The following is a 72,089-nucleotide window of genomic DNA, read 5'->3' as shown; positions in this document are numbered from 1 at the left end:
CCCTAGAGTGAGGAATGAAAACTTTAAAAACACATCATTTAGGTCATGGAAAATAACTGATTTCTCTCCACACAAACCAGCCAATGAGATCAAAAATTTCTATTTTGAGTTTATGCAGCTCTTCTCAAGCGTATTCCAGACTTGTCTGGCTCCTGGAAGTGTTTAAACAAATGTCAGTGTGGGTCAGTATGAATAAATTCCACATGTAACCATATTTTTTACCCAGCCCGGAGTCCCTGCTTTCCTTCCAGATGTTGGTGCCCACTAGGGTAACTAAAAGAGGATTCTCATCACCAGAAAAAACTACAAAAGAGAAAACAATGCTGCATTAAATTTGCATATTGTGATGCACATGGATAGATGCACATTTATAAATAAGGACTATAATTTAAGTAGAAATATGCATCTCACCACCATGGGGACAACTAACCAGATGCCTTGTCTGCTCGGTGTGATGACCATGTGCTGCTTCAAGGCTCCTGCTACAGGTAGAAGCTGTCCTTTATTTCAGACAAAGTTTTCTCCCAGACCTTTTACTGGGACCTTCTGCATGCAAAGCAGGTCCTTAACCAGGGATTTTAGCTTCTTTAAATGTTAAATTATTGTTCATCTCAGAAGAAAAAGCTATCAAATCTCTGGCACTTTTCTTGGAAAAAGAAGTGAAGATACATAAAGGGAAGGGGTGTTTCCCGCAAAAAATCAAGATGGAAAACCATGGCAAATATATCTGGAAATGGGAATGGAAGACACAGAACTGGATGCAAATTAATGAACGCATAACAAGAAGAGAACTACAGAATATTATCTCAATATGTGATTGCAGTGGAGAGACCCTTCTGTGGACAAAGACGGAAAGACTTATTGTTTAATATCGAGGTTGTTGAAGTTATTGGAGGCAAAGTTGATCATCACAGAGTCCCATTGTGCCAGAAGTGGTTTAGTCATGCTGGTCACACGACCCGGAAAGCTATCTGTGGACAAACGCCGGCTCCCTAAGCTTGAAGCGAGATGAGCACCACACCCCATAGTCACCTTTGACTGGACTTAACAATCTAGGGATTCTTTAGCTTTACCTGATACCTTGCAATGCATTGCAGCCAGACAACAAAACACGCAACCTAACTGCGGTGTTTATTGTATATTGATTGATAGATCATCCTGGGGTGATAAATAAGTACATTAATTCTTCACTTTCATTCAGTAAGCAATAATTGCTTTAATGGTTTTCTTGTTCAAATCAATGTGGAAGACATCTTCAAAACATTTCTGCTCACATAGACCTACTGAAGGCATAAGGTTTAGACCACAAGCATCAAATTGGCATGCTGAATGGATCTTACAGGAAAAGTTAGGAACATTTCAGTAACACGACTACACAACCTAGATTTCTCAAAATGCTAATAGGCACTAGCCTATTATTACATATTATAGGTGTGTTTGTTTGTGTGTGTGTGTGTGTGTATGAAATTTTGATAGAAAGTTCATTTGCCTTTTAGTTAACTAAAAAAACAACACAAAAAGTTCACTCCACAGGCTAGTTAACATGGATTCACTATGAGGTACTGTGGGGGAGGAGAGAATGATTGAGTTCCTTTGGGCTTCTCCAGCTTAGCTGCCAAGTATCCCGTTTTTTGCGGGGAACCCCCAAATTTTAATCTGTTTCCTGCTGTTCTCCCAAATGGAGAAAAATCCCAGAAAGCCCCCAGATTTCCTACCTGCCAGGGAGCCTCCATTTTGGGTGCTGCTCTGCCCATGTGTGGGCACCGGAAATAGAGCAGAGCAGCACCGGAAGTCACTTCTACGCATGCCTGGTGGCCATACAGTGGTACCTCGGTTTATGAACACAATTGGTTCCGGAAGTCTGTTAATAAACTGAAGCGTTCATAAACTGAAGTGAACTTTCCCATTGAAAGTAATGGAAAGTGGATTAATCTGTTCCAGACGGTCCGTGGAGTACATAAACTGAAGCGTTCATAAACTGAAGTGAACTTTCCCATTGAAAGTAATGGAAAGTGGATTAATCTGTTCCAGATGGGTCCGCGGCGTTCGTAAACCGAAAATTCATAAACCGAGGTGTTCATAAACCGAGGTTCCACTGTAGATATAATAATGTGATTTGATGAATACAATTGCAACATTGTATGGGTTTGCATTTATAATAACAATATTTGTGGAACATCATTTTGTTGAGGTGTAAAATAAAGATTATGAACTTTTTTCTGCTTTACACATATTTCACATGCCAATTATTAGCTCTCTCCCTGGGAAGGTAATTTTTGAGGGGCAAATATTGTCAGGAACCTTCTCATTTTGTACTAAGTTGATTATGCGTTGAAGAAAGTCGCAAATGGTAAGAGGAGAGAAACTTAGTGGACACATACACATGCACACATTCTCTGTTATTTTGCAATATGGTAGGGAACCAGAGGTGACCTACTTTTCTGGGGGGGGGGTCTTGAGGCACAGAAAATCTTTAATGATTTATGGATTGTAGCTGGTGAACTTGTTTTCTGGATGTATCATCAACCGAACAAAATCAACTTACCTTTCAGACAGTAAAACCATAAGCTGTGCATTTTATGTGGGCATGTAACTCATCTTTTAGCATTAATGATGTATCAAGGGCAGCACACAGAAGCATTCATGGCAGAATAGCTCCCTGTGGATGACCCCTCTAGAGGATTGATGCAGGATTCTTCTGTTTCTAACAGCATTCCAAAGTGTGTGTGTGTTTTTTAAAGAAAAGCAGAGCTTTTCAATAAGAGGCGAGCGCTGCCTATCTACCCTTATCCTATCTACCATTATTTTAACATTTTGCTGCCAGCCTATTAAACTACCCTCCATCTTAAAGAGAAACTATGACATGCAAGGGCAATTCAAAAGGTATTATGATGAGCCAGGATAATATGTCTTGTACATATTTTTCCTCAGGGGGTTTCCAGATGGGGGTTTCTTGTAGGATCTGTGCACCAGGGTTATCTCAGCTGGGGGGGGGGACTTCCCTTCCCCCCAGCTGAGTGGCGCAAACAAGCTGCATTGTCCCAGCCTGTGAGCCTGAATGAAACCGCCTCGGCTCTCGAGGTGAGAGCTGGGGCAGTTTCACCTGGTGTCTCACATCTTGTTTTTCAACATTGCGGTATATCGCCAAACCGCGATGTTTGGTTCACGATACACCGCAATGTTGGAAAGCTGATATTGCCCAGCCCTAAATACCCACCCACCCACTGGTCTGGAAATGCCTTCAGCCTCTCATCTTTATATGTTGCTTGATTTACTGGTCCAGAATCCACCTCACTTCTTTTTTTTAAATTGCTAGTGGAATTTAGAATCTGCTTAAAGAAGTAATTTTATCTGTAGGCTCTTGTTTCATGCACAAACATTTGTATTATCTTCAGAAAGTTGCTTTCTGCCTCATTGCTTTCCTTGTGTTATATCAGGAAATCCTTATTAATATTTAGCCTGGTAGCAGTATCTTGGATATCTTCTAAAAGGATTGGCAGATCGGTGAAAAAGCAAGTATTCAGAGCAGCAGCTGCTGTTCCTGACAACAGAGGAATTTGTGATTAAACAGCTTGCTTTGCTAAAACGGGAGACATTTATTGTAACAAGCAGAATTAACAGACACAATCTGATCGTTGTTGTTGTTGTTGTTGTTTGTTGTTTGTTGTTGTTGTTGTTGTTGTTGAGACCTTTAACAAAATATAATGCAAAAATGCTGCTATTTAGGATTCCAGCCAGCTATCAATGCCCTTTGCAGAATCCCTTGAGGGGTTTTCCGATGGTGAGGGGGCTCCTCCCTTCCATTTTTTTATTTCAACTGGGATGAGGCTGGGTGGTAGGGCGAGAACAATGCATGAATGTATCCAGCAGAAGGCGAGAGCCTGTGCAGTGAAGTGTCTGGCCAGATGTGAGAGCCTGAAGTTGGCAGAAGGCTGAACTTCCCTGGGTGTGGGGCAGGTTGGAGTGCATGTCTGGATGGGCCCTGTGTGCTTTCCACTGATCATAGCAGTAAACTATGGGGTTTACTGCTGCTGTACTGTCCACCCTGCTGCCCAGTGGAACTGGTAGTGGTTTCGAGTGTTGTGCTGAAGGAACGTAGAATGATATTCCATGCTGTCTTATGCACACCGTTGGTCTGACACATAGGGCAGCATATATCCTTCAGTTGGTACTTGCTCCAGATTGAGGAAGGGGTGGCCTGGATATTGTGTGTGTGTGTGTGTGTGTGTGTGTGTGTGTGTGTATACCATCCCTCTGTCATAATCAGACCACTTTCTGGAGAAGTTTGAGAGCTTAAAGCCCGCCTGCCCGCAGGGGTGGTAGACCAATTTGGACGGTCTACCCCAGGCATAGGCAAACTCCAGATGTTTTGGGACTACAACTCCCATCACCCCTAGCTAACAGGAGCAGTGGTCAGGGATGATGGGAAATGTAGTCCTAAAACATCTGGAGGGCCGAGTTTGCCTATGCCTGGTCTATCCCAACATTTTCTCCAAGGCCTGCAGACATTACTCCAGGCAAAGGAGTAGTAGACTCTTCAGAACCCACTAGAGAACAGACAATGTGCTTGTGGTGATGTAGCCAACCACATGTTTATTCCCCCGTTGTTTCTCTTGGATTATTAAAGCTTGCTGAGAGAGTATGACTGAGTGAATCCAGGGTGCAGTTAGTGCATCCTTGTGGGAAGCAGTGGTCTCCTAACCACTCTCAGAATAGAGGTCTCCTAACAACTCTCAGCACTCTTAAACTGAAGCTCCCGAGCTTATTTGTGGGAAGCTATGACTGTTAAAAATTTATAGTGCAGATGGGGCCTATGCTTAAAGGAATACGAAGCTGAATAAGATGTCTGTCTTGTCTCCCCCCCCGACCACAACCAGGCAATACTTTGTTGGACTCATGGCCTTATTTCATGCCACTACTACAGAGACAATGGTCATTTACCATATATGTTGTACTACTCTTGCCTTCTGATAATGACCTATGTTTGGTTTGCAAGTCTTAATTTGCAAATCTTAATTTTGGCAGGATTTTATTTTCATTGGTTGGTTGTAGCCTGGCACTCGAGTTTCTCCAGTTTTGCTTTTTAAAAAGATTCTGGAGCTATTACTATTACTTATTAAGAATGCACAGAGAGGAGGCAAGCAATTCTATCTGAAATTACATTGGTTCTACGAATTAATGTTTCATGTGTCCTTAATATCTGTTTAAGGGCCTCACGAATGCTAACATTTTCCTTTTGTGAACAATAGATGGCGGTATTACATAAGATGATACATGATGTATTACTCCAAGCATAATTAAAAGCTCAGGGACAAGTTGTCCCTCTTTCATCATCTGAATAGGTCAATGACCAATTCATTGTATTAAATTGCATTTTTTAATAAAACAGGCCTGGACACCTAGTAGAGAACATGGGTGGCGGTAAGGCACATAATATATTTAGTGCGCGAGGGATATACATCAGGAAATTTAATCAAAACAAATAGTTCTGGTTTCACTAAATCCTCTGCTTCTCTCAGTGAGATACTAAATGCAGTCTACATCTAAATGGGCTTGCACCAAGAAATATAAGCATCCAGGGGAGGTTTCAGACTGTCAGTTCAGGTGGCACTATTATAGCTGAATGTGGGGGGCTTGCACAACAAGTCTGCTGTCTCAAAATATTGTTTGCCTTTGCTTTGGGTCAGTAAGGCAGAGAAAGGCCTCCCTATCATGCTTTAGTTATACATCTTAGATAAATAGGTGGCTCTACTGCCAAATCAACCAAACACCATTGGGCTCCACCATATGACCCAGACACCTTTTTAAACCATGTGCCAGTAGGAAAGAGAACTTGTATTTACAACAGTCGATACTAGCCCACTTTCAAAACGGGGCTGAACTTTGTTATGCTGACAATCCTGAGAGCAGGGGCATATAAAGGAGGGGGTGGAGGAGCGGTCCGCCCCTGGTGCCACCTGGTGTGTGTGTGTGACAAGATGGCCCAGTGCCTTCTCCCCAGCTGTAGAGTGGCTGAGGGCGCACGCGCCATCAGTATGGGTGCCACTCGCGTGGTGTCCATACAGGCTGCCTTGCATGTGCAGTCCGTACGGGCGCCGTGCATGCACCGCCGGCCAGTTCGCCCCACCCCTTGACGCCTTGCCCTGGGTGCCAGAGAGGCTTCCTCTGCCACTGGCCGAGAGCTTCATTTAAATCCTATACCAAATGTGTTAACACCAGCCCACAAGCAATCCCAACCTGGGAGGATTAGAAATAGGATTGAAATAATTATTTATATCCTATTATGAGGATGAATGTGGGAAGAGCTACCACATTTAGCCTAGCATCAGTTGTAGTAAATAAACAATCCTCATTGGAGGAGTGGACTTTTACTGGGCTTGGAGATTCCATCATGGTTATACAAAATCAGGCTTTGTTGAGATGCACAGAGTTGAGTTTGCAAGAAATATGCATGCATTTCCAGAATTACTTCATCACATCAAAATCTCTTGTTTGAATGACATAAAAATTGCATGCTCTCTCTCTGGACAAGCCCAATAAGCATTTCACTGTGCCAGGGACAAACTCACCAGATGGATCCCATTCCAAATCACATTAGCACAATAGGAAGGAAGGAAGGAAGGAAGGAAGGAATTAAACTGATGTATGAACAGGAAACACACAGAATGTACTAAAGAGAAACCCTCTCGAGGCCTATTAGGGACAATCCAAAATAAAATGTGGCAAACAGCAGCAGAGAGAATCTGGTGGCAACAGCAAAATAAGATTCTAGCAGAAGACTTGTCCTCCCTTTATACCAGACCTCCCTCATCTTATCAGATGGGCCCAAAAGAAAGCAAAATGTGGGTGTTACCACAGACTATTTCCAGACGATGTTTCCCAAAGCTATTTCTACTGCAATCTGGGAGACTGATTAAATTTCAAAGGCTATTTATTTCCTCTGTTCTGTTCCTCATACCCTCAAGTTTTTTGGCCCTTTTGGAGAAGTTTAATCATTTTTTACATGTGGAACAGGGTGTGATAATTAGTAGACTTACTATTAATGGTACACATCAAATTGTTGATAGGCTTATTAAAATCATTGCAGCCTGAGGCTAGTTTTCTAGTTAGTGAGAAAACAGCAGTGACCTCTGGCCAAGCGCTGTGACTTCTAAGTGACAATGTGTGGGTCTGTGTCACCAGCTGTGATCTACAATAGAAGTAGGAAAGGATATTTCAAGACTCTAGAAGACTAACTTTTCTTTTATCTCTGGAGATGAAGGAAGACTTTACTGAAAACCCTCAGTGTAAACTTTATGTTTGGCTTTTTAATTTGATTTATGACCATTCTAGCATGCAGGAAAGATTCTGAGGCTGGACCTAACTGCTAGGCACGGAAACGTCTGAAGAAGAACAAATAGGACAAATCACATTTGCTCATGGTGGTGATAGACATACAGCTAATAATATGAAATCCCTCATTCACCTAATCCTGTACATTTTATAGCCCTATTCAGAGCTTCTTGAACTGTAGCCATGGAAAGTATGCTGGGTCCTGTACTCTGCCTGTTTCTTCCTACTCAGTGAGAAGGACTGCAAGAACATTTTAATCACATCCAGTTCAATACAATTGCAATCCTCCAGGGCTGGATCTAGACACAGGTTAAAAACTCTATAAATAAGTCAGAAATTAAATCGTTATGACAAAAGGGGGGCTATGTTCCATAGAAAAAAAAATTTTTTTTTTGCTCTCTGACACCATCTTGTGTTGGATGTTTATAACGCATTCAAAATGTATTATTGTAATGAATGTAGCTGAGTCCCTGGTGATTGGGAACTCACAGGGCTCTTGATCGTGGGGATGAATGTAAACATGTTCAATGCACTCCCGCTCAATGCAGGGTATGCTTATGGGAATTGTAGTCCAATGGCATCTGGAAGCGACCATGTTCACTACCCCTGAGCTAGATAGACCAAAGGTCTGAAGGCAGTTTTCTAAAACACAAGGGTTATACCAGAAATGAATGAGGAAAAAGAATGCATAGGTACAAATGCGAGTCCCATTTGGAACCTGTTTGTGCCCGTTCATTTTATTTTGGGTGGGGGGGGGCTTATCCTTTTTTTTTTGGTAGTGACAGCAGCCACTGCAATACCATTTTGTGTTGTCCCCCCCCAAAAAATAACCCATATATTATGTCATTGGGGGGCATGCCAACAAACCCATGGTAGGTGCCATGAGTGGATAATAATAGTAATCATAGAAATAGTAATAAGTGTTTTTTTCTTTAAAAAACGTTTAGGGGTGCAGTACTCTCATTTTCCTACTAATATTGAAATACTGCCCCTCAATGAGGCCAAACTTAGATTCACAAAATGTTTAGGAGTATGTGTCCCCCCTGTATCCCCCCAGAAAAAAAGCACTGGTAATAGTAATAGTAGGAGCAGCAGCAGCAGCAACAACAACAACAACAACAATGGCAGCCCTTGGTTGTGGATTCCTCCATCCCAAGAAGTTGGATGAGACCAAAAGTCACAACATTTGTGTCGAGGAGGCAGCTTCTTCTTCTTCTTCTTCTTCTTCTTCTTCTTCTTCTTCTTCTTCTTCTTATTATTATTATTATTATTATTAAAAAAAACTACAACACACTTCACAATCTAGTTTTCATCTGAGCAAGAACTAGTGAGTTTTAGTATACTGTGGTGGCTGAACCACCTCAATGCACTAAACATTTTTGCCCTATTTCTCTCAAGGAGAGGCTGCAGCTTGACGACTTTCAATGAATCAACTGAAACAATATTGTGTTTGTGCATTTCCCTTCCATTAAAATGACAGTTATACGACCTAAGGACTGATTTACTGTGGCAATTTGGTTATTGATAGAATGCAGGCTGTCCAAGTGTCCCTCACTGTAAGGAATATTCCACATTCATTTTCGTAATGTAAAATCTGACCTTCCTTACCTCATTGGCCCTAAAGGACAGCGCCTAGTCACACCTCTTAAAGCTGCAGTCCAGGACCCAACTTGAGACTATGCTGTCAGAAGTAGAATACCAAAACTGCGTCTCCTGCCTTAGCATTTGGGAAGTCCACACTTCTCTCCGAAGACTTTCTTACAACCAGAACACGGCCCTTTTGTATCTATCAGCGGTTCTCTATTATGTTTCCTGGAGCCAAACTCCAATTTTATAACCAGAACATTCAGTCTGAGTAAATGAACATATTATGCTAGTGTAGCACTGGAAAGCTCCAGCATAAGATCTGCTGTATCCTTAGGCTGCTCATCTTGGCTGATCATGCTTTATGGTTGTTCGCTAAGCCACTTCCCTTATCATAGGGATGTCTGTCATCCTTTAATTAAATAACTCAGAAAATGTAGTGTTGCGAATTTACCATCAGAAGGGATACTGCAAAATTTTTCCCTATTTCAGGTGCCCTTACAAATCTTCAATGGAAATTCTCATTATTTTAAATGAGAAGGCAAGTTTTTCTACCACTCTTTGTGGATGAATGGAAAGGGGAATTGGGATTGTAGCTGCTACCTGACCTTTACATTTTACTGTACCCATTTATACATAGGAAACTCAGCTATGCATAACCAAGTGCATGTAGGAACTCTATGCACAATCCCTACTCTGCAAAACTGGAAGGTGTATAAATTGTGGGAAGGGCAGCCACGCACATTAGATTCTAATATACCTTGCATTTTGTACTGTGCTGTATGTTGTTATGGCTTATAACTAAAACCATAAAACTGAACTGAATCAAAGACTCAGTTTGATTTAAATATCAGGAAAAATCTGCCATTAAAAAACAAATACTGTATATTCCTGCGTATAAGACTACTTTTTAATCCAGGAAAATCTTCTCAAAAGTCAGGAGTCGTCTTATACACCCAGTCATAGTCGGGGGTCGTCTTATATACCGGGTCGTATTTCTTATACGGCGAGTATATCCCAAACTCTATATTTTAACTGGAAAAGTTGGGGGTCGTCTTATACACTCAGTCGTCTTATACGCCGGAATATACGGTAGTAATTGTGCTGATGGTGGCATTTCCAGCCAAAAGAACAAAAGATTGTGTCATTAAAATTCCTTATTGTTACACATTTCTTTTTCCTTTTTATTACAATATTTTTATGCCACCCCATAAGCAGAGTTCTGTGGGCAGTGTAAATAAAAATGGTTAAAATACAATAGAACAATAAAAAAATGCAGTGTGAAATGCGATAAAAGCAATGAAAAGCAATTACAATGTAAAGCACAGCACAGCAGAAACGAAGCAGTAAAATTAAATATAAACAGAGTCCTTAAAACTTTTAAAAACCCACTGGCTCGAGATCTGTTCAGGAACCTGGGATAATAATAATAATAATAATAATAATAATAATAATAATAATAATAATATCTTTAAGTTCTAAAGAATAAAAAGCAGGTTACAAGCAAGCCTTTGGGATGGGGTGGTGGAGGAAAAGATTCCTGCTGCATGTTACTTGCATGTTATTTGGAGAAGGGAGTCCAATGAGACCACCACCATCTTTATTCTACTTTCCTAATGAAACCATCATTAATGTGTCAGTGCACTGGCCTGTATTGTTGCCTTGAGCTGGTCATCAGGAGCATATTACTGTCAAAACAACTGCACTGGCCTGTGACAAATGACCCGCAGGAGGTGGACCAGATGGCACCTGGTCCAAAGTCTCCAGAGAAGACCAGAGAGAAGCCAGTTTGTACCCACTGATCAGCGAAGCAACTTTTGGGAACTGCACAAGCTTTTCGATTTCTAAGGAGATGTTTTTGAGGGTCTGTTCTTACCTTGGAGCCTGTGCTGAAAAGCTACCAAAGCTTCTCTGGTCTTGTTAGCATGTTTGAGTTCTACACTGGTAAGACATATATGTAAATGGCGCCATGCGTCAAGATCAAATGCGGGATATTTTTTTGGGGGGGGCTGATGCAGCTACTTGCCAAGGATGCAAGGGACTCTAGGTACGCCTCTGAAGAGAAGGGAAATGAATGAATGAATTATATTTCTATGCCCTGCGGACTTTTATCCATCCTTACTTCCTTTTGTCCTTTCTGATCCGCCCTGCTTTATTAATTTACAAGGCAATGTATTTTTTATAATAAAAAGGCTGAGACTGCCAGGTCTCAGGTTTGGACCTGAAATCTCAGAGTCCACAACTTGCAACACTACTGGCAGATTACAGGCTAGTAGTTTCAATGCCCCGATCAAAATGCTGGTCCTGACCTTTGAAACCCTATTTTGTTTTAAACTAGGATACCTGAAGGTATCTCCTCACATAGGAGTGTTGAGCCCTCCAGGCCAGATATCATTGTTTCATTAAGATCATCTGTAGAGGCCATGTTGTTGGTTCTAAACTGGAGTTTGGTTGAAACAAGAGAAATGGCTTTTTCTGTTGCTGCATTCAGATGTTGGAGCTCTCTGCCTAGGGAGATTTGTTCTGTCCCCTCATTGGCCTTTTGCCACAGCATTAAGACTTTCCCTGTTTAAGAAATCTTGTGACCTTTAGAGGCTGGTCTCTACTGTGTGCCCTTGCCACAACTGATGTATATTCCTTTTGTGTTTCTTACACAGATTTTATACCAATGCTCTCTTTAGTTGCTTTTCTTTCCCCTTTTCCTTTCTGGCTTGTAATTCTGGTTGATTTTTCTTTGCTGTTCATTGTATTTTATAATTTTTCTTGCTAGTTACTCTTAAACTATAAAAGGACAGAGAAGAATGTCAATATTTTTAAAGCAAACAAGTAAACAGCAAGTTCATTTAAAATATAATTAATGGTGTGAATGGCAAGAAGGCATTTTGATTTTTGACCACTTGGCAGGAAGTAAGTCTTGCAAATGACAGAACACTACAAGGGTGAAGGTGGGTCCAAAACATTTTGTGCAAAACCCAAATAGCAATTCTACCCAATGCATGCACCTTGGCCTTCTTCAAAACAGAGAACTTTGTCACAGAGCAACAACAGGTAGTACCCACAAGCCACATACTTAAGTCATTTGTATACATTATACTGTACTGTACTATTGAGGGCCACGTAGTCCTCTAATACTTTCTTCTGAACATTTGCAATAGCTGATTCCAATGTACGTTTTTGTGTGACCCCCTTGTACAACTGTGATTATTATACTGTGACAACAAATCACATGTGCTACTGTTGTGCAATACCAGTTCCTAAATTTCCTGCACAAACGCTATGTTGGATCTCACAGATTTCATTTTTAAATACTTTGTCGCATACTCAAGCTCACATTTTACATATACAGTGGTCCCTCGACTTACGAAGTACTCGACTTACGAAATTTCGAGTTACGGATAAAAAAAATGGCCGCACGCTTACACTTTTTTTTTTTAACATCCAAAAGGAAAACCGTTGCGGTTTAGATGGGGTTTTCTTGACTTACGAATTTTAGATGCGGTTTACTCGACTTATGAATTTTTCCGTTTCCAATGCATTCCTACGGGAAACCACTTTTTCGCCTTACAAACTTTTCGACCTACGAATGTGCATTCGGAACGGATTAAATTCGTAAGTCGAGGGACCACTGTAATTGTAATAAGTAAATATGTTTAAGCTGAGACACTGCTGCTTGCTATCCCTGTTCAAATTCTGCCACCTGCCACCTGCCGCCTTCCCAAAGAATCAGTCCTGGGAAGGAACCCCTCCCCCCAATCAAATCTCATTGATCTGTTCTGCAGATATATTTAGATCATAATGCTTTCATTATGGCACCTTTCCCAAGCAATTACCCTTTAAAAAGCGAAATGAAGCAAAGCTGGCATATGTGACGTGACATTGAAGGAAGCTCATTTTTAAAAGTTGGAGTTACTATTGATAAAAAAAAAGTCACTTGCTGAGTCAGTGCACTGTCGACCTGCAGTAGATCAGTGCCGAGTCTGTGTGATCTAACATATTCCCCTTATCAGATAATTCTCTATTAAATCAAGGCACTTTTCTGTCAAACCTTTGGTTAATGATAATGGATCAAAGTTGCCAGCAGCAGGATAGATCACTATTAAATCAAATAGTTTGATAGGTGGTGCATTTTTTAAAAAAATAAATGCCATATTTATAATGTGTAATACTGTCATATTTGTCACCCTCACTGACTCTAGCTGTCATGTGCCATAGGGGACTGTAACTACCCAAGTGTGTGTGTCAGTATTGCTTTGCAGTAGGCTGGCAGCTCTCTCTCTCTCTCTTTCTCTCTCTCTTTCTCATTATGGACCATTAATTTCAAGTTTCTATTTCACACCCTGCTTAGAAGAGCTTACTAGAGCAGAACTTAAGCACCAAAAGCTCTACTTGATGGCATAATTCTTCTAGGTTGGAGCTCAGAGGCAAAGATTTTTCCCTTCTCACTTTTTTTTTTTTTGCAAGGCTTCAATTCTACCTATATAGTTGGTAAGTTGCTTTACCCATACGTTGTGCCAGAATTTCATTCACCAGAGGTTCACAAGGTATTACTTAAAGGTTGCAGAAGCTGGACTTGTATAGAAGCATAGAATTGCAGATTTGGAAGGGGTTACAAGGGTCATAATCCCTGGAAGGACAGATCGTGAAGCTGAGGCTCCAATACTTTGGGCACCTCATGAGAAGAGAAGAATCCTTGGAAAAGACCCTGATGTTGGGAAAGATGGAGGGCACAAGGAGAAGGGGACGACAGAGGACGAGATGGTTGGACAGTGTTCTCGAAGCTACGAACATGAGTTTGACCAAACTGCGGGAGGCAGTGCAAGACAGGAGTGCCTGGCGTGCTATGGTCCATGGGGTCACGAAGAGTCGGACATGACTAAATGACTAAACAACAACAAGGGTCATCTAGTCCACCCCCTGCTATGCAGGTATATTTCACCCAATGGGGCTCGAACTTATGACCATGAGATTAAGAGTCTCATTCTCTACTGACTGAGCTACTTGTGTAGGTCAGATCTTTCTTCTCCCAAATCAAGTCTGCTTATACAGTACCACTATCACTGCTACAAGGTTTTACAATAGCAGCCTTTTGTATCACTCTGGCTCCTCCTGCTTTGAACTTGAAAGGCTAAATCAGGGGCTGGGCATTTCTTTTTATTTGCTTTTTTAGCCCAGGGGCCTCATTCTCATCTGGGCAACCTGCTGCGGGCCACATGCCAGGGATAGGCAGGGCCAGAGACAAAAGTGAGCAGAGCAGAGTAAATTTTACCCTTGTACAGTAGAATACGGTAGTTTCTACACACATGCATCCCTCTCTATCCTCCATCCAGACAAGTGATTTTTATTGTGATGATCTTTTATTGGCTACTTTGAGAGTACCTCAGGACTATAAAGCAGGATATAAGGAGTCTAAGTAAATAAACCCTATCACCTATTTATTTATGATATCTCTATCCTACTATTCTTTCACGGAACTCAATGTGGCACATGTAGAATTCTCAGGCTGTGTTTTTTTTTTTACTCATTTAGTCATGTCCTACTCTTTGTGGCCCCATGGACTAGAGCCCGCCAGGCACTCCTGTCTTCCACTGCCTCCTGCAGTTTGGTCAAACTCATGTTAGTACTGTAGCTACGAGAACACTGTCCAACCATCTCGTCCTCTGTCGTCGCCTTCTCCTTGTGCCCTCAATCTCCCCCAACATCAGGGTCTTTTCCAGGGAGTCTTCTCTTCTCCCCATCAAAGCACTGACCTGAAGACATTGACCTGCTCACTTAATGTTGCTGCATTGGCTGCCTTGAAGTCTATAGTCCAGTGTAAAGGCTTGTTCATATTTCCGCTTGCCTCACTACTTTGTCTCGGAAAAACCTGTTTACTACTGAATTGGAGGAAACAGCAATTGGGTTTTCTGCAGATTGACATTTGCTCTGATTCAGTGGTAAAGAGCGGGCAAATGGAAGAGTATTCAAACCTGTGCCGCCTTCTTCTTCCTCCTCCTCCTCCTCTTCTTCTTCTTCTTCTTCTTCTTCTTCTTCTTCTTCTTCTTCTTCTTCTTCTTCTTCTTCTTCTTCTTCTTCTTCTTCTTTTTGCCCCACAAGCCTTTCTAGAAAAATACAAATGAGGCTATAGGACATTCTGAGGTTCCAGGCATGAAAGCAATCCCATTATGCTTGTTTGCGTAGCATTTCAATAGCCGCAAAACATTGGAACAAATGTATCAGAGGTGGCCTAGTCAATCTTGGTGGGGAGAGATGAAATACATTCTTATGTATTTCTCCAGACATACATTTATGAAAATAGGCTCATTTCTCTCAAGCAAAAGGTTTACAGACTGTGAAAAAGCTAAATGAGTCTCACTGGCAAGCCCATTATAGGATTTTGAATATGCCATTAAATTGTATTATAGCTATGCATTTTTTTTGCTACTATAGTTAAGCTTTTCACAATTTCATTAGAAATCCCATCCTTTAAAAGGTTTACAACTCAGCCATAAAAATTCTCCTTTGAACTAAAGTGAAGGCATGCAAAATCTCGGTTAGGATGTTTTTCCTTCTTGCTCATATTGTAAAACTGTTTGGCCATTGCTCAAGTTGCCTTGTACCAGCCAATTTATGCTTTCCTCTAGGCAGCTAATGCTCTAATTTTTTTTGCCATGATTTTTTTTCTTCTTCAAAGCTGGCAGCCTATTCTTATGCTGCCATTATCAGCTCTGGAGAAAACAGGTATGTTGGCAGTGCAGTATCAGCATCCTGTCCCTGACAGGTGGGTCAGAATCATTACAGCTCTGTGACACTTGACTTTAAAAACACATTAACAGCTACAGTTAATAACAAAGCATTTCAACAGATCAATATTGTACTGGCACCAGTTGGGGAGGGCAATCTGGAGGAAGCAGATGGAGCTCAGAGTAGCACTGGAAACAGTGCAAAGAGATTTAGAGCAGCTTCAGGGATGATAGGAGACATGAAGGAGTAGGGCAGTTGGGATTCTTGTAACCTACACATTAACACCACTTCTAAATCTCCACGTTTTCCTTTGTGCCATTGCCAACACTGCAAAACAGAACACAGGATAAAGCTGTTGGCTTTCAACTAGTTTTAAGATGCATGCAGGCTAGAATAAGATTCTTCTTCCACGAATCTCTCTTATCTGCACCCTACCTGGTGAGGAGTTAATAGAAAGCTTACGAGTCCACTGTGGACCTGGAAGATAGTTCTATCAGTTGGTGGCACACACTCCTTTTGAGCCAAATTGCTCGAGCAGGCTGGACTGTGTTACTCCCAACTCTCCGCATTGTACCAATTAGCCGGATGCACTTCAATGTGGTGTAAGGACCGACTTCAGCACCAAAAAGGGACTTGGTTGCCCTTGAATGGATAGCTTCTGCTGGGATGAAGTTTCCCTTAGACCTCACACTGGCTTTTGATAGCATTGACCACGGTGTCTTTCTAGACTAGATATCTGGGATGGGAGCATTGCAAGGATTGTCTCAATGATTCTGTTCCTATCTTGACATACAGTAATGCTGGGAAACATTGTTGTTCTGTGTCATACTTCTGAGTTCTGTTGTGTGACATCTGCTTGAAACTGCTAAGTGAGGTCATCTAGGCTTTTGGAGTACGATGACATCAGTATGCTGGTGACAGCCACCTCTTTCCCCTTTTCATCTAACTTAGGTGAGTCTGTGAACATGCTCAGTCAGTGTCTGGAATCTATAATGGACTGGAACAGGGCCAAGAAGCTGAAGCTCAGTCCAGACAAGACAGAGGCATTGTATTGGATAGAGGGTTTCATTGGAACAGGAGGGTTTTACATGAGTGAATGGATGACTCATTGAACAAATAGGCTGTTCCTAACATGTCATGCCAGTAAAACTGCTGATTTTTTGCATGTCTGTTGCAAAGCACCATTCTTAAATTACTTCATTCCAGCAGAGCTTCTAATTTATAAGGCCATAATATGTCTATAACATTTTTAATGCTTGTCTATAAATGTTTTAGTAAGCACATAGACAGCTAGCGTATGTTCAATTACAGCCCTCATGAGCGTCTGAATAGTTTTATAGCATACTATATCATGCAGGATGATATGCCACCCCCAACCTCGAAAATACTCTACATACACTTCAAGTAAGTGTGTGGGGGGGAGTTATCATATAGCACCAAGTTTTTTTAGAAGTATTTTTTCTTTCAAACTTGCATGAGGTATAGGGGGGGGAAGTTGAGAACACTTCGTATGGTGTTCATTGGTACAGTGGAACCTCGGTTTACGCCTACCCCGGTTTACGAAAACCTCCGTTTACGAACGCCGCGGACCCAGAAGTGTTTACATCTGGGTTCCATGGCGTCGGATGCGCAGAAGTGATCTGCACAGTGCACGTGTACACCGAAGCGCTCTATCAGAAGCGTGCCTTCGGCGAGCGAACGCCTCTGCGGAACGGATTGTGTTTGCAAACCGTGGTACCACTGTACTGATGAAGAGAGCAGTGGAGAGCTGTAAAGGGACTTCTAACACTTTTAGACTAGTATAACTGTCAAGGCTGCCACCAAAGAATTCTGGGAATGGTAGTGCTTAGGATGCTGAGAATTCTGTTAGAGAGCCATTAGGAAAAGTGAGAAAACTGCCTCAGGTGGCAGATGCTGGGGGGCAGCATTCCCCTAGACCAGGAAAAGGCAACCTTGGCTCTCCAGATGTTTTGGAACTACAACTCCCATGGTCCCTGACCACTGGTCTTGTTAGCTAGGGATCATGGGAGTTGTAGTTCCAAAACATCTGGAGAGCCAAGGTTGCCTTTTCCTGGTCTAGACTAACCTTCTGCCCTCAGATGTCATGGAAGACACTATCCCATTGCCAGTGGGATAGCATTAAATTGTCCGTATAGTCACCTACGGCATGTGGCATTGTGGATGGGATGCAAACAAGTGTAAAATGATGCATGTTGACGCAAAGTCTTGATTTTAGATTATGCTCTCATAACTGGCAGTGACTGACTAGAAGTGAGACCTTGGTGTTGTAATGGATAAATTGATGAAGAGGTGAGCTCATCTGCAGTTGGCAGGAGTGGAAAAGACAAGTTCCATGCTAGTGATCCTAAGGAAAGGAACGGAAAATAAAACCTCCAATATCATGCATGATGCCATTATTTAAGTCTGTGGTGAGGCCACATCTGGAATATTGTGCAGGGTTGGGAAAGGTTCAGAAAAGGTAAATCAAAATGATCAGCATTTGGGACTTTTTTTTTTTAGCACAAAGGTGAACAGGAGCTGACATGATAGAAATTTATAAAATAATGCATGGTATGGGGAAAGCAGGGAGAGAAATGTTTTCCTCCCTTTCTCATAACACTAGAGCTTGTGAACATGAAGCTGAATGTTGAAAGATTTGGTACAGACAAAGGAAAGGACTTCTTTGGAAACTCACTCCCAAAGGTGGCATTGATGGCCAGGGCCGGCTTTAGGGGTAGGCTGGGTGGCACGGGGTACCAGGGTGCTGGGTCAGCAGGGACTGCTGCACGGCAAAGCCACGCGAAAACCATGCTGCGCCCGCCCACCAGCCGCGGGAAGAAGCGGGGCGGGGGCATCAGAGCGATCCGTGCACCACGGCACCAGGGCGCCCGACCCGCTTAAGACGGCCCTGTTGATGGCCATCAACTTTGATAGCTTTAAAAAAGAACTAGACAAATTCATGGAGTCTATCAATGTCTACTAGCCATGATGGAGGTTATTTTCTTCCGAATACTAGTTTCTAAAAACCACAGAAGGGGAGAGTGCTATTCTTCTCAGTTTCTGCTTGCAGATTTTTCACTGGAATCTGGTTGGCTACTGTGAGAATAGGAAACTGGGCTAAATGTGGCATTGGCCTGAGCCCGTGGACTCTTAGGTACTTATTTCTTAGCAGACATGCATAGACTTGCATAGTTAATCTGAGTCCACAGAGCCACTGAAATTCCTAGACACCATGGCAATAGACACCATTTGTATGAGTTTCAAAGGATAGTAGGAAATTGGTTTTCATTGTTAAAAAAGGAGAACATTTTAAAATCCACATAAGAGAGTACTATTTTGACGGAAGTCAGCACAGTGGGAATAAGAAGAAACTACAGGGGATCTATGCAGACATTTTAGATTAGACAGTAGAACTGATGCAAAGAATATCTGGGGGGGACATTGGTTAACTGTTGTTGTTCAAGACAAGCAGGTAGTAGATTTAAGAAACTAATCCCATTACAATGGCTATTTTTTTTATGCCAGATAATTCTGCTTTTGAAAGCTCCAAGCCAATATTAGCTTTACACATCTCCAAGAATGCTCTTTTAAGTACCTTTTTCCTCATCCCATTTAATATTTGAATGAACTCTTAAAATTAATTTCAAGGGACTTTAAGCACTACTCTTTGTTAAATAAATAACTTAGTTTCATATTTAGTGCCATATTGATTGTCTAATCTTCATACCCATTATGAGAATTGCAGTATGTGCTTCCAATTCATGAAGAGGCACACATCTCTGAGCTGATTTTGCCTAACCTTCATGCCTTATATTCATAGACTTTTATTAAACTTCTCACCTGAATATTTGCTATTTTGTTAGCCATTGGAAATTTCTTTTATTTAGTACCCTATTAAACCAGAACTGAAACCCTGGGACATGCACATACCCACACTGTCATAATGTATTAATGTAATTTTGCTCCATCAAGTGAGATGTGCATTCCTCTGTTTTAGTTAGCACTGAGAATATCATTTGTCATGGAAAACCACCTTATGCTCCTCTCATTCTGTCACAGTTTCGGCAATTCCCCAATGTTTTCTGGCTGCAAGTGTTTCCAAAGCAATTGCAGGCAGTGGAAGGGAGGAGAAAATCCCTTTCATGTTCATATGACTGGGATAATAAATCATTACCTGCAATGTACTAGTGAGTGACCATGTCAGGTTATGTGTGGTATTTTTTTTAATGGAGTTGCCCAGTCTTGACTCAGCCTTTCACTGAAGTAGGATACTCTGCAGACATGTAGAAGAGTAAACACTGGGGCAAAAGCAGCTCCACATTCTAAAACTGTGTGAATCTGCTTGCCTGGTGGAATAATCTCAGCTCCCCTCGCCACCTAATGTGTCCTAATTGCATCCAGAGCCAGCATGTCACATCAATAATAGTTATTAAAAATAATTTTATTATTAATACCCCACCCATCTGGCTGGCTTGCCCCAGCCACTCTGGGTGGCTTCTGGCGGAATATAAAAGCATAATAAAACCTCACACCTTAAAAACTTCCTGATGCAAGGCTGCCTTCAGGTGTTTTCTAAAAGTTGTGTAGTTCGTTAGCTCCTTGACATCTGATGGGAGGGAGTGCCACAGGGAGGGCACCACCACCTAGAAGGCCCTCTGTCTTCTTATTTAGAGGCTTGAAATATCCGTAGACCATTAAATGTCTATGGATGGTATTCAACACTAGCCCTAATCACAGTAGACCTATTGAAGTTAATAGACATTACTAACTTAGTTCACTGGGTCTATTCTGAATAGGCCTTAACTGAATATCACCCCCCTGTCTCCTTGTTCTGAATTGGAATGCTTGGAATGGATCCTGGAAGTAATTATAGAACCTACCCAAATTTTGACAGAGCAGGTGATAAATTATGCTTTCTACTAGAACTTTGTGGAAAGTTGAGGCAATGTGAAAAGAAATCTAGATGGGTTCTGCTTATTCCTAGAAATTTAGAGTTTGGCACTCCAGTTTGAATAAATGTATTTCCCACTTGAGGGACATCTTAAATGCATAAGTCCTAAAGTGGCAACTTGCCAGTGTTGGGCTGTAGGCAGCTGTGATATGAAAGCCAGGAGGTTGAGCAAGTCAACAGCCAGAAACCAGGAATCAGAAGACAGGCACCACTGGAATGACTGAAACCCTCATTGCTGTTTCCACTCAAACAGGGTCCTAGCTTAACCTTGAAGCCTTCTAGGTCAGGGGCAACCAATGGCCTTGGTGGCTCACCACGTGGTCATCAGCGTACACCTGTGGGTTGCTGGGGTTGCCCCAGCAGTTTCTGACACTGTTGCAGCATGACTGTTCTTTATATAGCAGTTTCTACCCCCACCTTCACATGAAGCCAAAAGTGTGGGAAACGCTGCATGATGCAATCCCATGCTGGTGCCATGGGTGTTTCCTAATCTCATTCAATCAATACATTTGCTCTTTGCGGAGTGCCACTTATGCTTTTAGTATGGGTGCCATCTCATGTTGTGGTGATGAATGAATTCAGCAATCCTGTGGGCAGGGCCATTTGCTTGGGATTATTCTACACAACTGGCAAAAAGACAGGAGGAAGGGAGGAGGACCATGATAAGTGGAGAGAACCATGCAATCAGTCTTTTCAATATTGTTGCAATATTAACACACAAACAAACACACATGCCAGCAACTAAGGTTACATTGCACCAAATGTATGCATGCAAAGAGAGCAGGTTTTAGATGTTTTTAGATATTTTTAAATTGTTTTCTCATTTGTATGTTAGCTGCACTCAACTCCTTTTGGGAGGGAGGGCAGGACATAAATTTTTATTTTAACAACAACAATAGGTTTTACTTTTTTGCCCCCGTCTTGCACATCAGGAGCATTTCAAACATAGAAAAATGAAGCGTTGGGGTTGGGCTTTCTATTCTTCCAATATCTCCATCACCTCCCAAGGAATGTGCTTCCTTTTCATCATGCAGAATTAGGACAAATCTATTCAAGTGCTCCACTGAGTTCTTTATTTCCCAGTTGTTACTAGCCTCGATATATCAGTCATTTTTGTCAATATGCAGGTATCATGGTTTGTGCTTAGATTTCTCAATTTTACAGATCATGGTGAGGTTTGCTAGCAAAACAGAGCATTGGGCTGAAGAAGTGCCAGTATTCTGACTAACTGAGCTTATCACTAAGATGCCATGGAGATGCTCAGAAGTCATTAAGCATATATTATATTCCAAGTTTTGAAGACTAATTGGGTTTCACACTCCAGCAAGGTTAGTGCCTCATATAAAATAAATCAGAGAAGCCTATCCCATCAGTCTGCCAAGAGGATGCTGTATATTTGATAACCTCTAAATAAGCATTACCTGATCTGTTTTTTTCACATTGCCTCAATTGTATGTTATTGTCTAAAGGATTCAGGGCAAAGAACAGCCGTAGGTCTATAAAGCTTTATTAAAACATAATTTATTGTTGTGTCATTGGTAAATTGCACTCATCTTTTACCTAAACCGGCCAATACTGTACTGGAAACGAGCTTTTGCAGTTGTAACAATGGAAATCTTATCTGTGGGTAGAAAGCAATCATTTTTCTCAAATACAGTGTAGAAGATGGGATACACAGGGCATAGTCCTGATGGGGTTTGTTAGCAGTAGTAGAGATTAAATTTATTGCATTATTATTACACCAAATGTGCAAAAAACCAGTTATACCCCTAATAACCCTACCAATACTGTGCTTGGACCATAGTGGCAGGCTAATTAGGAAAAAAATGAAGCAGACCAAAGGGAAGTAGCTGCACCAGGTTCTCAAGATCTGTTCATGGAGTGTCTGCATGCATGTACAGTGCAGCAGTTTGTGATGCTGGTCCAGAATCATAAGAGCTCTTGGATAACTGCTCAGGTGAAGAAAGAGCGTGACACATCAATGTCATTCAAATGAACTAACAGTCTGAAATGACAGTCCAAACCTAGACATTGTTTTCTCAGTAATATATTTTGCCTGGGGTACTGTCTGCCAGCAGAAGAGGCGATCTGCCTGGCTCACCAAAGCAAAGTACGCCAGGCATTGTCTCTATTGCTGTATCCACCTGGTTGGATAGGACTGGGTTGTATTAACATATTACAGGGGAAATATCAAAATATTATAACAGTGTTATGTAGCTTGGTATGTGGCTATGTAGAACTATGATCATATGGGCAATGAATGGATCCAGTGCATACAACGAAGATTCCAAATGAGTCAATGGACTCTTGGGTTGACCAAGATTCTGTTACTTATTCTGCTGTTAGGTGTCCGTCTGGTTCTCGTTTCTCATCTTTACAATATTGAATGAAAATTCTATTATCAATTAGAAACATTATCACCGTGAAGTTCATTTGCCCAAGCCATTGTATATCCAATGTATTTTAAACCATGCTGTGGCATAGAAAAAAATAAGTGCATGGTGTAAACAATAGCAAAATCCTGCAGCTCTGACTTTTTGTCTCTTTCTAAAAAGAGTTCAGCAAAGAGAAGAAACTTATACAGTACAGAGCTGAATTGCACAAAATTCCTCAATGTAGTGTCCAACAGGACAAATGCTCTCAAATATGGCCAGATGAATGGGTTACTCCAAGGACTTTATGAAATTAATAAAAGAAAATGCTGAAACGTACCCTGTCATCCATGCAATTTATTGTGCCTAGTATATCACCTTCCCTGGCATTTTTGCTGACAATTCACCATGGAACAGATACTTGTGACTGATAGACTATGTGATTAGGATTATGGGAAGCCCTGCAGAATCTGTCAGGGGTATCAATGGAGTTGAGGGCTCCTGTCACAAGTGTTTATGCTGATTAAACAAATACAGTTCAATTTCATTAACTGTGCACAAATCCATCCACCTTTATGGAATGAATGGTAAACAGAAGAGATTGGATTGAATCTGGAGATGATCCCAAGTATCTATCAACACCAATTACTGGTAATGTTCACCGTGTAATCATTCCAAGGTAATGAACTTTTTGGTGTTCATGGTGTTGTTGGCATACTCAATGTGCAGAAGAGTCAGAGAAAACTTCTACATTTTCCTACCCTTTCTTTCCACCTTGCCCAACTCCACAGAGTTAGAATGCCATATGAGAACAACCATGTTCACATTAGAATAAGGAACCAAGATGGAAACTAGGTTGTTTGTCCATCAACACACTCAGCCCATGAGCCTATTAAATGAACTAACACAATCAAGATGGTGCATTCAAATGTGGGGATTATTGCATTAGTTTTCCTACTGCCTCTGTTCCAGTTTCAAATGTTCCCTTTACTTTCAATACCTGTTGCATTATGGAGTTGTGAACCATCCCGTTGCTAAATTTAATTCACACCAATGGACATGGTGTAACACAACAGTAACACAACAGTGAGTATTATTAGACATGTTTCCACTCTTTATGTGCATGCATGCTTCTGTTTCCCCATTATTCACCCAGATTTCATAACATCATTTTATTCTAAATGAAGTTAATAATATGCCTTAAGTGAAGCATTGTACACCAATTAACCAACTGATTTGTTTCGGTTACAATCTTGAGTCTGTGGTCTTTATTAATAGTTGTGGTTTCCTCTCTATCTCACAGGGTTGCTAATGAGAAAATCTGAACCTTGATTGAAGGACCCAATTAACATTGGTGCATTTGTCAGGAATTGCCAGGTAAACACTAACATTTATTGGATGCCCAAATTACAGAAACTAGTCAGCATACTGTCTGTGGCTGTAGCTGTGGGAATAGAACCCTACCTAAGCTATATATGGGAATAAATAATTCCTAAAGCAATGGATGTAAAAATCAATCAATCACTGTTTGTAACTACTTAAAATTTGCAAGCATAATAATTTTATTTACCAGTTCAATAGTATTACTTTAATGTGTTGAAAGAGGAAAAGATAGTTTGTGCAGAACAGAAACCACAGTAATTAATGGATGCTGTTCCTTTCACCAGTCTTCTGCCTTTTGAATACAATACAACATGTGCTATGTATTTTTTCATGCAAATAGGATGACTGCTTCGAATGTATCAATTTCATTGAACAGGTATTCCATAATTCAAGCAACTAGAGAGCACTGAGATTTGTAGGAAAGCCTTCAAGAAGAGATAGTGAATATTGATGGCCCAAGAATAGTGCTTATTGAGCCTTTAAAGTTTTTGAGAAATGTGTTTTGCCTTTATGACTGCAGTGCTGCAAATGAATTTGGAAGGTAGTCTTAATGTTCTCAAACCATAGGAAAGTCTTCCTTAAATTATAGATGCAGTGATTCTAAGGGGAATCCCGTGCCTTGTAGGAGATAGAGCACTCTTTCTGTCATGTTCTGGTTCAAGTCTTGCATGAAACAAGCCTGTTGGTCTAAATTCATTCTAATAACAATAGTTCAATGTGACAAGAAAGCAGATTCTCTCATTATGTAGTCCGGCATTGCTGTCTTTTAGTTTTAACTGATGCCACATAAATGTCCACTATGGGTAATGTTTCCATTCCTGCCGTTTCACCTCTCCTAGAGGTCACATCTTCCTCACCATACCATTCATGGACTCTTCTTGTATTTGTCCTTAGTCCTTAATATAGGCAATGGTCCACTGTTCTCTTCATACTCACAAATAGCTGTGCAACATGTCACACAGGGTTCCCCCTGCATCTTCATGTATTGACCATATGCAGTACAGGAATCCACATGCTGCAAAGACATGTGGATGTTGGGGCTACAACATGAAGTGCAACATAAATACCTCCTCTGACATATAAAATAAACAAGCCACCCAATACACCTTTCAGGATCAACCATGGCTTAGTTTGTATAAAGAGGGGTGCTGAATCTAATGTGACATAACATTTCTGACTACTTATGGTACATACATGTGTAGCTTCCTTGTAAAACCAATTGAAAATTGGTTCCAGGGCTTAACTCCGATAGGTGCAACTTCTGGAGGTGATGGTGTATACGTATAAGCTTTTCCAGTATGCAAATATTTGGGCACACCAGTCATAAAGATATGTGCCATTGCAATAGCTTTCCCACTATGTGCCAAATCCAATATAAATATGGGAAGCTGCAACAGTATATTCATGTTTGCAATATTTTTCATTGATGTAGATTGCTTTGTAGTTGCTCAAAAATGCATGTAAGACATCTATCAGAGAAAACCAGTTTCCCCTGTTGCAGCCTTTTATGTGTCATTTGCTGTTGATGGCTGTTTAAGTGTTGCTCTGCTGCAATGACACCCCAGATCAGTACAGGTCAAAATGTTCTACTGGTGTGACATCTGTGGTGCAACACACCTCACCCCACTCTTCTGTATGATTGTGCTTTTGGAAGAGAGTGCTAATTGCTTCACTTAGATAGTGGCTTCATTCACAAAGCACAATTTTAGCACATATTTAGCCTAGCAATTAAGGAAGGCACTGGTGACAAAAGGAAGTGAAGTGTAACATAATTTAGAGTTTAAGAAATGTTCTTACACAGTACTCAGAAATGCCATGCTATGTATTGGAAGAAGCACAGAAGAAAAATGAAAGCCGTGCTGCCTAGAAGAAGAAAAATGGGATGTCCAAGAAATTTGAAATGACTGTTTTTGTTCTTTTACCTATACCACTTTAAATTTGTCAGCGATATCTATTACATCTCCAACTCTCATTAGAAATTTCATTGAAAAAATGTAAGTATCTGCCATGCATTATGATAACTTGTCGTTGGCAGAATCCTTTGCGTGATCAGGCGGAGGGCACCCCCCGACCCCCAGGGGCCACCAGAATGAATAATGACCCATGACAACATGTTATTGAAATAAAATTTTGGCCACAACTATATTAAACTTTCAAATGTAGGAAGACCTTGGCTTAGGCATTGGGCGTGTATCCCTCCCAGCCCCCCTGGGGGGAACTGGGGCTCCTCAGGGTGAATGGGATATGGGAGGTGCACTGCAAGACGCATGTGTATGCAGGCATCCCATCCCATATCCCTGCACGCAGGGTAGTTCACTGACAACCTTTCAGTGTATGGCCAGAGGCACCCATTTACAACCCCTTTAAGAGGGGACCCTGGAATCGCCGTCGCAGGTGGAGGGTGAATTACCACTTCACCCCCCCCCCCCATTTTAGGGAAGTGTAAAGAAAAGACTAAAGGATTCCACCCAAGGCCTTAAACCGCCAAAGTTGTGATGAATTGCCAAGGGGAAGACAAAACCTGCCAGTGCAGGATAATTTCTTCCCGGCTCTTCAACAGCAACCAGTCAAAAGACCGTAGCAGCAACTGCTAAACAGGAAGAAAAAGGTTAACCTGCAAAAAGAACATTAAACTAAGGGAGGGTTGAGTGGGCGAAGCTCCTGAGCCGACTACCTGGCTGCTGCCGGCTACGCCTCCTATTTATGTAAGTGGCCCCACCTCCAGCAGTGCTAAATGACTAATTGAGGTTTGGTGGAAACCTCCAAAGAATAGCACCAAGAGGCAGGCCAGCCCAAGCAGCCAGTAGGTCCCCACTGCAAAGGGCTCCCACAGTGTAAGATGTGAGTGGTCATTATGGCCTGTCCCACCCCGGCAACAGTGGGGAGTGGGGTATTGCCAATGTTTTGCATTCCACCTCATTGTCTCCTCAATTCAGAGGGGGATGGTGGAGTTGGTGACAAGTTTCCTGCTTCTTCCATGGAGAAATCATGAAACAAAGGCTGGAGATGGAACCAGAGACCGAGAAAAGAAAACTTCTGAGGTGGGGCAAAGGGTGGCTGTCTGAGAGATGGAAGAGCAGAGCAACAAAGACAAGACAAGAATATTAAGGGATATATATATACCATATATAAAAATGAAGGTAGACTTGTTAGATCACTACAATCTTTGGAGAATGTCCTGTTGGCCACATTGTGTCATGCCTAGCTCCACTTTGTGGTAACATGGAGGTAGGCATTCTCTACAGTGGTTCCTAACTGTCCCCTGTAATACAGCAGGCAGCACTGCTGATTTACTTCCATCATCTATCAAAAATGTATGTTTTCACTCAGGAGTTCTCCTGTGTTGAGTCAATAGCCTTCTGTACTGTTTTGATGAAGATTTGTTTCATCATGATTGTTTTGTTTTAGTCCACTGTTGTAAACTGCTTTGGGATTTTTTTAAAAATGAAAAGCAGTGTCAATGTTTAAATAAGTAAATGCGGTGCTGGGAGGGCCACAAAGAAAACGAGGAGCAAACTTGGGGCTGAAGAGTAAAGGATGCCTGTGAAATTTTGTCTGTTTTTGTTGTTGTTGTTGTTTAGTCGTTTAGTCGTGTCCGACTCTTCGTGACCCCATGGACCAGAGGACGCCAGGCACTCCTGTTTTCCACTGCCTCCCGCAGTTTGGTCAAACTCATGTTCGTAGCTTCAAGAACACTGTCCAACCATCTTGTCCTCTGTCGTCCCCTTCTCCTAGTGCCCTCAATCTTTCCCAACATCAGGGTCTTTTCCAAGGAGTCTTCTCTTCTCATGAGGTGGCCAAAGTTTTGGAGCCTCAGCTTCACGATCTGTCCTTCCAGGGAGCACTCAGGGCTGATTTCCTTAAGAATGGATAGGTTTGATCTTCTTGCAGTCCATGGGACTCTCAAGATTTTGGTTAGATTTTGATAAAAGTGCTGATTTTGTTATGCTCACTGAATGGTTTCTGCTAGAGTGCTAAATGAAAATGTTGAAGTCATAGAGGGAGGGGGAAAGAGTGGGAAGGAGGGGGAGCAAAGCTGAATTTGGGAGGAATTCAGGAGAGGGGAGAGTGTTGTTATGTTGATGTCCTTGCTTGCAGGCTTCCTATAGGCATCTGGGTGACTGGCCAATGTGGGAACAAGATGCTGGACTGGATGTACCATGGGCCTGATCCGGCAGGGCTCTTATGTTTATACTAATAATGTGCTCTCCCCCTAAACATTAATATTTTTTTTAAAATATATATATTTTAAAATGAGGTTTTGGGGTTTTTTTGCCAGTCACAAAACTCTCTGTGTGAGAGAGGTTGGGAGGTTAATCATGCCTCCTTATTTGGTATCATATAATAATAATAATAATAATAATAATAATAATAATAATAATAATAATTTATTTATTTATACCCTGCCCATCTGGCTGGGTTTCCCCAGCCACTCTGGGCAGCTTCCAACAGAAAAATGAAATGAAATAATCTATTAAACATTAAAAGCCTCCCTAAACGGAAGAAGTCATGTTTAAAATGTGAAAACAGGAGAGGAGAGGAATTGTGGGCATATGTATGTGGGCATACATGAGAAACGAGGGCAGGCGGGAGGGGAAAAGAGGCAAATAGATGTGCTTAGGTTTATATAACGTTAAAAGGAATAGCAACAATTGCAATGGGCAGACAAAGAGCAGAAATGTTTGCCGTGCGGTGACAAACTTTACGCTGCTCAGCCTTCATGCTTTTCTTTTGACAAACTACCCTCATTTTATCGTACTCCTGTTGCAATTCACCAGACTCCCGCACATGTTGTTACCATTGCTTTAGTTAATTGCACTTTTAGCCGTTTCACAGTTCAGCCCTGTGTGCCTCCTGAATCTTGCATTTGGCAGGTCATTAAGCTGGAGTAAATGCTGGAGACTTGTTGTTGAGAGTTAATCATGCCGACCTCCTCTTTTCCAGTGGGTAAGACCACAGTGCGGAAAACTGAAAAAAATAAAAATCCTTCTTGACATGTTTTTCAGGTTGTCAGCTGTACTTTGTTCCTCTGAAACGGGTAAGTGGAAGTGCGTACCATAATTTTCAGTCTCTGTCACCTTTGTGGTACTGATATTCCATTACTGCAACTAAGACAGTGACATCAGAATCTGTCAAGGGGGAAAGGAAAGTGGTTGGGTGCATGAAGAACTTACAGTAGCTATTGCATCAGCAAAAGGTCACTATTAAGATTTCATGATGAGGTATTAATAAATTTTCAGCCAATTAAATATTTCATATCAGCGATGGAGTTTGATTAGCGAGTTCATGAATAATGATAATGTGAAACATTTGATAGGTTGCAGATTATCTAGTGATAGGCACCCTGCTGTTCTACAGATACCGGAGAGGCAAATCTATTTCTTTGCATGTGCTAATGAATGGGTGTGAAAACGCACCTATTCTTTTAATCAGAATGGTTTTTAAATAAGTATTGACTTTAAATTTCATGATGGGAACTCAGTCTTCTGACAAGCTCCCATCATGAAATTTAAAGTCAATAATTATGTTCCTGTGTGTAATGTTTATTAAGTACTGGGAATGAGGGGAGGGGGGAGCCAACCTTTCTCCCAAGGAATGACCCTGGAAAAAAGAATGCATCCCAGTGGGACATTCTATTAAAAAAATGAATGTTCCCAGGCTACTCTGCCCCCACTCAAAGCAGCTATGGTGTTTTTATTGTGAAAGAAAAGAAAAGGCATGGGGGGGGGGGACTTCATAGAATCATAGAGTTGGAAGAGACCATAAGGGCCATCCAGTCCAACCCCCTGCCAAGCAGGAAACACCACCAAAAGATTCCTGACATATGCCTGTCAAGCCTCTGCTTAAAGACCTCCAAAGAAGGAGACTCCACCACACTCCTTGGCAGCAAATTCCACTGTCGAACAGCTCTTACTTTCAGGAAGTTCTTCCTAATGTTTAGGTAGAATCTTCTTTCTTGTAGTTTGAATCCATTGCTCCGTGTTCGCTTCTCTGGAGCAGCAGAAAACAACCTTTCTCCCTCCTCTATATGACATCCTTTTATATATTTGAACATGGCTATCATATCACCCCTTAACCTTCTCTTCTCCAGGCTAAACATACCCAGCTCCCTAAGGCGTTCCTCATAAGGCATCGTTTCCAGGCCTTTGACCATTTTGGTTGTCCTCTTCTGGACACGTTCCAGCTTGTCAGTATCCTTCTTGAACTGTGGTGCCCAGAACTGGACACAGTACTCCAGGCACCTTATAGAATGGTAACCCACCCACCCCCAGTCCCACGCCCAATACAGTGGTACCTCTACTTACAAATAACTCTACTTATGAATTTTTCTACTTACAAATGGAGCTCCGTCTGCCATCTTGGATGCGGTTTAGATAGGGTTTTTTCTACTTACAAATTTTTAGGTAGGGTTGCTTCGACTTACGAATTTTTTCTCCCAATGCATTCCTATGGGATTCGACTTACAAATTTTTTCGACTTACAAATGTGTGTTCGGAACACATTAAATTTGCAAGTGGAGGTACCACTGTAGATGATATCAGAAATCTCTCCCACACTTTCACCAAAATTCTCCTAAAGTGAGATTTTCAGAGAGCAAGCCATTTTACCTTTCAGTTATGGGTCTGGGTGCTGGAGCCCTGGGTGCATAGTGATAACAAGCCATGTGTTGGATTAAATTAGGCCACAGTTTTATTGATTAGAGAACAATAGGCTTGGCATAGGTATTGGGCATGGATCCATTAATCAACCAGCCTACTTGCTGGCTGATACGCTGCCAGTCTGCCAAGACTGAGGCGAAGCGAGCAGGCAAAGCCCACTTTTCAAGCCTCAGGAGCAGACAGAGCAATTTGCAGTCACGTGTGAGGCCCAGAATGCCAGCAACTCTCCCGCTGCTAAGGACAGGACAGGACAGGAAAAATGTATGAAAACTGGAGAAGCTCTTTTTTCAAAATGCCTGGGATATAGAAACTGAAAGAAGATTTTGAGCATATGGTCCAGGCAAACATTTGCATATGAAATAATCATATGTGCTAGCAGCACAGCAAGAAAGTTCATCTGCTCTCAAAAGCTTCTCCTGAGAAAGAAGCGGAGAGGGTATTTATTCCCACACCCACTGCAGAAAAAACACAGAACATAAAAAACCAAGGAAGTTATTTTGCTGTGTAATCAAATAATTGAGGAGAAAGAGAAAGTTAAATGAAGAAGATAACGAATAGCTAATGAAGAAAACAATTTAATAACAGTAATTTGATTTATTTATCACAGCTAAGGCAAAGATATATTTTGGAAGGGAAGTTGTTGAGCTTGTCAGTGAGTTCTGACTATGTAGCATCTTTTAACTTGGATCTTTAAGCAAGACTGAACTTCAGCCAAGATTTGGCTCCAGAACCTAAACTGCATTTAGAATTAGAACAGGCATCCCCAAACTGCGGCCCTCCAGATGTTTTGGCCTACAACTCCCATGATCCCTAGCTAACAGGACCAGTGGTCGGGGAAGATGGGAATTGTAGTCCAAAACATCTGGAGGGCCGAAGTTTGGGGATGCCTGAATTAGAATATTACAACTGGAAGAGACCAAGCTACCTTCAAGTCTGACACCAGCACAAACACATCATACCCCATACATCTTAGCCTATAGCGTGTCCTCCCTAAAAGAGGGCACGTGTTGTGGTGAGACCTGGAGACTGACCCTCATGTTGTGGGTGGGTATATTGGACAGCCACAACACCTGACTGGTAGGTCCCTCGTTGCTGGGTTTAATCTGGCCAATGGGGTGCTGTCTCAATGGATCGAGGGACCTATAAATACCTATGCACGTGACCCAGAGCTTCCACTTTTGGCTCGTGCATTGGAACACCCACCCACCTCTCCCTATATTTAGGGCATTTTGTGCTTGACCTTGCTATGCCGTCATGTGTCGTGTGTCGTTGGGATAGGGGCACGACAGGAATTTTCCCCACTTGGCTGATTGGCTGTTGTCATTTGGGTTTCTCCTGCCGTGTAGCAAATCGTCACAACTTGTAAGGTTGCGGATAGGCTCTAGTTCAGGTGATAAGGATGGGGGAACGCTCTCGCCATACCTATGTGAAGGGTATTCCGTTAAAGGAATCCAGGGACTCAACTTGGTTTAGTCAACTCCGAGAGGTGGTTGTACCCATGCCTGAGTCCAGGGGAGCATCTGGGGGAGTGGACATAGCCTGTACCTGGGCTTTCTACCTACCTCAGGTGTTCACTTTTGGCTGACCTACGATAGAGCTCTGGGTCAGTGCTATCTGCAAGGGTGCAGGGAGCTAGTCGATCACACAATAATTGAGGGGAAAGGAAATTAACTTGCTGGTACATTAGTCTCCCTGTGAACTTTCATGAACATTCTCTCCCCCCCCCCCGATGCTTGACTTCTTTTGGTAAGCAAAACTTCTATTTTATGGTGTCCTGTATGGGCTGTACATCCTGCTTACCCAAAGGGCAAGTTCCAGAAAACCAGGTGAATATCCACACTTCCCACATGGGTGGGCAAGTTTCTATGGATCTGTTCTTAGTTGTATATTAGGTCTAATTGTGCAGAAAGTAACCACCAGGCTGAAACTAAGAAGGTTGGAGTCTGGGTGCTATCTGGATGGGAGACCTGAGTTTCTTGTGGATAATCCCCGATGAAAGAAAGGTGGCCTACAGATGTAACAAACAAACAAACAAACAAACATATTTTTTCCCTCTTGGTTCATAGATGAGCTTGAAGACTGATAATGGACCTGAATAAAATCTGAAGACTTTATTCTTCAGGCCAGAGCTTACATACTGCCTGCATCAACTGTGATTTCACATTCATTCTTCCAGTTTTGAAAACTGTTGTTTTACAAACAATTGAAAAACTGGCTCTGTCACTTTGATATCAGAAGCAGAAAACAACCCAACTTCTTATTTCAGCTTGGGAAAGAATATCATTAAATTTCATCTTTCCCCCTGAAAAGCATTTCTGGTCCTGATAATAATAATAATAGACTTTCGATAAGCATGGCTGTAAAAAAAAAAAGTTGCAGAACCTTGATGTACTGTCAGGGCACTGACTGCTTATGATCACCTGGGGGACAAGCATGCGGCATCTAATTTATATACCAGTTGTAACTGGAATGTGACACAGCTGTTCCAGAAACATTAGTACCATTTGAAGATGGGGGCCAGTGCTAGTTAAACATTTTCTCCATTCAAGAAGCAGCTGGCAAAAAAATTACCGCAGATGAGTCACGCTTTGGAGTCTACTTTGAATAACATGAGGAAGTGCACTAAAGATACACAGGAGGTAACTGCTTTTGTGATTAAAAGAAAGGTACATAAAAGAACTTAAAGGGAATCAATATTTGCTCACTGTGCCTTTAAAGTGCTCTTCTGCTTTTAAATGTATCTGTGAAGATGGTATGTTGGAGCTGGGCTCAGGGTTTATTGTCCTGAAGTGATTTCTAGACCAAAATGCTCAGATTAAAAGTGAAAGATATTCCAACTAAACACTTACCTTGTTGTCATCAAGTTCCCAGGACTGTTTTACAGCGACAAAAACTCCATAAATAGGGTTTTTGTGTGTGTGTGTGTTTTTAAATTATGCCCAACTATAGAGTTGAAGAAAGTTCATTTGCATTCTGGAAAACTGCTGTGTCTAATTTCCTACGATTTACAATTCTAATATTCATATATATCACCAACAATATATGTCTTCTTTTCTTGTGCTCTCCAGGGATGCTTTTCAGTACAACTACCATGCAGAAGCAGCTGGAAAGTTCTCCCATGTGGGAAGGCATCATGTGAAGGTGTGTGGTGGGTAGGATGCTCTTTAAAGGTTCCAGCTCAACCCAGGGGAAAGCTTGTTACAGGCAATGTTGTATAGTCCAATATGTCATAATGGCATATAACAGTAGAACAGGCTTCCATGAGAGGTGGTGGGCTCTCCTTCCCTGGAGGTTTTTAAGGACAGGTTGGAGGGCCACCTGTAATGTATGATTTAGCTGAGATTCCTGCATTGCAGGGGGTTGGTCGAGAAGACCCACAGAGTCCTCTCTAACTCTACAATTGATTCTCTGCAGGGCCGTCTTAAGTGTAGCTGGCGTCCTGGCGCCATGGTGCAAACTATTCCTCCGCGCCCCTCCATTTCCGAGCGCACGGCTGTCTGGCGGGCACAGTGCGGCTTTCGCGGGCGCTGCAGCGCGGCGCCCCCCTGGCGGCCCTGCACCACCCACCCTTGCCTTAGGGCCGGCCCTGATTCTCTGATTCTATGTAGGGAATTTTTGACTCTGAATTCATGATCCTACCTTCTAAACTCTCTGTAGATTAGAACGTGTGTTACTTCAAAAATGTGGTCTCCTGCTGTTGAGGAACCTTCTGTCCATTCTGTTGAGTGGGGTCCTGGACTTCTGCCACAAAGTCCTGCCATAACTGCACCACTGGTTATAGATTTGTATGCCAACTTGTTGTGATGTTAGGAACATAGGAAACTGCCATATACCATCTCAGACTTTTTGTTTATATAGCACAGGATCTCAGGCAGGGGTATTTCTTGTCACTTGCTCCCAGATATTTCTAACTGGAGATGCCAGGATTTGACCCTATGACTTCTGCATGCAAACCATTTACCCTACCATTGAGGCTTTTGAATAAGATGAAATAATTTTCTAAATATTCTATTTTCACTTCTCTGGATATATTCTGATTAGGAATCCATTCTAAAGTTATGTGGTTTTGGTTTTTTTCTTCACAGTGGGCTTAGTTGCCAAGGCAGATCTGCCACTAGAAACAGTAAAGCCCTGAATATCACCTGAAGAGTGTAAAGAGGTAATCTGAGGCCCTGTTTTAATTTTTGATGGGTTCATTTCTCTCCTAATGGAGAGAGATTCCTGGACTAGAGGAACGTTTCTTGTGTTCCATCAAGTCAACTTTGATGGTCACACCATCTCCTACACTTCTGCATCCCTGATGAACAAGCAGCATTAAAATTACAATTCTTTACTGAGTTTGAGTGGAAAGCACAGAACACTTTCTATCAAGCAACCAATATTCACAATGGGAGGCACCTGCCTCACCTAACAATAATGGGACATTTTTTAATGCCATACATATGACAGATCCATAAAAGGCAGAAATGCAGTGTTAAGACCTGGATGCATTCGAGAGAGAGAAACTAGTGATAGCGCTTGTTACATAGTGTGTTTCTGTATCTGGTGCAATATTTTTGGGAAAAATAAATTCTCCTTTACCCAATAAAACATTTTTTGTCCATTTTTATGACAACGTGTTAATATTGCTCTTGCTAAGAGCTTCACAAGTTTATTGGTCTCTTGTGGATTAACTCAGAAATTATGTATTAATGAGAATGAGAATCTAAATTTGATTCCACTGTTGCTCTGCAGAAAATCCAAGTGAAATTGCTGTACTGTATTTAATTTGTGGGTGTGGGGTGTATCTGACAAACAGATACTCCACCTCTCAGAGCACTTCAAGTCAATGGGGCAAAATTGGCTCAGATAAAAGAACTTCTAAACAGACTCTGGAGTCTTAGTACAAAATAACACCCGTGTGCTGCTCTAGTGCTTTTTGGTTCAGTGCATCTATATGAATACGCCCTCCACCAGTTGTGTGACTGATATTCATTAGAGAACTTCCCAGGATTCAACAGTGGCTTTTGATTAAGTATGTAGGCTGTGCATATCTTCTACATGCCATGCAAAGAAAAACGAGCCATTCTGCATTAGGAAGCATCGTGCTCCTTTAGAGTTTAGCCACTGACTCACTTTATGTAAAACCAAGCCGAAAACTTTCATATTCACTTTCAGTCACTTACTTAGATTGAACTCTGTGCCTTTAAGATATATTGACATTTATCTCTCTATTACTTCTAAACCTGAATAATGCATTCTTGTTCTCTTCTGCCAGAGACCTGAGCTACATTTATTGCCCCCCCCCCCCGCTCACATTGTGTTCTTACTGTTCTCAAGTCATACATTGACTTCTGGTTCACGCTTATATTGATCTGAAGATTTTTCACTTGACTTACAATAAAGGGCCCTGCAGGATCTTCAAACGTTTTCTATTTGCATGATTTTCCTTGCCAGCCTATTTCCTCAGTCTCATTTTTCGTACACTTCTTCACATTCATTTTTGGCACCTGGCATCCAGTTTTAGGTTCCTATGTTGAGTTCTGTAATGAAACCTCTTTTTTACTATATTTTTACAAGCTTACCATTCACAACCTCAAGGCATCAAACTAAGTTCAGGTTAAAATAATATTAGTTACACTAGGATAAGGACAACTTTATTTCTAGGTGTGCCCAAAAGCTTTTTTTAAAAAATAATATAGCTGTATAGCAGAAAGTGATTGTAATTGCTTGATGAAGTTCAACATTATCCTGAAAATTCACATTATGCTCACAAAAAATGTTCAGACTTTCCGAAGACTTTAAGAAAACTTAGCTGATGTTACTTTACATCACATGCTATAACCTCCTTCCTTTGGGCTTAGGTAACATGGTAAGAGTAACATGGGAAGGGATGCATCAAATAGGCTTTTAATATGAGGAATATGAGGAAAGCCTACTGGGTCATGCCAGTGGCAAATCTACTCCAGCATCCTGTTCTCATAGTAGCCAAACAGATGCCTCTGTGAAACCCAGAAGCACGCCCTGAGTGCGACATCACACTCTCCTCCTATGCTTTCCAGCAACTGCATTCAGAAGCATACTGCCTCCGGCAATGCATGTAGAACCAAGCCTTCCGGGTTAGTAGCCATTGATAGTTTTAGGACTGGTACAGCCACCTGCCCTGCTGTTGACGGAGAAGCAGTGCTGCCATTGGTGCCAATTTCAGGGAAGATCAAGCCAATTATGGGCGAGATCTCATCAGAATCATGAGAGATCTTGCAGAGTACATGAGATTTCACAAAACCTCACCCGAAATCAGTGTTGGTGATGCAGGCAGTGGCAGCAGTGGCAGGGCAGCACTTCTCAATTCACCTCAAGTGGCAAAATGGGAAGCACTGCCCCTGTATCGTCTAATTTTCCAAGTTAAGGACTACCAGGAAGAGATTTAGGAGAGGACATGGCAGCTCTGTAAGCCTTGCCCTGAGATGATAGGAAGTCCCAGAAGTGGTATATTTGTAGAGTTGGGATGAAGGCAAGGAGCTAGCATCTTCAAGCCAAGACCTTACTGGGAAAGTTCTTAGTGGAAAGACCTTAGTGGAAAGTTGAGGGCACAGGGTGTCTGCTTGTTTGTCCTAGGATAGGATAGGAGAGGGAGGATAGTGACTGCAGGGCTAATGCTTGAGGTGAAAGATGGTGCTGTGGTTGAGTGAGACAATCCACGGTTGAATAATTGCCATCATATTGCATCCAGTTCTTTGGGCAAGTAGTCAGCATAAAAAAATTGTGATTTTGCTATTCAGATTTCTTTATTCTATTCATTGTACTTTAAGATCTTTTTGTTGTATTAATATGCTGTTCACCACTTTGGGCAACTGTGAGGAAAAAGAAGCAATACGTAAATATTACCTTCACAGAAACATAGACTTTGAGAAGGTGCTTTGAAGAGACTGAGGCTTCTGTATCAACTAGCAATCACTTCTTGGTCAGCTCCAGTTCTATTAGATACAGGGCAACATTGGGATTCACATGGGAAATCTTGGGCTAGATCCAATCTGAAGTCTCAGGAGACCAGTAGAGCTCATACAGAGGGCTGGTAAAGTGGTAGTCACCAGTAGATTTTAGTAAGATATAAATTTAATTATACTGTTTTAGTCTTAAGTGTACCCCAAGGCCTCAGCTGTTTTGCAACAACATAGGAAAATACTCCTATATAAATTTTCTAAATGAAGAGTATGCCTGGTTTTCTGATCTTTCCCCCCATTTACTCCCTTTCCTTCTGCTTTGGCACTATGTTTTTCTTTTCATCTTTTTCTTCCTTGATGAAATAAGTGACTGATCCTAGAAAAAAGAAAAAGAAACCAGTCAAGAATGATTCCTAGAGTATAGACAACCCTCAGTTGGGAATCACACAGTCAATGGATTGACATCATGACACCATATAACCAATCAGATTTGACTACATGCTGATCACCGTGATAGGACTCCTTCCCATTTCAGTGTTATTTCAATTGCTGGGAGAAGTGACAATTCATGGGAAGTATTTACCGGTATTTTGTTGTTTATTCAATTTCTATCCTGACTTTCATTCCAAAGGAGCCCAGGGTAGCAAACAGCAAAGTAGTAACACAACACAATTAACATTACAATAAAAACACATTTGAGCCATTATTAAAACAATTGAGAACACAAAAAAATTAAAACATGAAAAAACATCTACAAAGAATTTAATTTTTTTAAAATATATTTTTATTAAGAATTTTTTTATAAAGAAAAAGAACAATAACATATCTTACCATAATCGACCATTCAAATAATCCACACAAGAAAAAAGAAAACAAAAAAATATTTACCAATCAAAATAATAATTACTGTAATTCTAACTTAATATCATTCCTGGACTTCCTCGTGCCCCCTATATAGCGATTCATTGCATATCCTTTCACGCAGGTTCTATTCATATTTTATATCTATAATTACCATTACCCCAATTTCTTTATACTTTAACATCCATTATATAATTCTACTCTCTCCCTTAATTCTCAACCTGCAACATACTCAATTGCTTATATTTTTCTTCATATATCAATTTTACAATATTTTTTATAATACACTCTAAATTTCTTCCATTCTTCTTCCGTCTTCTCTTCTCCCCGGTCGCGTAGTCTTCTGGTCAGGTCAGCAAGTTCCATATAGTCCAACATTTTCATTTGCCATTCCTCTAGTGTAGGTATCTTCGGTGTCTTCCAGTATTTTGCTAACAATATTCTAGCTGCAGTTGTGGCATATAGAAACAGATTGATGTCTTTAATAGGCAATTTTTTCCCCACCATGCCCAATAGAAAGGATTCTGGTTTCTTAATAAATGTGTTTTTCAACACCCTTTTCAATTCATTATAAATCATTTCCCAGAAATCCTTAACCAATGGGCAGGTCCACCACATGTGATAAAAAGTTCCTTCTGCTTTTTTACATTTCCAGCACTTATTATCATGGTTATGGTAAATCTTAGCAAGTTTTACTGGTGTCAAATACCATCTATAAAACATTTTCATCATATTTTCTCTTAAAACCGTACATGATACAGATAATTTTGGAGGGAGATCACATGTCTCTACCTGGGAGTGAGTATCTCCTGAATCCATATAGATTCAGCATATTCCACAATTTAAATATCATATTTAAATTCCTTTATTTACTTACTACACACAAGTTGAACCTTATGAGAACCAAGGAAAGTGTTTTTGTCTTCTATGTCTGGAAAAGGATAGGTTCAATATGCTGACCATCCAGATGTTGTTGGACTACAGTTCCCATCATCATTGACCTCTGGGCATGGTTGCTGGGGCTGATGGGAGCTAGAGTCCAAAAGCAACAGATATACTGCAGGTTCCCAATCCCTCATTTCCATAAACCATATACATTGTGTGATTGCCATTCTTCCAATTCTGCACACAGATGTACAACAGAGTAAGACCGCAGCAAAGTTGCAGTCTGGTTATTTCCACAATGTAAATGCAATAGTACTAATGGTACCACTTCTACTATTAATGTTAAAAGTAACAACTATGTTCTTTCTGCTGACACTTCTGTTTTTCATTTCCAAATGCCTCATCTTCCAGAGTGAATGGAAAAACAAAACAAACAGGAGGCTCGTGATTCCTAGAGAAGAAGCAATTGCAACATAGGGAATAGGAAAATGATCGAGAAGATGTGATGCAATAACATATGGATAGCAGGCCTCGAATAGCAGTGACTTCCACCCTGAGGGGAATACTCGTCACTGGCAGATAACGGAAGCATCTGCTCTTTTAGCTATTCCCTGACAAGACTTGCACCCAGATGTCCTCCTAATGAATCATAGACAAAATTAATTTATCTTGATCATTTCCCCCCATATCTCTCTCTTCCTTGTTATGAAAATCTCACTTATCATGTGTCAGATTAAATATCTTCCAATGTAAAAAAAATAATAGGGTGGCCATCTCTCCAAGGTCTCATTTCCCCAAGGTCAATTTTTTTTACACAAGGTGTCCAAATTGCATAATACTGGTTTTACAGACTAGGGGCTCATTGAGGTAAATCAAGTCATTGAGTCTCAACAACAAGAGGAACAATCAATCTCAGTTGAGACTGCAATCCTGTAAGTCCCATTGAACTCGAGTAGATATGTATGTATAAGATTGTGCAGTAAAGCTGCAATTCTATTCACAATGAAATGCAATCTAGGGGTGCATTCAGACATGGGGAATATTGCATACGTTTTCCTGATTATAGTGCTAGCACTTCCCTCCCATTTTCTAATGTTCCTTTCACACTGCACTACTTGCTGTATCATGGAACTGGGGTTTGTGGACCAATGCACTGGCTTGTCGCAATAAATTTCATTCACACTACATAATGTGACACAACAACAAATGTCATTGGACAATGTCAATGACTCACCCATCAAAGCAGTAGGACAGAATTGTATACCACCCCAAATTTCATCACTTAAAACTCCCACATTTTCCTGGCTTAGTTAGGTTATAAACTGATTATTTTTTTCTGGAAGCAACACAGAAATGAGTGTCAGACTTCCACAATATTCTGCTAGATTCTTGGAAGTGGCTTTTATGTAGTGTGAAAGCTCGCATATAATGTGGAAATTAACAGTTAGGGAAACATTAGGGGAATGGAACAAACTGCCATGTGAATGCAACCACTGGGTGATAGTATCTGCATGCTTATCCAGGTGCTATTCAAAACCTTATCCAGTTGTTATTCCTGTGCATGCTCCCTACACCTCACTGTCCCCCCTGCGCACATACTCAAGTCCAGCCTTCCTGTCCTAGTGAAAAGGTCTTAGTAGCCTCTCCATGATTGGGAACCTGGCATAGTCAATATTTTCAACAGTAGGGAGATTTCTAAGTATGTTAAGGTTAATGTTCTTAGACGCCACCTTCAGACCTTCCTGCTAAATTTGAGAACGTTGGGATGGAATAGGTGGGGACAACACACATGGGGAAAATAGGGGTCAGTGTCCATGGCCTCTGTACCCTTTTCATGTGTTATTACCATATATATTGGTATGTACTGGCTATATAAACAATATTTTGTGCATCATAACCTAAGCCTTTTAAAATTATTATTTGTGTAGGGATAAATATACTGTAAAAGGAATGCTATCTATAAAATTCTACTAGACACCCGGGTGTATTATGTAGCATTATGCTTCCAGTATATGACAAACTGACTGGATCATGTGCATTTACAGAAGGATGACCCTGGTCCATCGCTTCAGAGGAGCCCAGGAACAAGTTTGCAGGTGTTTGTCATATGCATTTAGTTTTTGCTTATCTGCTTTCAGAAAAGATGTTCACGTAGACATACAAAGTCTTGTCATGTGCAGTCAGCTGTGAAGCTGAATACAAAATGCTGCTAAGACACACTATTTTTCTGAGACTAACTGATCAACTTTCATAGCCAGGATGACAGTAGCTCAAAGGTCATCTGGCTAGAAGCAGAATCACCTGTTTCCTGGAATCATTTTTTTTACTGCTATCAGAGACTTTGAAACCATTTCCTTTATTTCCTCTTTTTTCCTTGCAAATGTGTCAATGTTCCTCCCATATCGTGGATGGTAAACGATAACCATATTGACACTGTGTGAATTGCTTTTTGAAGTGTATTTTGTTGATGTAAAAAGAAGAGGTGGTGTGTCTCAAGGCAAATAATGTCTTCCAGCCTTAACCTCAGCTCAAAGAGAGCTACCTCAGTGGTAATGAAAAGGCACTCTGCTTGGCACAAGTTCAAAGGCACCGGAGCCTTTATTGCTTGTCATTTTCCAGGAATCCAAAGTCCCGGCATGAACTCCTGCAAGGATATTAGCAAGGAAGAAGGGAAGGGAAGCTTTTCAGAAAAATAGCCCCCAGCATTCTTCTTCTGAGTTTTGATCAAACTTTCTGTACAATTCTGGCTTGCTTCTTTCTCATATTTGAACAGCTTGCTGCCTTTAGCAATTTCCCCGATGAGTTTCTCACAATTCTCCTTGCCATTTATCATCAGTGCTTTCTCCACTCCCTTTTCTGTTTCATTAATGAATGTCCTTTTCTTTGACTTGTGCTCTTTTATTTTTGCTCTCCATTGAACCCTTTAATTTTTATTAGTCCTGCTTGTCAAACACTTGCTTTATGGAAACCCTTGATTCTTTCATTTCAAACTGCACAACTCCCATCTTAGGGACCTTTGTGTCATGCAGGGCCATTTCACACATTATGAGAGGGGTTTTGTGTGTGTGTTTTTAGATGTACACCTAAGATGCTTTTCAGTGTACACCTAAAAACGTATTATTCTAACTTGAGGAACAGGCATTTGAATATATAGTGTATGAAGCCAGGTATTCTCATCAGAAGCACCTTCCCACTGACTGCATTTGGGAGAAAACCTGAATTGCTCTGTAATATGTGAAGCAGCCCATGTCTAATTCTCTTACTTTCAGCTTTTATAGTGATTCTCCCCATTACGTCTTTATTTTGCTTTATATTACACTCTTCTGATACCATCGTCCCTTTCATCTTGTGAAACATCTCTTTGTAAACTTCAGTGTCTTGTAAATCTGTCTGTCTTATCCATTGATCTGTTTTGTTTTTTGGTTTTGTATTAGTTTACAAGACCCTAAACAGCTCATGTGCAGGTTATCTGGAAAAATGTGACTCCATATATAGATTGGTTGGGTTGCTGTGATCTGTGGAGGAGGCCCTATTAACTGCAGCGTTGTCTGCAGATGTACATCTCACAGGAATCTGGAGGAGGGCTTTTTCTGTGCTAGTGCCTACCTTGTGGAATGATCTTGATAGGTTCCAATTGCGAGATGATTCCACTGGCAGTTTAAAGGCTCCCTGTTTGCCCAGGCGTCTCCCTGACCATTAATACAGGTTCCTGCTGCTCCTGGTCACTGTGATTCATGAGCATTGCTTTATTAAGCTGGTTTTATGATGACCTTTTGTTCTCGTATGTGCTATTGTTTTATTCATTTGCGGTGTTTCCTTTTAAAAGGAAAGATGGTATATAAATTATTTTAATAAACTAAGGGTTGTGCCCCTGCTTGCTCTGCCCATCAGCCCCCCCTGAAATTCTCCCCAGTATTAACCCCCATAGAGCTTCCACTTCTCACTCCATGCAACTATTAAGCTCGCTTTTCATCTTCCCATTCCCATTTCTGAAGCCACTTCTGTCTTCTGTTCTGCAGCCCAGCATGGTATTCATTTTCACAACCATGTCCATGCCTCCTCCTCTTTTGTCCCCCCTCTCTTGTACAACCACCCCATGGTAACTTTCTACATCTTCCTCCTCCCACACATGCAATTACAAACACCCTTTTCACCTTTTCCCCAGTTAGTAAGCCTCCATCCCTTCCTTTTCTACAGATGATTTCATGCCGCTTCTTTCCTTCTCAACTCTTTCCTCCTACTCCCTTCTTTTTTTACAATCCCCTTTGCATCCCCATTTTTTCCTATTGTGCACCCCCTTGCACACAAATATCACCTTCACCCCCTTTCTCCTACCTCCTCCTTTTTTTTCATTTCTCTTGTATCCAGATCATGCCTAGTTTCATGCTGGCTCCTCCTCTCTCCTATTCTGCAGCCCCCTTTACACACATCCCCTTGGCTGATATATATTACTGGATCTTTAAGATGACTAGAATCTTCTGAGCAAACCTGTCAATTAGCTTGTTCAGTTGATGGATATTGTACATATATGGGTGTTTGCTGGTTAATAAAACATATCTTTGAAATTTCAACACTGAATCTGGAACTTCATGTTGAAGACAACACCTGGTACCAGGAGGAAAAGACACGGCTGTGGGAAGGTACTATGGAACATTTTAAGCTAGCACGGCCACTCCCTCCCTTGTGGTGTTTACTCTGCCCACATCTCTGCCATCATTTAAAATTCTCTCTCTCTCTCTCTCTCTCTCTCTCTCTCTCTCTCTCTCTCTCTCTCTCTCTCTCTCAGTTTCCCTTATTCAAACCTCTGCTGTTGTTCAAAACTGCCATTTTCAAATCGGCCTTCTCTTTTGCTCCCCTTCCCCACCCTTTGCTCTGATTTCATGCAAATCGAGGCTTGTGATACAACACTACAAGCGTCCCAGTGGGGACTGTGCGATGACAGCATTACATTTTTATGCATCTACGAATATATTACGTAAATAAATAGGGTTGCACCCTATGAAGCCGTATTCAAAGTAGGCCTACTAAAATTAATGGAGCTGAGTTAGTGAAGTCCATTGGTGTAAGTGGGTTTACTCTGAGTATGACTCAGTTGAATACAACTATCTAGGTTGCATCCAACTAAATTATATTCAGAAGAGGCCCATTGGAATGAATGAATCTAAGTTACTCATGTCCGTTATATTCAATGGGTCTACTCTGAGTAGGACTACCACCCATAATATCTAGTAGCCAAGTTTAAAGCGTTATGTTGGCAGATGTTGACATGGCCACAACTGCTTTGTTGCTTTTGTTTGTAGTTTGGCACCGTCAAGAACAGATTGGCTTGTCAGACAGGGCAGGTCCTTTTCTTTGTTCAGGCCATTGTACATCTACCAGAAGCATGAGGAACAATTAAACCGAAGTCAATTGACTGGATAGATTTGAGCAGGTGCTTAATTATCCCATTGAAATAAACGAGGATGAAATGTGCTTAATATTGACCGCACTGCCTGTATTATAGCTTAGTGGGAAATGTTTTTCAGGATTTATTGAGCAGACACTGCTTTTGTAGCTCAGCTGGCTAACATTTTATGAGTTATCCTTTATTGTTACTAAGCAACTTCTTTTACATTTATTTCTGTAGGAACTCCCCCATCTTGCATATATTCACACAAAGCTCAGAATGAGTGGGATGTTTGTTTCAAACTTGATTGCAGAGGGTGGGATCCTGTGGGTGCCAGAACAGGGGTCTGAAGGTGCATGTAGACCTGTGGGTGCAACATTGGCAAGGCTTGCCATAGGCATTTGGTTCATCACTCTGAGATCAGGATGCTGGGCTAGATCGCCCAGGGCTGGATTAAGACTTTTAGAGGCCCTAAGCACTTAAAAGGTCTTGGTTCCATCGTATCTAATTCAAAATATAAGCAATAATGAACCGTAAAATAAAATCTTATTTTTCCAAATGAAACAAAAGCTACAGCAAGATGGAAAACAATGTTTATTTTTGTATACTTCCACTTTATTTATTTTTACTGCATATTTTGCAGAAAACCTCAAGATACTCTGGAAGGATTTTGAAGCCAGCTGAATGTCCTGAAAAGCAGGAGAAATTTATAAAATAGTCTAAAGGGGTTATTAGTAAAGATTCTGTTTCTAAGCATGGCTAACTATCATTTATCTGCAAACATAATTCCAGAGAAGTGCAATATATTCAAAACTCTGACACACACAGTGTTTTAGCCCAAAGTTGTCCTTTTTCATAGATGATAAAACCATGACAATCCCCTGGCTTATCTGTGCACCTCTTTAGTCATAAATACTTGAAGGAATAGGATAAACATAGCAGTAGAAAAAGAGAGAGACTTAAATGGTGATATAAAAAGGCAATTTCTGGGATATCCGTGATGCTGTTCAGACTTAACCTAGCTGAGAATTTGGCCCATGGCAATAGTTTAGACTTCAGTCAAGCTGAAGTCTGTATTGAAGAACACACTAGGAGTTGGCACCACTATACGATATGCTGAAAATAATTAATGAGGACCAACTTTCAGCAATTAAAATACATTTCCTCCAGCCATGTGTACAATGTGCCATGATTTTGCTTACAAGACTCACAAATAATGAGTAGATTTGCCCTTCAGCCCTCAGCTTCAACAAAAAAGGAGGCGGTTGAGAGAGAGAGAGAGAGAGAGAGAGAGAGAAGAAACATGATACATATTATGAATAAGTTTAATGCAATTGCTTTGGAAAGATATCTTCTTGGAATGCTGGTCTAGCTTTTCTCCTGACCTTTGGGATGTTCTTATTTGAGTGAGTGATCGTAGATACCTGCTAGCCCTGCAGAATTAGGATAAAGTTAATTGTGGTGATGTACATTGCAATGCCGGCATCAAAGCTAATCACCATGGCATTAGCATTGGATCAGAAGTATTCAAAATATGCATACAAATATGAGATGACTGAATTTGGCGTTCCCTTAATCACACTGTTGTGCTGTAATATTGAACGAAAAAGCATGCAAAAAATGGCCATATTTCCAAGCTCCATTAAAGCCCATAAGAATTTTCCCCTTAACTTCAATAAGAAGTGGATTCAATCTATACAAATGGGGGGTTCCTAATATGTTACCGGATCATCTACCATAGCCTCCTCCTTTTAAAAGGAGAAGAGCACAAAGGTGTGTGTGACCTTTATAACACTGTTTTGAAAAATAGAGTCTAGGGCTTGCTGATCAGAAGGTCGGCGGTTCGAATCCCTGCAACGGGGTGAGCTCCCGTTGCTTGGTCCCAGCTCCTGCCCACCTACCGTAGCAATTCGAAAGCACATCAAAGTGCAAGTAGATAAATAGGGACCGCTCCGGCGGGAAGGTAAACGGCGTTTCCGTGTGCTGCTCTGGTTCGCCAGAAGCAGCTTTGTCATGCTGGCCACATGACCCGGAAGCTGTCTGCGGACAAACGCCGGCTCCCTCGGCCTATAGAGCGAGATGAGCGCCGCAACCCCAGAGTCGGACACGACTGGACCTGATAGTCAGGGGCCCCTTTACCTTTTTATTCCTTTCAATGGCTCTAGGGTTAAAGTTTGCAATGCCCTACTGTTTCAAGTCTCATAGCAAGTTCGCCCATATTTTCTCTTCCTGTCACATCATGGCATGAGAGAGAATTCGTCTTACCCTTTCATAGTGAAGGTGGGGAACAAAAATGCAAAGACCAGCCTTTGGGAAGAAGGTGATCTAAGTCTGTCTTCAGTTTTGCTTAACCTATAACTCTCTTGCCACCAATTCAATTTTCTACATTATAAATCACTTAAATGATTTATAAATCAATTGCATAATTTAGGAAACCATTGGGCAACATATATTTTTTGCTTGACCGATAAATTAGTTCTCTGGCCAATAAATTATTGAAATGACTTCTGAATCAGATATACATTATATAAATCAAAAGCTTATATGTAGGGATGGCACTTAAAAGTTCTAATTTATCAATCACAGTGTGATTAATTATACCACAAAATAGAGAGGAAACCATCACTTAGCCTTCAGTCATTGTCTCCTCATACATCTGGATATTCCATGCTTGGCCTATGCCAGGGGATGACTACAAATAAAGTGGGTACACAGACAATACAATAAGTGACTCAAACAACATGTTATTGACTTCTACATAAACAAATTACTGGTATGCACCTTTACCAAACTGTCTTAAATATAATACCAAATACTGTCTTAAATATACAGTGGTGCCTTGACTTACGAATTTAATCCGTTCCGAAGGCACCTTCGTAGGTCGAAAAATTCGTAAATCGAAAAGCGCCCTTGGAAACGCAATTACCCATAGGAATGCATTGGAAACGGAAAAATTCGTAAGTCGAAGCAACCCCATCAAAAAATTCTTAAGTCGTAAAAACCCTATCTAAAACCGCCGCGGTTTCTGTTCGGATGTCGGGAAATTCATAAGCGTGTGGCCATTTGCCCTATTCGTAAGTCGAAAAATCCGGTTGTCGAGTCGTTCGTAAGTTGAGGTACCACTGTAAATGAATCATTAGTTGGGCCAATGATTTTATTTATTTATAAAAAATTAAATCATCATCAACTAAGGTTGCATTCTAGGTTACAACAAATTAATATCATTTAGTGTTGTAGTTATTATTATTTATTAAATTTCTACACTGCTCTTCACCATAGAGTAGATTACAATATAAAAACACAGTGTTACATACATAACAATCAAAAACAAAAATACCCCCAGTATTGTTGTTGTTGTTGTTTAGTCGTTTAGTCGTGTCCAATTCTTTGTGACCCCCTGGACCAGAGCACACCAGGCACTCCTGTCTTCCACTGCCTCCCGCAGTTTGGTCAAACTCATGTTCGTAGCTTCAAGAACACTGTCCAAGCATCTCATCCTCTGTCGTCCTACAGTAGGTAACTGTAGTAAACCCAAAACACATTTCAGACTCTTTCTAAGGATTCTTAAGGTGCTAGCCCTTCTATATTGAAATGAGCTTGTCCCATAGGAGATGATGTGAGGGGCAAATGGAATAATGTGTGAACTTGAGTTCAATTGATTCTAGTATATGGTTCTCTCTGCAGACATCTTTTTTCTGTCTCGACTGTTTTCATCCTTCATTTTCTCCATTTCTTCATATCTGCCCCTTGTTCCTCTTGGTAACTCTTGGATATCCCACCTTTTCCATGCATTTCTGTCTCATTTTCCTGACCCCATTTTTTGTTTTTGTTTTTTTCCAATGGACCTCCCCTCCCCACCTGCCAATTTCCTTTTTTGTGGACCATTTCCTTCAGCTAATGATTGCTTCCATCTTATATTATTCCCTCAGTAACCTGTCTTCTTCAGAGATAGATCCCTATATATCCAGCCTTCAGTGACTTCAGAGCATCTTGGTCAATGACAGTCAAGGTGAGAGGTTCCAAGTTTCTACCTTGTTATAGTTTTACAAGTGGTACTTCTGATTACGTTCAGTGGAATTTTTTGCAGAAAAAATTCCCAGTAGTTCCTGTTCCGCACTCCAACAATGCAGAGGCCCTTCATGTTTGAAAGAAACACTAATTTTTATAATGCCTTGAGGTGAACTGGAAAACTTTAACACAAAGTGAAGGGCAAATTTTACATTGATTGTAACTATTCATACACTATGAATGACAGAACTATATTTAATTCATGATTTGAAGATGTAGTTAAAATTCAATACTTTAATGGCACTATTGTTATTTAGTATGTCAGCATTTCAGGAAATACTGAGTGCTACTAGTCCTAGAGAGTTAAGAAATTCAGTTCTGTATAACTATGATCCTTTAAGGCAGGGGTAGGCAACCTAAGGCCTGGGAGCTGGATGCGGCCCAATCACCTTGCAATCCGGCCCACGGACGGTCCAGGAATCAGCATGTTTTTATATTTTCTTTTATTTAAAATGCATCTCTGGGTTATTTGTGGGGCATAGGAATTCGTTCATCTCCCCCTCCCCCCCCAAAATAGTCTGGCCCACCACATGGTCTGAGGGACAGTGGACCGGCCCACGGCCGAAAAAGGTTGTTGCTGAACCCTGCTTTAAGGTGTCATGTATAACCCTCCAACAAAACATAAATTTGAGAGTGCAACTATCCCTGGTGAAATCAAGCACATTGTCAATGTCAAGGTCAACTTAACTAAACCCTGAAACAGAGAACCACAATTCATAACATACATCTTTCAAAGACAAACTATAGCTCTATTGGTGATGCATTAGCTTTGCATGTAGCCTGTTCCAATAGACCATGGACCGCTATTTACTTGCATTTCCGGATATCCTGAAGGGTCTTGCTCATAGTACTTGGGTAGAGAATCTATTGCTTCGGCTCAGACATTGCCTTAAACTATCGGGCCACATTTGTAAAATGTTTATACCTATTTCTTACAGGGATATGCCTATTTTAAGGCTCTGAAAACGGATGGCTCCAAAGCATCTTAAATATTTCAAACTGTTTGTGGTATTCAATATGCTTTAGTTAGAGTAGACCCACAGAAATTAATGACTATTAATAAGTTAGGTCCATTGATTTCAGTGATGCTACTCGGAGTAAAACTTAGCTGAATACTACCCTCTGATTTTTAAAGCCATTTAGCAAGTAAGATCTATTGTCCAATACATCTCTAGACTTTCCAGCCAAGAAAGGAAGGGTTCTTCCCAGAAACCAGAGATAGAAGGTCACTTTTTGGTCATCCCTATGAGTTCAGGGGGATGCAGGTGGTGCTGTGGTCTAAACCACAGAGCCTAGGGCTTGCTGATCAGAAGGTTGGCGGTTCAAATCCCCGCGACAGGATGAGCTCCCATTGTTCAGTCCCAGCTCCTGCCCACCTAGCAGTTCGAAAGCACGTCAAAGTGCAAGTAGATAAATAAGTACCGCTCCGGCGGGAAGGTAAACGGCATTTCCATGCGCTGCTCTGGTTTGCCAAAAGTGGCTTAGTCATGCTGGCCAACATGACCCGGAAGCTGTCTATGGACAAACTCTGGCTCCCTTGGCCTATAGAGCGAGATGAGCGGTGCAACCCCAGAGTCGTCAGCGACTGGACCTAATGGTCAGGGGTAGCTTTACCTTTACCTTTACCTTTATGACTTCAGGAAGTTGGCTCTGGCTAGAAGTGCTAAGGTTGTAAATGCAGAGTCAGTTTCTGTCTTCCCTGTGATGTTTCTGTTTGGAGTCCTGTGATACATGTGTGCTTTATTCTACTGTTGGACTTGCTAAATATAAGTCAAAGAGTAAAATGTGCCAGTGCTTAAAATGAGCAGCAGAAGACTAGCTTTATAGAAAATGCACCTTGTGCCTTGTGTCCATGTCTTAAAGAAAAACCTCTTCCCCTTTTGATTTGCACTATTAATGAAATGGAATGACCCTGTGACCCACAATACCATATTCCCAAAGGATGAAGATAAAATGCATTTTTTTAAAAAAAATCTATATACAATATCCAGCTATAAATCAATAAAAATATCACAACAGATATAAAAGCTCCAAATTTAATTTCAGTTGGGAAAAGCCAGAAAATTATGCAGTTTTGCATTGTTTCTAGGAGATGTATAACATGTGGTTGGCAAGTGTCCAGTGAGATGGATTTCCATAGCCATCCATAATAGTGGCCTCCCAAGAAGACATCTTTTCTGTCTGTATTTGCAAATGGATGGATTGCACTGATGCGCTCAGCTGCACATAAAGATCAATGGGATGGGATGGAAACAGAAAGGTGGGTAATTTCTTTGGTAATTGATTAATTCAAAGCTGAAGATAAATGTAAACCTATTTGAAATTTATGGTTCTGCTGCAATGGTGTCAGCAATTGCAAAAAGCAGCCACTTTCAGTGATGTTTCAGGAAGATCTGCAAAGGAGGTAAAAATGTTCATCCATTAAGAATTGAATGGTTACAAAGAAATAATGAATGAGTATAAATGGGAGTTCCGACTGGAACTCCCAATCGTAGTCATTCATTACTCTGTGCATTTATTGCAGCACAAATTAAAATTCAACCAAATGGGCTCCTCTGAACCAGTTTTCCATTTGCTCTAAAATGAATGAACACCACTACTGGCTCTCATGGCAATATGCTTCACATTTACCCATAGATGATGGATACAAGTAGCATTTAATCCTTGAGCAATATGAACACATAATGGATTAATCATAACAGACAGATATCCACCCCCTCAGCTGGGAACACATAGAATTCAGGAACAACAAGTGATATGTAAATAAAGTATGTCACAGAGAGGCTGATTCACCATTTCTTAAAAGGATTGCAACGAGTGGGAGTGAGTCTTTGTGTAAATTAAACTTTACTTGTAATAACAAACCATTACATGCTCTGTTGGTGTAGAAAATGGCATTTTCCTTTGAGCTGGGTTACTTTGGAAAATTATTTAAATAATGGTACACTTCTACATCCAATTCAATTTCTTGTTAGACTACCCACATATTATTGAAGCATAGTCAACTCATATAAACACGTTTCATCACAGTGGAAAATAGCCTCTTATTTTACCAGTACCATTCAACCATGACTTTTGGTTACCAAATTAATTAACTTGCCTATAGATATCATTGCTGTGGTGTCAATCAAAGTTCACTGTATTTCCATTGCACAAATGCCTTCCCAATCAGGTATCATGAAGCTAAGCTTCCCCCCAACTGCTTATCTCTCCTGTAAACAGGAGCATTTCTTTGTGCAACAACACACTATTTAATAGCCAATATTTGATTTTAATTTGTGACATATTCCTTCTGAAAAATTACACCGAGTTACAAAAGTTATATCAAGTTACCAATTTTTTTTTTACCCAAGACCTGATTCCCTGCTGGTGGATGAGCTCTACTGTCTACTTAGACCAGGCATCTACAAACTTCGGCCCTCCAGATGTTTTGGACTACAATTCCCATCCTCCCCGACCACTGGTCCTCTTAGTTAGGGATCATGGGAGTTGTAGGCCAAAACATCTGGACGGCAGCAGTTTGGGGATGCCTGACTTAGAGCTTCCATACCTGTAAGGACTTCCTCAAGACCTTCAGTGTCAGGAATATTTATTTTCATGTTCATTATATTATTATTACCATTTTTCATCATGATACTTATTTTATAAACATTGTTCTTGCAACATTTAATCATAACACCCAATTTACCTTTATAAATATAAGGATTTTTGAACAGAATTGGGTCAGAAATAAGGAATGAATTACAGCTAAAATGTTAATAGCTCAAGGCTGGAAACAAGAACACACTCCAACAAATTAAATGTTGAATTTCGACTAAATCAGTGAAGTTAATGTTTTGAATGAAAGAGAAAAACAGGACTTTGTAGAATAATTATTTTATATTTAAAAAAATCAAAAGTCTATGAGAACTCAGTTATTTTATTCGAATACGAATTAGAATAAGATGTTGGATTATTAAAAGTCAATTCCACATATAATAAATGTATAAAAAAGGGCAAATAGATATAATAGGTTGGATTATATGTAAGTTTTATTACAATGATCAAAAGTAAGAACACAATTTTCAATTAAACGTGCTCTTCTCTTTTGCAGTAAGCACAATAGATTTTGCAAGGTTGTTTTCTCTTAACCCTACCAATATAGGGGAAAAGTAATCACGGCTATACAAGTACAGAAACAAATGCAGGAAGCCATTGAAATGATATACAATTTCACCAGCATTGGCAATGGTAGTATCCTATGTACTCTTAATGACATTATGGTTGCATTGCTATAAAGGAACCATTACAATGTAAATGAGAGTTTTTCACAGAGCATATTCATTGCAATGCCACTGCCAGTATTTCATTCACTTTATGCAACTTGCAGTTTTAATACCCAATATCATCTGAGAAAGACATTACATGAAAATGAACTGAAAAATAGCAGCAAGGTTACAAATCAAGTAGACAATAGGCACACTATGCTGAAAATACAGATCCTTGTGAATATCCATTATGGAAAGTCATGGGAGGAGTTGTGTTGTACTTCTGCAGGTGAAATCCATTATATAATCAGTGAAAACAACAAGGTGGTTATATTTAGGTTTCTAATTGCTCATGGAAAGACTCCTCCTTCAATGTATCTTCACCTGGGTTTTTGGGTTTTTTTAATACTAGAAATTTAAAAATAAGGTATACTTTGGTGTGCTGAAATTTCAAATGAAGGGAATATCTGAGAGCTGGATATTGATGTTTTAGGGCTAGAGGGAAGTTTCTCTCTCTCTTCTCAATGAAACTGAATGTTGGAATATCCGGGATGACAGAATAAAGTTTTTCTTCACACAGCACGTAGTTAAACCATAGAATTATTTCCCACCAACTTGGATGACTTTTAAAGAGGAATAGAGCAGGGATGTCCAACTGGTCGATCGGAATTGACTGGTCGATCCCTTGGATGTTTCGGTGGGGCTGAATGCGGTGGGAAAAGAGCATTCGGCTCCACCCCCTCACTCCTCCTCCACTTGCACATGATCGCTAGAACGTAAGACGCTGTTTCTGCTGTTTCTGCTGATGGTTCCCTGAGCGATCTTTTTACTTTTCCCCTTTAAAAATGCTCAACAACTTTGACCTGAACCCCGCCAAAAAGCTCAAATTTCCTCCCTAAGGAAAGCTCAGCAACTTTGACCTGAACCTCCCCCAAAAGTCAACAACTTCAACTTTCCTCCCTTAGAAAAGGTGTAGATCACTGCCAGTTTTTTATTCTGTGAGTAGATCGCAGTCTCTTGGGAGCTGGATGTCCCTGTATTAGACAATTGATACAGCTATCAATGGCTACTAGCTGGAGGCAGAATGGCTTTGAATGCCAGTTGCTGGGAATAACAAATGAGGAGAGCACTGCTGCACTCAGGTTCTGCTGGTAGGCAAAAACATCTGGATGGCCACTGTGAGACAGGATTCGGTCTACGGTGGGCCTTTGGTTTGATCCAGCAGGGCTGCTCTTATGAGGGTAGTAAATGGCTCCTTTGTTGAACAGCAACAGAAGCGAAGGAAGGCCCATGCCCGAGTGCAATGCTAAATGGCCCATTGTACCTTGGTACTGTTGACAACGTCACTAACCTGCAGTCACACAAGGTTATTTGACCATTTCCCAGCAGTGTGCTTCCATAATATTGCCTGTACGGCCTCACATTAGCTGCCTTTAATTGATGGTCTGGGTCCCCTCTCAAATCTGGTGGCACTGCTGCTTACAAGGCTCTTAAGAAAACTTTAAGGTTATATATACTTGTACGTCAACACTGTTTCGGACGTACCAGAGGTTTTTGAGAACTGTGTTGGTTGCAACTTTTGTAATAACATAAACAAGCTGTTTTTGTTGGGAAATGCAGAAAGAGGACTAAAGCCACCACTTTTTTTCCCAAGATAGTGAGGAAATTAAGCACAGGAAAATTTGGCAACCTACGTTTTTGGATCCAACGCCCTTTTTTTCACTGACACACCAAATGGACATTTATTCCTAAAAATGGCATCAGCAGGTTTTCTAGCATTTTCAGGATTTCTAGCATTTTCAGGATTTTGAACCAGTCTGGAGAGACCTGCTTCAGGAGGAGATGAGATAGAAAGTGCTGATGTAATCTCCTTCTTTCCATGTGTGCTGGATACTGCACAGAGAACAAGTAAGATCTTTTATATATCGAAAGACCAAAAAGTCTTTAGAATGGTCAAAGCGAGCTTTTGAACAATGCATTAGGCTTTGGGAGTAAAATATAAAATAAAATAGCATGCATGCAGACCAGGTTGATTCTAGAGTTCTTTTGGACAATTGAGTAGTGTTAGAGTGGGGGTTCTGGTTTGGTGTTGGGTTTTGGGTTTTTTTGCACACCCACCCAAATGGGTTTTTGTTCAAATGATGTGCATTTATGGCTCTGACAGGGCTGCCCCCTCAAAAAAGGGACAAATAAAATAAAATAAAATGTGAGTACTGAATAGACAAAGAAATTTATATGAGAGATGTGTATGTATTGACCTCAGCCAAGACCTGAATCATACTTTGGCCAATATATGTTCCTAAGAGTTGTTTTTTCTCTTTCATCTACATTCTTCCCTTTATAAAAAACAGCTTTTGGTATGTTTTAGTAGACTTACAGCTGTCATAGTTGCTATAGCAACTCCCCCCCCTTCTGCTATTATTTCTTAGCAGGTGTTACCACCTGTCAAGGTAGGTTAGCTCATGTAAAATGCTTACAATTTCTCTGTAATCCAAATGAATGGACATATTCGCTAAAGAGTACAAGAGCTGAGAAGGGAAACCAAAGTGTGCTTGCCAGCTGAAACTGGATGATGGAAATTTGGGACGGGGGCAGGGAGGGCGCACAGAGAGAACAAAATTGACTGAGATGATTGAAAATATAGCTGAAATGTGCTTCCAGTAGTCCAACAGAATAAAAGCCTTAGATTCAAGCAGAGAAATTTGTGGACTGGCCAACTTTTATCTGTTAAATTAATTTGAACTTGCTGTAATTATTCAGGTAGATCAGAAACTGAAAATTAGCTAGAACATTTGACAGCGGTATCACTTTAATTGTATTGCCCTTTGAACAGAATCCAAGTTACCATAGACTTTTAAAAAATTAATTAAATATAAATATGAGGAATATGTCAATCTATTTTTAAACTCTAGTTTATTAAACTATTAGTTAGTGTTATGTGTGACTCTAGCCCAGCAGCAAACTATGGTTTATTAACTATGATTAAGGGCAATTCATTATCCAAGCTTTGTAGCTGGTTTATAAATCTTAGTTTACATTCACTGCATTATGTGCAGACTATAGTTAAAGGTAAAGGACCCCTGGACAGTTACATCCAGGCAAAGCCGACTGTAGTCTATAGACTATAGTGGGAGCGATGCTCATCTCACTTTTCAGGCCGAGGGAGCCAGTGTTTGTCCACAGACAGCTTTCCAGGGTTATGTGGCCAGCATGACTAATCCGTTTCTGGTGCAATAGAACACCATGATTAGTGCCAGAGCACATGAAACGCCGTTTGCCTCCTCCTTAACCTCCTATAACTTCCTCAAGTTGTCACTGCCCAAAAGCTACAGAATCTCAAAGGAAGGAGAGTCCATTACCTTCCAAGGGAGTCTGTTCCACTGTCAAACAGCTCTTAGCACCAGAAGGTTTTTCCTGATGTATAGTTGGAACCTCCTTTCTTGTAACTTGAATCCATCAGTTTGGGTAGCAATTTGAAGGATCATCTTTAACAGCCACACAAACCAATCCTCACAGTGTTCACAATATAGCAAAAAGGGCAAGTTTGATTCAATAGCTGTGAATAGATACTTTACGATTTAACGAGGTTCTGAAAACATCAGGTCCTTCACTTAGTAGGCTCTTAGCATATGTCTCCTGTGTGCTTTCTGATGCTTCACTTCACACTCAAGATTGACTTGGATGAAAATTAGCACGGTGGTGCTGAGAGACAGCTCTGGGCACAGACACACTTTACAACTCGGCTTCATTATTGCTGCAGGAACTAACACTGATGGAGCAACCAAAAGTAATTTCTCACTTGCAAAAATGACTTCCAGAGAAACTGCATATTCTGCATATATATGTGACTTCAAGGAAGCACTCTTGTTAGTTGGCTTCATGAGATAATTAGGATACTTGTTTTAGGTTTCTAGAGATGATGTCAAGTGAGAAAGATATCTTTTTGAGACTGATTTAATATTTGACTCTGAGAGTATTTTACATTTTTCTTTGTTAGCGAAATGGAATGTGAACATGGTCTGATTCTATGATTTGTTGAGCTAGCAAATAAGTTAAATGAAGATGATGTATCAACTGCTGAACCAGCACAATACAAAAGAAATATGAGGGTATGCTAGTATTCCATTGCCAGAAAGGTCTGAGATTTTGGCATTTTTATATTTTATCAACATTTAAAAATTTTTTTTAGTGCAATCCTATCCTAAACATTTGCAGGTTGGCTGAGAGGAAGACTGCTTCCAATTACCATGTGGTTTCATAAATGTTATTAGTTGGTATCAACCAACAGTATTTTAAAATGACAGGTGACTGGATTTATGTGCTTGCTGATTATATGGAACAGACTGAAGAAATGTAGAAAAACCACAACAGCCTAGCCCCCTTTACTCAGATGACCGTCTAATGCAGAACATGCTGCCCATGTGGCTCACCGGAATAACATCTTCCATAAGTTTCATTTTGCTAGCCCATGTCGCTTTGCAGAAATATGCTTGAAATATTAAATTATTTCATTTTCACATCACCTTTCCACAAAATAAACTCTTTTCAAAACAGTTTACAATATCCAAGATAGAAAGAACAATACCATCAATGGGTTGTATCCAACTCAGAGTTGATTCATTGTGAAATATTCTACCAACTCATCCCATTAGTGAAAATATTAATGATAGTTCAATAGGACTTTCCCCCCTCTACACTTCTCAAATCTGTTCCAGAGTGTTTGACTCCCTTCACAAGATTTGTGTGTCAATGTGGCTTAGAGTGTTAAAGAATCACAACTCTCTTCCCAGGAGTTCACAGTCTGTTGGATAACAGCCAGGAGATCTTTGTCCCTCCGGCCCTTCCTGCTGCTGTAAACAGCCCCACTCTTGAAGACCAGTGTGATGAACCTCTCCTCTCTATTACTAAAATGCGACACAGGAATCCAGAGGTGAAGCCACACACACTCTTCTCCCGCCGCCTCTCAAATAAACTCCCTGTTTATATATGGGTTTGCTAGTACATAGAGTTCAATTCCAGCTTCACAGTTAACATGGCCATATATCTTCAGAAACTCTAGGCTGATTTGAAGGAATAATCCTGTGCCCACAGTAAGGGTTTCCTCTCCACTCAGGTTCCCCTCAGCCGCTGTTTGTCTCCACACTTTGGCTACTTTGTGGCACCCTTTTCCTTCCCTTGCCTCCTCTGTGCGTGACCTTGAGATACAAAACTATCCACCTGTCCCTCAGGTATAGTATTGTCTCCACTCTTCAGTCACCACCTTTTTGAGTTTAGATATATATCGCTGGATCAATGAAGACCGTCCTTTTATTGTTTTTGACACAACATGAATGTAATTTTTATTTACAACTCTTTATCTTTTCATCTGCTTAAACTCTTAGTTCATATTATTACTTAAAGCTGTAAAACTAGTACATTAGAATTAGACCAGCATCACACTCAACCTCCCACTCTCCTGCTCTTTTTCTCTCCTCTCCCTCCAATTGTCATAACCGCTCTTTTCTCCTCATAGAATGTCCATAACCCCGCCCCCACAAGCATGTGCTGTCACTCAAGGTAGGAGTTGTATTAACCCTTATACACCCAGGTTGTAACCAAATATACCATCTTAGGGTTATTTCGTTACAACAAGCAACCCTCCCAATCTTAAGCAGGAGACCACACACCACCTGGATCGTCAACTGTGGCTCATATGACCATATGGAATCATGTACCTAGGGACAGAAATATAAGAAGATTTCTCACTGTCAGATTAAATGGCAAAATGGCTGAAATTTATGTTCTGCAATGTGCTTTTGATTAGCAGATACTGTATTGCGATCAATGGATATTTATGGTACTTTGCTGGAATTTCTGAAGTGGGTGGATATGAATTCAGTATGATATATCACTAGTGGAATATGATATATTTCTGACTAGACATGTTTTTCTTTAAAAGTCCAGGATTCATTCTCACGTTTGGGTTCCTCATATTTTAAAAACGTTTATTCCTTGGTTCCACAATGGGAGTACAGATTAAATTTTGGTTCATCCAATGTAATGAACTATCTTTAAGCATATAAGCAGAAACTGCCAGAACACTAGATACCATACTATGCTTCTAAGGGTGCAAAAGGGAAGCTGTAGTTAAAACAGGTTTGTCTAGCTTCATTAACATCAATGTTACATGCTCTGAGCCCCTAAAATAATTTCATACATTCTACTATAGCAATATATAATTAGTGACATCATAATTGCAATTGCATATAATATTGTCTTTGGAAATTCAAGGGTGAATGTCAATGTTTGTTAATTGCTATAGATGGTCCTTTGAATAAGCAGTTCACCTGCAGGAATAAGACTTGTCTTCAGGGTATTGTGCGTGAGAAAGCAAGAGAGTGTGAAAACAGGTATTAGAGTTTGAATCGGCAGAAAGTGGGGTAGGGGTGGGGTGGGGAGGAGAAGACAGAGATCTGAGAGTTTATCTTGAGTTATCAGAATTTCCACTTTGGAGTTGGCTATGCTCTAGGAATCTGCCATAGAAATAACTGCTGAATACACAGGATACATTTAAAGTACATTTACAGCTCACACACCCATCCATAATCCTGGGAATTGCAGAGCTACACTTCTCAGCACCTTTAACAAGGTGGTGAGGATTCTTTGGAGGGAAGTCATGTGCTTTAAGGGTATTTGGATATGCTCTGTAGTGTGGATATCCCCACCATTAGTGTGTGCTTACTCAGAGATTGATATCCAAACCATCCTAAATATCTTTGCAGAAGCTTATGAAAAGCTTAGCTTACCACTCAATATTAAAAAACAAAACAAAACCACAAAGTGCTGCACCAACAAGCACAAAACAACCCCTCTGCAGCACCACAAATCCAGCTTAATAGTGTAACGTTGGAAAGTGACAATCACTTCTCCTACCTGGGCAGATATTTTTCCACAAGGACCAACATCGATGCTAAAATCCAGCACTGCCTGGGCTCTGCAAGTGCAGCTTTCTCCCAATTTAAGTGCAGAGTGTTTGAGAACAGACACATTTGCAGGGAAACCAAAATGCTTGTTTACAAAGCTATTGTACTACCAACTTCACTGTATGCTTGTGGAACATGGACCACTTATAAACGCTGTGTCCAACTCCTTGAAAGATTCCCTCAACAGTGTCTCCAAATTTTTTTACACATGACTTGGGAAGACAGGTGAACTAATGTCAGTGTACTGCAAGAAGCAAAGACCACCAGTGTCAAAGCAATGTTTCTTCAACATCAACTTCGTTGGACTGGTCATGCTGTTCAGGTGCCTGATTATCCTTTTCCAAAGCAACTACTCTATTCCCAACTCAAGGATGGAAAGTGAAACACTGGTGGACAACAAAAGAGGTTTAAAGACACACTCATTTAAAAATGTAACATAAACACTGATAACTGGGGAAACTCTGACCTGCAAGCACTCCAGATGGAGAACAGCCTTTACCAAAGGTGTCGTGGACTTTTAAGAAGCATGAACTCAGAGCGAAAAGGAGAAATGTGCTAAGAGGAATGCACGTTTGGCAAACTCTCACTGTGATCAACTGCCGCCCAGAATCTTATGTCCCCACTGTGGAAGGATGTGTGGATCCAAAACTGGCCTCCACAATCACAGACTCACTGTTAAGACCATGTTCATGGAAGACAATCTTACTTGGCTATGAGGAAAGATGGCCAAAGATGCCCACCATAAGTCCCAATTGTCTCCATATTGTAGCATTGCCCCTGGAATTTCTCCTTGCTTAGAAATGGGGAAGGGGCATTTTATATTATTTTGATTCCATACACCCGCACCATCTCTAGCAATAGCTATTTCAGCTGCTCAGCCATCCCCATCTGTTACTTTCATTTTACAATGGGAGAGAAGAGTCTAAATAACCAAGACAGCAAATGAAATTAGAGTGCTGAAAAGGTCAAAGCCTCACACTGCAAGACAATAATTTGCAAAATCCATGAGGCACTCTAGCTCTAATATATCACTTTTGCATCAGAAACTTCAAAGAGCATTACAAATTACAAAAATGGGGGGGGGGGGGAATAATCCGCAGTGGTTGAGATGAGAATGGTAAGAAGGCAAAGCTGTGAAATTGCTCCTGACAACTTAGGGTATGATTCAACCAAAATGAAGCATTTCTGAGTCCCATTGATTTCATTAGGAGCCATATGTCATAAGTTTACAACTCTCCCATTGGAATGAATGGATCATTAAGTGGTTTAACTTTGTCCATGCCGAATCATTTGATCGTGCCCAATAATTTGGTGCTATCAGGAATAAATTATATTCCTGGAGCTGTTACATGTTTCATGTATTAAGGATTATTGCACCTCTTCCTGTGTTAGCTGTTAATAGATACAATACATTGGACGCACCCAACACATATAAAATTATTGTTGCTATATATGCACACGATAGAGCAGTTTTAGCTTGTGTTTAAAAGAGCAGTGGTAGATTAAAATATCAGATGCTTGATCTAGGATAAGTGTCACTGTTTCGCTGACCCAGTTCACACGAAACACTAAGTCATACCATGGCTTAGTGAGCATGCAAGCGTGTTGGTTCCCAGAGATGAAATGGTGGCTATTTTGCTCCTCCTCTGGTACAGTTGCTACTTAGGGATAAGCTTTGGTTAAGCTTGTCACAGAGGCGGGGACAGGATCCAGACAGAACACTGGTTCCTGAGCTCTCCCACTTGCTATGGGCCACTTGGACATATGAATGGGGCTGTCTAAGTCCAGCTCAAAACATTTTGGCATATGAGGTGAGCCACAAAATGGTGCCCTCCACCACAGAATAAGAGGTGAGAAGTTCTACCTCAAGAACAAATGGGTGGGAAATAATGATCTGCATTGGGAACAAGAGTGAGAAGAGACCAGTAGTGCATCCTATTTGCTAAGAGGTTGCTGTAGAATTGGCCTTGGGGTGGGGCAGCTCTTGTTGGGAGATTCATTCCCCGTGTGCAGTCATAGGTTTGTTGTCTGTCATATGACTGTATGTGTTTTCATTCCACAGAGTGGGGAGTGACGAAGACAGGATGTTTGTCTTACTGTGTTCCTAAGTGGGACTGTTGTTCCTTTGTCCTTTCTCTTTGCTGTGTGAAGCTAGGGAGAGAGGGAGCCATGTTACAGTGCTCCGTGTATGTTTCTATGTAAATAAACTAGCTTTGCCAAAATGTTGAGTTGCTGGGGTTTGTGACGCAACTGTGCAAATCTCTGCAGATGCTAAGAGTGTGTTGATGCACTCCTACATCAATCACTATGATGTCGGGGGCTGAGGAAAGCTCAGAAGCTCCCAGACGACCACCCAGGAAGAGCAGGGATCATGCCAGTCAGGCATGTGTCTCTGCCAGGGTCCTACTTGTGAGTAGAGACCGTTTCCTGACAGTTCTGGCCTCCAAGGAGAGTGCTGCAGCTGTTGCTACCACTGCAGAAGCAACTAGACAAGTGAAGCATTCTTTGGAGGCTGAATCTGCTGCCTGAAGAAGTGACCTCACCTTGTCTCATGGGTGGGCAGCCCTGGGGCTGCCTACCTGTCAACCACCTGCCAACACCATGACATCCGGTGACACAATACTCTGCTCTAAGGACCCCCTCCCCCCTTTCTTCCACTGCAGCCTGGGGGCTTCAATTCAAGCTGTTGCTTCATATGAAAAAAGGCCTTTTCAGACTGGCTTGGACTGCAAAAAACCATCCCTGGAGCCAGACCTAACAGGGCTGTACTTATCACCAATCAATCAGTTGCAACCCCTGCTATTCGCAAGAATAGGCTGCACTCAAGTTCCCCATTAGGAACTCCAGAATGCAGTCAACCCCAGTGGGATCCAGTTTGTACCAGTCACCCGATCAGCACTTATTGTAACACCTACTTTAAGAGGCAAACATCCTGAAATGTTTTCCTATTTCCTTTAGTGTATTATATTATGAGCGACAGGCATTAATGATAAGTTAAGATGATTAGTCAGGCTGTTCACTTAGCAAGAGCCTTACAAGTGTCAAGAACATGCAAGCTGCCACAAAAAGAATGCTTAAGTAAGAGTGCAAAGGCCTCTGGGATAAAAGTGACTATATTTTCCTCTCATATCCATGACAACGTATTAGGAAGAAAGTCCTGTTAAATTAAACACAACTTACTTCTGAATAAACATCCTTAGTATTTCACTGTACAACTGATATTTCAAAAACTTAAAGAATAAATCCATGGAAGCGCTTCCTCTTGGTTAGTATATGAACGTGATGAACAGCTCTTGACCCCACATCTTTTATGTGTTCACCCTTTTGGGCTCGTAAGAAAAAAAGGAAATAATCTCTCCTGGCCTTTTATGCCTGCTGCAATCCGCTGACTGCTCAACCTCTATTGTCAGTTTTCAGCTTTTCTAGGACTTAACAGGAAATTTCTGTGTCTCTTTGTTCATTCTTCAGAAAGAGCCAAATATCAGATGAAATGGACTAACATTAACATACAGCAATATCTAACCTCTCAGGTGTGAATATTCATGTCTTATGACCAATTACCAAGGCCTAATTAGAAAAAAAGGATTTCTCATTGGCTAAAGGATCCATAATCGTGGTTAACAAAGAAAAAACGTTATCTTACTGAAACCATGCTATATGGGCTCTGTCATTTTATCATGCATGCTTTTTCTTCATTAAAAAAAATCCAACAAAAAACAGGAGGAAAGAAAGATTGTGTTTTGTAAGGTCACATTCCGCAGGCGGTTGCTCGAATTATATATTCCTGCCTGGCTCTATTCAAGCAATAAATATTTCTGTAATTGAAATTGTAAGCTTTCAGCGGTACCCTGCTCTTCAGCTAACCTAATGCGCAAGTTCACAAAATGTGTTAAGATTATTTATTCAATATTACAGTATCAACAGCAAAACAGATATTTCCCCCATAATTCCAGGATAGAGCTACAAGTGGATGCACAACAAAATGTCGCAGAGTGAAGCACCCCTCTTCAGTCTCCCAGCAAGTTCAAAAGGTTTGATTTGCACAATGTGTCTGCGTGACTGTTTAGCTAAGACTACGTTTCAAACTTTTTGCAGATATTAGAATTCCAGGTTTTGTGAGTTCTAATATAAAACCATAGAACATAAAAGAAAAGGCACACTAGAATCATAGAATTGTAATGCTGGAAGGGAACATGAGGGTCATCTAAGTCTAACCTGCTGCAATGCAGGAAACCTTTGCCCAACATGAGGCTCAAACCCACCACCCTGATATTAACAATCTCATGCCCTACCCAGGGGCGTACAAAGTGGGGGGCGGAGGGGGCGGGCCACCCTAGGTGCCACTCTGGGGTGTGTGTGACAAGATGGCCCCTGCCTCCCTCCAGCTGTAGAGGGGCCGAGGGCGCACCACACAGTCAGTATGGGTGCCGCTTGCGCAGTGTCCATACGGGTTACCACGCTCTCGTGCCATCTGTACGGGCTGCCTCTTGCACGGCGACCATACGGGCTGCCGCTCTCGTGCACCTTCCGTATGGGCTGACACATGTGTGCACTCTGTACAGGATGCTGCACATGCGCAGTCATTACGGATCCCGCATCTGCGCCACAGGGCGGTTCGCCCCACCCCTCGGCGTCCCACCCCGGGTGCCAGAGAGGGTTCCTCTGCCACTGACCTACCGACTGAGCCATCTTAGCAATCATCTACCTTTCTTGTTATGAAGGTGTTGATTTGTGATATCCTCAGGTATGAACTCTCCCCAGAGTTTACCGTATACCAGCCATCTATCAATCATTTGACATGACATAACATTGGTTGATTCAACATCAAATGCACCTAAAGTGTGCTCTCAATTCTTTTATTCTGCATTTACAGAAGTAACTCGTTCAAGCTGTATTGCTATTTCATCTACAGTTGAGGAAGCCCAAGCAGCTCTGCCATTTATGGGGATTTTTCAAGAAGACCATTCCTCCTTCTCCTCACCCATCTGTGTGCTCCGTACCTGTCAATGAACCACAGGAATGGCAAGACTGAAGAACCCAATGAAGCAAATTAACCAAGGGCAGAATTGAGGAATTTACAGAGAAACACAGAGAACAGCAGCAGAGAGAAAAAAAATGAAGAGAAACTGTAGGTGGGGGCAAGCGAGCAAGAATTAGATGTTGACCGAAGTCAAATAGTTTAAAATGGCCACAAATAAGAACTTGGCATAGAGCAAGGATCCAGACATCAACCCCAAAAGCTGATTGGTACCAAAATCCAGTTCATGGGGTGATAGAAAGTTCATATTGTGGTCCATTCCTGAAACATGGGTATATTGCAGAAGCACCAGCCCCACATCTCTTAATGTCTCTGGCTGATATATCCTGAAGTCACAATAAACTAGGTTTCTGTTTCTAGGAGTTTCCACCTTCTCTGGCTACCATTGGTTTATGGACTTTTATGTCACAGATGGCTGGAAGCTCTGTGCTAAGTGAGAATACCTTTGATGACATTCCTATGAATCTTAGTTTGAGTGACGTAGGTGCCAAATTTTAACTACCCACAATAAAAAAAATGGAGGCATGAAAACTGTTTATATCCTGCTGAAAACCCCAGCCAAGTTTCCCCTCTCCTTGTTTTTCTTTATGGTTCAATGATGATTTCTCAAACCACCCCCTCAAACTGCAACACCCATTTTCATGCAAAGCAAACACATGCACAGTTTATATGAGGGCAATTTGGCAGCCCACATTCTAAAAAGTCTGGCTCTCTAAACTGCTACAAGACAACCTGCGATGAACTTTTATAATACCTTCTGCTAAATGGAAGGATGAGCACAGATCACTGATACATTATGTATGGTAATGCCCCAGGAACCTCATTACAGAATAAAGGTAGCAAGTAGTTCAGTAGAATACTAAGGAATCTTAAATCCAGCATTATTGCTTGCGGGAGACACCTCTTACTAGGGTGAACAATCTTCCCACACCATTAAATTTATACTTCTGCCATTCTTTCAAGAAAAGTGTTCTCATGATTTGATTAAGCCTTCTCCACCTACTCCATCTCTATGTATATAATCTTTGCTCATATTTTCTTCTCAGAGAGATGACAGCTTTGGTGCACTCGGGGAGACACAAAATTGATTTTCTAGGACTCCCGAATCAATTTCTCCTCTTGTGGTCTCTCAGAAACCTCCCACAAACAGGTGATCTTTAATAGTAGCTGGGATTCCCCCCCCCCTCTTTAAAAGCAGCAAGTGAAACGTCCTTGAAAACTCCTTGCGGGATCATTCTTTGTGCTGCCTCAGAATAGTTTTGGTAGATGCTACACAACTTCCCAGAAACTGCAAGGATGACTTTAAAGAGCATATCCTCCCTTGCGTGTTTTTATTTGGTATGTGCTACAAGTACATGCTGGGAAAGTATGAACAGAGGCCACTCAGAAAAATCCAAATGAGGATGTACTACTGCATGTATGCCTGCAAACAGAGAACATGTACATTTAGGCAACAGCAACTCGATGGCTATGGGGACTGTCCCATAGATTCCCCCAAATAGTGTTTCCCCGCCTTATCATGGTGCTGTTTAAATGTTCGTCACCATGCTATTAAAATGTACAGGGGAAATATTATACCTGTGTGTGTGAAACATGTCCTTGCAAGATTGGAAAATGCCAAATACTGACAATAGTGGGGCAGCTCAGAAGAGTAACTGCACTCTTAGAGATAGAGATGGAGGATAGACTACCAGGAGTGCTGGAATCTTTAATAGAGAATATATTTTCCCTTCACACTTACCATACCTATCCCTGAAAGACCATGGTTTTGCAGAAATGCAATACTGTCCACGGCAGGGAGGTATCATTTTTATCTGGTCTCTCCCTATGGATCTGTCTACGTTGAAGAGAGCTAATGAAGTGCCTTTCGACTCAGAATTCACTTCATTTAGTTTTCTTGTTCTTGCTCCTCATTTATAATGGTATCCCTCTAAAATACAAATTTCTGTGTGTGTTTTCCTTATACATTCACAGCAAGTGAACTGAGTGAATCCTTTGAACGGAGATCTGCAAGACTGACATTGCTCTTTCTACAACAAGAAAACAGGGACAGGTTTGAGTGGCTTCTTGCCAAATATAAATTTCTTTTCTTTTAAGCCACTTTGGCAGCATTTGTACTCTGAAAGGCTGGATATAAATAACTGAACTAAATAAATTATAGTAATTATGCCAGGTCAGACTAGCTCACCTAGTCTCTTAGCTCAGTATTGTGTATTCTGACTGGAAGCAATTCTTCAGGGTTTCAGACAGCTCCCGCCCCTGCCCTGGTCATCACATTCATAATCTCATTTGGCCCACAGAGCTTCCCTCTAGTTCCTACGGCAAAAAGCCTTTTTGTAAAGAGCCCAGCAAGGATCACAGCATACTTCTAATGAGAGTATTTGTGTCCTACAAGTAACAAGCAATTCTGCTAACAAAGAAACCCTGCAAACTCTACATAAGGTCAAATTAGCAGTCTTGTAAAATATAGCAGCTGTTCTCAAGCTAAAGGAATAGCAGTCACCCTGGGAGTACTGCAGGAAAATTCCTCCACAGGCCTTGTGCCCATCTAAAGCATAAACATGCAGTCCCTGTGAAACAATAGAATGTTCCATCACCTTGCTTCACAGCAATAACCGTGGCGCTTTCCTGACTCAAAGGACCATAATGTCAAGAACAATTACTAGCATCTTTCTATGTCATACTAATGACAATTCATAAAAGTGGAGTTTCCATTTTATTTTGTTTCATGGCCTCTAATCTCCTTTTTAATAGCTCTCTCTTGACCACAAGTTTATCCTGTTCAGGAGGTATTTAATTATCTGTTAAGAAATCAACTATTTGCTTGAGTGACCAGAATGGTTCCTGTTAATAGGACAAATAGACAAACAGAGAGCTAATGCCTCAGTTTTCTTTCCTCCAAGTTGATTTTTATGTTGGGCAAGGCCACATGTGGCCCTTTGTTTAATTTCATGTTGGTGGCAAAGAGGCAAAAGAAGAAGAAATAGTTGAAATAGAGATGGATGTGGTCCCACAACACCACTGGATCCACCAGACCCACTTTCTGCTCTGGGCTCTTTTGACTACAGCCCCATCTACTGCTGGTAGGCAACCCCTGACTGATTTCTCCTTACCCTTACTTCCAGAATGCAGCCTTCACCAGAAAAAGATTGTCCAATTCCTATCTAGATTCCAAATACCTTCAATTCCAATCTATCTTTAGTTATTTTTATACTGACTATCTCAATGGTACTAATTATACCAATATTAATACTACCGGTAATAACAATCAGAATTAGAAAAAAAACTTTTTATAAATCTAAATACTAAATGGATGGCATATAGCAAAAACTATTTCATCTCCCTCTGAAGGAAGACATGGCTTGATTTGGTGGGTCAATCTAGGATGGAAATTCAATGGAGCCCAACTGAAAAAGCTTAATCTCAGTGATTTCCTTGTGTGTTTGTCCCCCACATGTAGATGTAGATATGTTTTAATCTCTTTCACTGTTAATTTTTATTATATTTACATGTTTTAGTTGTTTTAATTTTTTGTAATCTTAATATTTCTTGTAAACCACTTAGCAATTTTACAACAATAAAGGGTATATGAATTTTTAAATGAAAAATGAAAACTGCCTAGTTAATTTATGAAACATCCCTATTATTTCATAGGGATTCTGCAATGATGCCTAATGCTACAGATGAACTTCTTGTTTGGATTATATCAGTCATAATCATGGGGACAATGTCAAAAGCGGCACTCTGGTGTTACATTTTCACAATAGTGATCTCGTGGAGAGCTATCATATTGACAATGTCTCTCAGATGCATGGAACATACTAGGGGTTTGCGGACTGTGACATCTGATGTGCTTGTTCATTCATTTTTGAAGAAATGAAAAGTTGAAATAAATGGGATCCATTTGGTGCAATTTTCATTCATTCAAAAATGAATGCATTGAGCAATGAACATTAAGAGTTGTGTAGTGGAGTCCGTGATCTGGACCTTGTTTATAAATGAATTCTTTCCACCACAATAATGAGTTTCAAAGCTTTACTACAAAACAGTCCCAAATACTAGTTAAAAGAGACATAAATGTCACAAAATAACAAAGTAAGGAACTTCAAACAAGCAATGGGGTTCAGTTCTTTATGCAGTTTGATAAACCTTCCTTAATCTGGTCCCAGAGGGGGATCCTAAGATTGTTCATTGCTGCAGAACTTCTCTACAAGGGCTGCCTCTACTACCACTAGCCATTTATAACAAACAGATATGTACTGGCTTCTCCAGTTTCAGCTTCCTGCTATGAGAGCTCTGTTGCTCAAGTTTCTGGTGATAAGTCATCAGGTAGCTTCTCTTATTGACTCTCTGACTCTTTTGCCATAGTGAAACGTCTTGCCTAAGGCAAGTTTCCCTTTATAGCATTTTACGGTAAATACAATGCATTCAAAGACAGCATTTTATGTACATTAAACTTATAACTTTAACAATGAATGGGTACAGTTTTTATTACTACTGTTGGTTTCTCATCCATGCAATTATTAAATTATTATTATTATTCCCCAGCCACTCTGGGCAACTTCCAACAAAATATAAGAAACATAACGAAGCACCAGACATTAAAAACTTCCTGATACAGGCCTGCCTTAAGATGTCTTTGGAAAGTCATATAACTGTTTATCTCTTTGACATGTGATGGGAGGCTGTTCCACAAGGCAGGCGCGACCAAGAAGACCCTCTGCCAGGTTCCCTGTACCTTCACTTTTTGCAATGAGGGAACTGCCAGAAGGCCCTCAGAACTTCAGGTAGGTAGGTCAAGGCTGTTTAGGGCTCTAAAGGTCAGCACCAACACTTGGAATTTTGCCCGGGTGATGAGAAGCCTTACCTGACAACAGAAGTCTTCTCTGTGGGTTTTTCCTGATGGCTGCCATTTTATTATCCACAGTGCCCCAGACTTTGCATCATTCCAGGGCACAGTGAGTAGCTAAAATCTTTTGGATTTGTTTGTGCTGCAGTTTGATATTTGGGCTGCAATTGATGGGTGTGTTTTTAATCTGCTCTTATCTGAAGGGTATTATTTTCATGAAGCTTAATCATCGGAAGTAATAGCCTTTTGTTAATACCCATGTTGGCCAATTTAGCCCAAAGCCTACCCCTAGACACTGAATCAAATGCTGCCTTTAAGTCCACAAAGGCCGCATACAATGACTTTTTCCAATGTTTCACATATTTATAGATAAAATAATCTAACACTAAGCAGTGATCAATAGTAGAACGTCCAGATGTAAAGCCTGCTTGTTCAATTTCTAGTAAATCAGAATGGTCCGACCATTCACACAATTTTAGGCACAGATGTTTTGTATATAGTTTGCAGATCACATTCAGAAGACTAATTGGTCTATAGTTAGATGGATCAGAGGGTTTGCCCTTTTTAAATATAGGAACAATTATGGCCAGTCCCCAATCTTTAGCAATTTGAGCTGTCATATCTATCTATGAAAATAGATTTGCGAGAACCGGGGCCCACCAATTTATTTGCGCTTTCAAAAGTTCAACAATAATGAAATCACTTCCTGGGGCTTTGCCAGATTTCATTTGTAGAATTAATGAAGTTATTTCAGATTCAGATATTGGGGGCCATGGTGCAGCATTATCTAAAGAAATGTCAAGAGGCACGGGATGCCATTGGTCCCTAAACAACACTTTATATATATACCGTGTTTCTCATATTATAAGACATGTCTTATATTTATTTTTTCCTCAAAAAAACACACTATGGCTTATTTTCAAGGGATGTCTTATTTTTTTCCTCCTCCTCCTGCCACGGCCGGCATTGCTGCTGCGCCTATCACTATGTCTTATTTTCGGGGTATGGCTTATATTCCCTGAATGCTTAAAAATCCTGCTATGGCTTATTTTATGGGTATGTCTTAAAATATGAGAAACAGGGTATATGCCAGGAGAAGAAGTAGCTCTGCAGTTAACAACAAAATCAGTACAAGGAGTAAGAAAAAACACCCTCTAAAACCACCAATGTGTAATAAAAGGAATATGATTTCTGTGAAGGATTAGGCAAATGAATGAGGGGGTCTAGTAATGAAAACAAATTGAAAACCAAAAGAAAAAAATGTTCATGTACATCTCTACTATCCTGTTCCTCTATTTACAAAATAATGTAATCAGGCTGTAAAAATCACATTAAATACACTTTGCGAAAAGATTAGCTTTATGGCTTAGGGCTTATAGTATGGATCCTGATGTTAGCAATAAAGAATAGTTCTTAAGCATATTTTGAAGATTTTCCTCCCTTGCTTTCAGGGTAAAGAAAACAAATAGGTTCAGCAGGGAGCCTTTATTTACTTCCTTTTGGATGCTTTAATCAAACTCCTAAATTACCTGGGCACCATTGTTGTGACTAAACAGCTGAATAAGAGCCCAGAATGAACACAACAAATGCCAAGAGCACATCTTTTGGAAAGCAAAATATTACTTTCATTTAAGAGAATCTATTCCAATTATACTATTTAAAGACTTTCCCTCTAGCAACAATTTCATCCACTTAAGGAAGCTCCCATGCAATATTAAAGTCATCCTTAGCCCATGAGAGGACATTTTCACAAGGTCAGGTTGAAGTGCTTGTTAACAGATACTATTGTTTATTCATCCTTTAATCAGTTGAGCAAATAGTCAATGCACCACCTTTAAGCAGGTGTGGAAGGTTATCTCTTCCTGCAGT

General features: G+C 40.8%; 1 long non-coding RNA gene across 1 annotated transcript; it reads left to right on the top strand.

The window, feature by feature from the left end:
- The first annotated feature begins 24,260 nt into the window (after window positions 1-24,260).
- Window positions 24,261-52,469, top strand: LOC148685717 (uncharacterized). Its single transcript, XR_015950067.1, has 5 exons — window positions 24,261-24,336; window positions 29,349-29,380; window positions 34,070-34,142; window positions 48,986-49,065; window positions 51,214-52,469. It is a non-coding gene; the product is annotated as an uncharacterized LOC148685717 (long non-coding RNA).
- Window positions 52,470-72,089: the final 19,620 nt, after the last annotated feature.

The sequence above is a fragment of the Zootoca vivipara genome, chromosome 5 (assembly GCF_965207765.1).
Source record: "Zootoca vivipara chromosome 5, rZooViv2.hap1.1, whole genome shotgun sequence".
In the NCBI taxonomy this organism is placed as follows: Eukaryota; Metazoa; Chordata; class Lepidosauria; order Squamata; family Lacertidae; genus Zootoca; species Zootoca vivipara.
This window is presented reverse-complemented; position numbering and strand designations above follow the sequence as displayed.